Source organism: Carcharodon carcharias, unplaced genomic scaffold (assembly GCF_017639515.1).
Source record: "Carcharodon carcharias isolate sCarCar2 unplaced genomic scaffold, sCarCar2.pri U02, whole genome shotgun sequence".
Classification (NCBI taxonomy): Eukaryota; Metazoa; Chordata; class Chondrichthyes; order Lamniformes; family Lamnidae; genus Carcharodon; species Carcharodon carcharias.
The window spans coordinates 885,378-957,466 of NW_024470889.1; positions in this window are offsets into that span (position 1 = coordinate 885,378).

Sequence of the window (72,089 nt, forward strand, 5' to 3'; positions counted from 1 at the left end):
TGATACAACCTTGTCACTGTTACAGACTTGTCACTGTTACAGCCTTGTCGCTGATACAGCATTGTCACTGATACAGCCTTGTCCCTGATACAGCCTTGTACCTGGTACAGCCTTGTCACTGATACAGCCTTTTCGCTGTTATAGCCTTGTACGTGGTATAGCCTTGTACCTGATACAGCCTTCTCACTGATACAGCCTTGTCGCTGTTATAGCCTTTTACCTGATACAGCATTGTATCTGATACAGTCTTGTTCCTGATGCAGCCTTGTCACTGATACAGCCTTGTCACTGATACAGCCTTGTCTCTGATACAGCCTCGTACCTGATACAGCCTTGACGCTGATACAGCCTTGTACCTGATAACGCCTTGACACTGATGCAGCCTTGTAGCTGATACAGCCTTGACACTGATATGTCCTTGTTCCTGATACAGCCTTGTACTTGATACAGCCTTGTACCTTATGCAGCCTTGTACCTGATAAAGCCTTGTCGCTGATACAGCCTTGTCGCTGATACAGCCTTGTCCCTGATAAAGCCTTGTACCTGATAAAGCCTTGTACCTGATAGAGCATTGTCGCTGTTACAGCCTTGTCACTGATACAGCCTTGTCACTGATACAACCTTGTACCTGATACAGCCTTGTCACTTGTACAGCCTCGTCACTGATACTCCTTGTACCTGATACAGCCTTGTCACTGGTACAGCCTTGTACCGGATACAGCCTTGTCGCTGATACAGCCTTTTACCTGATACAACCTTGTCACGGGTACAGCCTTGTATCTGATACAGCCTTGTCGCTGATACAGCCTTGTACCTGATACAGCCTTGTCGCTGATACAGCCTTGTACCTGATAACAGCCTTGTACCTGATAACAGCCTTGCACCTGATACAGCCTTGTGCCTGATACAGCCCTGTCGCTGTTACAACCTTGTCGCTGATATAGCCTTGTCGCTGATACAGCCTTGTCCCGATACAGCCTTGTCCCGATACAGCCTTGCCCCTGATACAGCCTTGTCCCTGTTACAGCCTTGTACTTGATACAGCCTTGTCACTATTACACTCTTGTCGCTGATACAGCTTTGTCGCTGATACAGCCTTGTTCCTGATACAACCTTGTACCTGTTACAGCCTTGTCGCTGATACAGCCTTGTACCTAATACAGCCTTGTCATGGTACAGCCTTGTTCCTGATACAACCTTGTCACTGGTACAGCCTTGTACCTGATACAGCCTTGTCGCTGATACAGCCTTGTACCTGATAACAGCCTTAGCCCGATACAGCCTTGTCCCTGATACAGCCTTGTCCCTCATAAGGCCTTGTCCCTTATGCAGCCTTGTACTTGATACAGCCTTGTCACTATTGCAGCCTTGTCGCTGATAAAGCCTTGTCGCTGATACAGCCTTGTCCCTGCTACGACCTTGTACCTGATACAGCCTTGTCGCTGATACAGCCTTGTACCTAATACAGCCTTGTAACTGGTACAGCCTTGTACCTGATACAGCCTTGTCACTGATACAGCCTTGTACCTGATACTGCCTTGTATCTGATAACAGCCTTGTACCTGATGCATCCGTGTACCTGATACAGTCTTGTCGTTGATACAGCCTTGTCATTGATACAGCGTTGTCCCTTTTTCAGCCTTGACCCTGATACAGCCTTATACCTGATACAGCCTTATACCTCATACAGCCTTGTCACTGATACAGCCTTGTCACTGATATAGCATTGACAGTGATACAGCCTTTACACTGATGCAGCCTTGTACCTGATACAGCCTTGACACTGATACAGCCTTGTACCTGATACAGCTTTGTACCTGATACAGCCTTGTACCTGATACAGCCTTGTACCTGATACAGCCTTGTACCTGATATCGCCGTGTCGCTGATACTGACTTGTCGCTGATGCAGCCTTGTACCTGATACAGCCTTGTCGCTGATACAGACTTGTCGCTGATACAGCCTTGTCCCTGATACAGCCTTGTACTTTATACAGCCTTGTAGCTGATACAGCCTTTTAGCTGATACAGCCTTTTCGCTGATACAGCCTTTTCGCTGATACAGCCTTGTCCCTGATACAGCCTTGTACCTAATATACCCTTGTCACTGGTACAGCATTGTACCTGATACAGCCTTGTCACTGATACAGCCTTGTCACTGATACAGCCTTGTACCTGATACAGCCTTGTACCTGATAGAGCCTTGTACCTGATAACAGTTTTGTACCTGATACAGCCTTGTACCTGATACAGCCTTGTCGCTGATACAGCCTTGTCCCGATACAGCCTTGTCCCGATACAGCCTTGTCCCTGATACAGCCTTGTCCCAATACAGCCTTGTACTTGATACAGCCTTGTCACTATTACAGCCTTGTCGCTGATACAGCTTTGTCGCTGATACAGCCTTGTTCCTGATACAACCTTGTACCTGATACAGCCTTGTCGCTGATACAGCCTTGTACCTAATATACCCTTTTCACTGGTACAGCATTGTACCTGATACAGCCTTGTCACTGATACAGCCTTAGACCTGATACAGCCTTGTACCTGATAGAGCCTTGTACCTGTTAAAAGTTTTGTACCTGATACAGCCGTGTACCTGATACAGCCTTGTCAAAGATACAGCCTTGTCCCTGATACAGCCTTGTACCTGATACAGCCTTGTCGCTGATACAGCCTTGTCGCTGATACAACCTTGTCTTTGATACAACCTTGTCACTGTTACAGACTTGTCACTGTTACAGCCTTGTCGCTGATACAGCATTGTCACTGATACAGCCTTGTCCCTGATACAGCCTTGTACCTGGTACAGCCTTGTCACTGATACAGCCTTTTCGCTGTTATAGCCTTGTACGTGGTATAGCCTTGTACCTGATACAGCCTTCTCACTGATACAGCCTTGTCGCTGTTATAGCCTTTTACCTGATACAGCATTGTACCTGATACAGCCTTGTCACTGATACAGCCTTAGACCTGATACAGCCTTATACCTGATAGAGCCTTGTACCTGTTAAAAGTTTTGTACCTGATACAGCCGTGTACCTGATACAGCCTTGTCAAAGATACAGCCTTGTCCCTGATACAGCCTTGTACCTGATACAGCCTTGTCGCTGATACAGCCTTGTCGCTGATACAACCTTGTGTTTGATACAACCTTGTCACTGTTACAGACTTGTCACTGTTACAGCCTTGTCGCTGATACAGCATTGTCACTGATACAGCCTTGTCCCTGATACAGCCTTGTACCTGGTACAGCCTTGTCACTGATACAGCCTTTTCGCTGTTATAGCCTTGTACGTGGTATAGCCTTGTACCTGATACAGCCTTCTCACTGATACAGCCTTGTCGCTGTTATAGCCTTTTACCTGATACAGCATTGTATCTGATACAGTCTTGTTCCTGATGCAGCCTTGTCACTGATACAGCCTTGTCACTGATACAGCCTTGTCTCTGATACAGCCTCGTACCTGATACAGCCTTGACGCTGATACAGCCTTGTACCTGATAACGCCTTGTAACTGATACAGCCTTATTCCTGATTCAGCCTTGACACTGATGCAGCCTTGTAGCTGATACAGCCTTGACACTGATATGTCCTTGTTCCTGATACAGCCTTGTACTTGATACATCCTTTTACCTTATGCAGCCTTGTACCTGATAAAGCCTTGTCGCTGATACAGCCTTGTCGCTGATACAGCCTTGTCACTGATACAGCCTTGTCCCTGATAAAGCCTTGTACCTGATAGAGCATTGTCGCTGTTACAGCCTTGTCACTGATACAGCCTTGTCACTGATACAACCTTGTACCTGATACAGCCTTGTCACTTGTACAGCCTCGTCACTGATACTCCTTGTACCTGATACAGCCTTGTCACTGGTACAGCCTTGTACCGGATACAGCCTTGTCGCTGATACAGCCTTTTACCTGATACAACCTTGTCACGGGTACAGCCTTGTATCTGATACAGCCTTGTCGCTGATACAGCCTTGTACCTGATACAGCCTTGTTGCTGATACAGCCTTGTACCTGATAACAGCCTTGTACCTGATAACAGCCTTGCCCCTGATACAGCCTTGTCCCTGTTACAGCCTTGTACTTGATACAGCCTTGTCACTATTACACTCTTGTCGCTGATACAGCTTTGTCGCTGATACAGCCTTGTTCCTGATACAACCTTGTACCTGTTACAGCCTTGTCGCTGATACAGCCTTGTACCTAATACAGCCTTTTCATGGTACAGCCTTGTTCCTGATACAACCTTGTCACTGGTACAGCCTTGTACCTGATACAGCCTTGTCGCTGATACAGCCTTGTACCTGATAACAGCCTTGCACCTGATACAGCCTTGTACCTGATACAGCCTTGTCGCTGATACAACCTTGTTGCTGATATAGCCTTGTCGCTGATACAGCCTTGTCCCGATACAGCCTTAGCCCGATACAGCCTTGTCCCTGATACAGCCTTGTCCCTCATAAGGCCTTGTCCCTTATGCAGCCTTGTACTTGATACAGCCTTGTCACTATTGCAGCCTTGTCGCTGATAAAGCCTTGTCGCTGATACAGCCTTGTCCCTGCTACAACCTTGTACCTGATACAGCCTTGTCGCTGATACAGCCTTGTACCTAATACAGCCTTGTAACTGGTACAGCCTTGTACCTGATACAGCCTTGTCACTGATACAGCCTTGTACCTGATACTGCCTTGTATCTGATAACAGCCTTGTACCTGATGTATCCGTGTACCTGATACAGTCTTGTCGTTGATACAGCCTTGTCATTGATACAGCGTTGTCCCTTTTTCAGCCTTGACCCTGATACAGCCTTATACCTGATACAGCCTTATACCTCATACAGCCTTGTCACTGATACAGCCTTGTCACTGATATAGCATTGACAGTGATACAGCCTTTACACTGATGCAGCCTTGTACCTGATACAGCCTTGACACTGATACAGCCTTGTACCTGATACAGCTTTGTACCTGATACAGCCTTGTACCTGATACAGCCTTGTACCTGATACAGCCTTGTACCTGATAAAGCCTTGTCGCTGATACAGCCTTGTCGCTGATGCAGCCTTGTCCCGATACAGCCTTGTCCCGATACAGCCTTGTCCCTGATACAGCCTTGTCCCTGATACAGCCTTGTACTTTATACAGCCTTGTAGCTGATACAGCCTTTTAGCTGATACAGCCTTTTCGCTGATACAGCCTTTTCGCTGATACAGCCTTGTCCCTGATACAGCCTTGTACCTAATATACCCTTGTCACTGGTACAGCATTGTACCTGATACAGCCTTGTCACTGATACAGCCTTGTCACTGATACAGCCTTGTACCTGATACAGCCTTGTACCTGATAGAGCCTTGTACCTGATAACAGTTTTGTACCTGATACAGCCTTGTACCTGATACAGCCTTGTCGCTGATACAGCCTTGTCCCGATACAGCCTTGTCCCGATACAGCCTTGTCCCTGATACAGCCTTGTCCCAATACAGCCTTGTACTTGATACAGCCTTGTCACTATTACAGCCTTGTCGCTGATACAGCTTTGTCGCTGATACAGCCTTGTTCCTGATACAACCTTGTACCTGATACAGCCTTGTCGCTGATACAGCCTTGTACCTAATACAGCCTTGTCACTGGTACAGCCTTGTACCTGATACAACCTTGTCACTGGTACAGCCTTGTACCTGATACAGCCTTGTCGCTGATACAGCCTTTTAACTGATACAGCCTTGTCGCTGATACAGCCTTGTACCTGATAAAGCCTAGTCGCTGATACAGCCTTGTACCTGATACAGCCTTGTCGCTGATACAACCTTGTCGCTGATATAGCCTTGTCGCTGGCACAGCCTTGTCCCGATACAGCCTTAGCCCGATACAGCCTTGTCCCTGATACAGCCTTGACCCTCATACGGCCTTGTCCCTGATGCAGCCTTGTACTTGATACAGCCTTGTCACTATTACAGCCTTGTCACTGATAAAGCCTTGTCGCTGATACAGCCTTGTCCCTGCTACAAAAATGTACCTGATACAGCCTTGTCGCTGATACAGCCTTGTACCTAATACAGCCTTGTCACTGGTACAGCCTTGTACCTGATACAGCCTTGTCACTGATACAGCCTTGTACCTGATACAGCCTTGTATGTGATAACAGCCTTGTACATGATACATCCGTGTACCTGATATAGTCTTGTCGTTGATACATCCTTGTCACTGATACAGCGTTGTCCCTTTTTCAGCCTTGACCCTGAAAAAGCCTTATACCTGATACAGCCTTATACCTCATACAGCGTTGTCACTGATATAGCATTGACAGTGATACAGCCTTGACACTGATGCAGCCTTGAACCTGATACAGCCTTGTACCTGGTACAGCCTTGTCACTGATACAGCCTTTTCGCTGTTATAGCCTTGTACGTGGTATAGCCTTGTACCTGATACAGCCTTCTCACTGATACAGCCTTGTTGCTGTTATAGCCTTGTACCTGATACAGCATTGTATCTGATACAGCCTTGTTCCTGATGCAGCCTTGTCACTGATACAGCCTTGTCACTGATACAGCCTTGACACTGATATGGCCTTGACACTGATGCAGCCTTGTACCTGATACAGCTTTGACGCTGATACAGCCTTGTACCTGATAACGCCTTGTAACTGATACAGCCTTATTCCTGATTCACCCTTGACACTGATGCAGCCTTGTAGCTGATACAGCCTTGTCACTGATACAACCTTGTACCTGATGCAGCCTTGTCACTTGTACAGCCTCGTCACTGATACAGCCTTGTACCTGATACAGCCTTGTCACTGGTACAGCCTTGTACCTGATACAGCCTTGTCGCTGATACAGCCTTTTACCTGATACAACCTTGTACCTGATACAGCCCTGTCGCTGTTACAACCTTGTCGCTGATATAGCCTTGTCGCTGATACAGCCTTATGCCGATACAGCTTTGTCCCGATACAGCCTTGTACCTGATACAGCCTTGTCCCTGATACAGCCTTGTACTTGATACAGCCTTGTCACTATTACAGCCTTGTCGCTGATACAGCTTTGTCGCTGATAGAGCCTTGTTCCTGATACAACCTTGTACCTGATACAGCCTTGTACCTAATACAGCCTTGTCACTGGTACAGCCTTGTACCTGATACAACCTTGTCACTGGTACAGCCTTGTACCTGATACAGCCTTGTCGCTGATACAGCCTTTTAACTGATACAGCCTTGTCGCTGATACAGCCTTGTACCTGATAAAGCCTAGTCGCTGATACAGCCTTGTACCTGATACAGCCTTGTCGCTGATACAACCTTGTCACTGATATAGCCTTGTCGCTGGCACAGCCTTGTCCCGATACAGCCTTAGCTCGATACAGCCTTGTCCCTGATACAGCCTTGACCCTCATACGGCCTTGTCCCTGATGCAGCCTTGTACTTGATACAGCCTTGTCACTATTACAGCCTTGTCACTGATAAAGCCTTGTCGCTGATACAGCCTTGTCCCTGCTACAAAAATGTACCTGATACAGCCTTGTCGCTGATACAGCCTTGTACCTAATACAGCCTTGTCACTGGTACAGCCTTGTACCTGATACAGCCTTGTCACTGATACAGCCTTGTACCTGATACAGCCTTTTATGTGATAACAGCCTTGTACATGATACATCCGTGTACCTGATATAGTCTTGTCGTTGATACATCCTTGTCACTGATACAGCGTTGTCCCTTTTTCAGCCTTGACCCTGAAAAAGCCTTATACCTGATACAGCCTTATACCTCATACAGCGTTGTCACTGATATAGCATTGACAGTGATACAGCCTTGACACTGATGCAGCCTTGAACCTGATACAGCCTTGTACCTGGTACAGCCTTGTCACTGATACAGCCTTTTCGCTGTTATAGCCTTGTACGTGGTATAGCCTTGTACCTGATACAGCCTTCTCACTGATACAGCCTTGTTGCTGTTATAGCCTTGTACCTGATACAGCATTGTATCTGATACAGCCTTGTTCCTGATGCAGCCTTGTCACTGATACAGCCTTGTCACTGATACAGCCTTGTCACTGATACAGCCTTGACACTGATACGGCCTTGACACTGATGCAGCCTTGTACCTGATACAGCCTTGACGCTGATACAGCCTTGTACCTGATAACGCCTTTAACTGATACAGCCTTATTCCTGATTCACCCTTGACACTGATGCAGCCTTGTAGCTGATACAGCCTTGACACTGATATGTCCTTGTACCTGATACAGCCTTGTACTTGATACAGCCTTGTACCTTATACAGCCTTGTCGCTGATAAAGCCTTGTCGCTGATACAGCCTTGTCGCTGATACAGCCTTGTCACTGATAGAGCCTTGTCCCTGATCCAGCCTTGTACCTGATAGACCATTGTCGCTGTTACAGCCTTGTCACTGATACAGCCTTGTCACTGATACAACCTTGTACCTGATACAGCCTTGTCACTTGTACGACCTCGTCACTGATACAGCCTTGTACCTGATACAGCCTTGTCACTGATACAGCCTTTTACCTGATACAACCTTGTCACGGGTACAGCCTTGTATCTGATACAGCCTTGTCGCTGATACAGCCTTGTACCTGATACAGCCTTGTCGCTGATAGAGCCTTGTACCTGATAACAGCCTTGCACCTGATACAGCCTTGTACCTGATACAGCCCTGTCGATGTTACAAACTTGTCGCTGATATAGCCTTGTCGCAGATACAGCCTTGTCCCGATACAGCCTTTTCCCAATACAGCCTTGTCCCTGATACAGCCTTGTACCTGATACAGCCTTGTCACTGGTACAGCCTTGTACCTGATACAGCCTTGTCGCAGATACAGCCTTGTATTTGATACAGTCTTGTTGCTGATACAGCCTTGTACCTGATAACAGCCTTGCACCTGATACAGCCTTGTACCTGATACAGCCTTGTCGCTGATAAAACCTTGTCGCTGATATAGCCTTGTCGCTGATACAGCCTTGTCCCGATACACCCTTAACCCGATACAGCCTTGTCCCTGATACAGCCTTGTCCCTCATACGGCCTTGTCCCTCATGCAGCCTTGTACTTGATACAGCCTTGACGCTGATACAGCCTTGTACCTGATAACGCCTTTAACTGATACAGCCTTATTCCTGATTCACCCTTGACACTGATGCAGCCTTGTAGCTGATACAGCCTTGACACTGATATGTCCTTGTACCTGATACAGCCTTGTACTTGATACAGCCTTGTACCTTATACAGCCTTGTCGCTGATAAAGCCTTGTCGCTGATACAGCCTTGTCGCTGATACAGCCTTGTCACTGATAGAGCCTTGTCCCTGATCCAGCCTTGTACCTGATAGACCATTGTCGCTGTTACAGCCTTGTCACTGATACAGCCTTGTCACTGATACAACCTTGTACCTGATACAGCCTTGTCACTTGTACGACCTCGTCACTGATACAGCCTTGTACCTGATACAGCCTTGTCACTGATACAGCCTTTTACCTGATACAACCTTGTCACGGGTACAGCCTTGTATCTGATACAGCCTTGTCGCTGATACAGCCTTGTACCTGATACAGCCTTGTCGCTGATAGAGCCTTGTACCTGATAACAGCCTTGCACCTGATACAGCCTTGTACCTGATACAGCCCTGTCGATGTTACAACCTTGTCGCTGACACAGCCTTGTCGCTGATACAGCCTTGTCCCGATACAGCCTTGTCCCGATACAGCCTTGTCGCTGATACCGCCTTGTACCTGATACAACCTTGTCACTGGTACAGCCTTGTACCTGATACAGCCTTGTCGCTGATACAGCCTTTTATTTGATACAGTCTTGTTGCTGATACAGCCTTGTACCTGATAACAGCCTTGCACCTGATACAGCCTTGTACCTGATACAGCCTTGTCGCTGATAAAACCTTGTCGCTGATATAGCCTTGTCGCTGATACAGCCTTGTCCCGATACACCCTTAACCCGATACAGCCTTGTCCCTGATACAGCCTTGTCCCTCATACGGCCTTGTCCCTCATGCAGCCTTGTACTTGATACAGCCTTGTCACTATTACAGCCTTGTCGCTGATAAAGCCTTGTCACTGATACAGCCTTGTCACTGATATAGCATTGACAGTGATACAGCCTTGACACTGATGCAGCCTTGTACCTGATACAGCCTTGACACTGATACAGCCTTGTATCTGATACAGCCTTGTACCTGATACAGCCTTGTACCTGATACAGCCTTGTACCTGATAAAGCCTTGTACCTGATACAGCCTTGTCGCTGATGCAGCCTTTTCCCGATACAGCCTTGTCCCTGATACAGCCTTGTCCTGATACAGCCTTGTACTTTATACAGCCTTTTAGCTGACAAAAGTCTTGTACCTGATACAGCCATGTACCTGATACAGCCTTGTCGCTGATACAGCCTTGTACCTGATAACAGCCTTGCACCTGATACAGCCTTGTACCTGATACAGCCTTGTCGCTGATACAACCTTGTATCTGATAACAGCCTTGTACCTGATACATCCATTTACCTGATACAGTCTTGTCGTTGATACAGCATTGTCATTGATACAGCGTTGTCCCTTTTTCAGCATTGACCCTGATTCAGCCTTTTACCTGATACATCCTTATACCTCATACAGCCTTGTCACTCATACAGCCTTGTCACTGATATAGCATTGACAGTGATACAGCCTTGACACTGATGCAGCCTTGTACCTGATACAGCCTTGACACTGATACAGCCTTGTATCTGATACAGCCTTGTACCTGATACAGCTTTGTACCTGATACAGCCTTGTACCTGATACAGCCTTGTACCTGATAAAGCCTTGTCGCTGCTACAGCATTGTCGCTGATGCAAGCTTGTTCCGATACAGCCTTGTCGCTGATACAGCCTTGTCCCTGATACAGCCTTGTCCCTGATACAGCCTTGTACTTTATACAGCCTTGTAGCTGATACAGCCTTGTAGCTGATACAGCCTTTTCGATGATACAGCCTTTTCGCTGATACAGCCTTGTCGGTGATACAGCCTTGTACCTAATATACCCTTGTCACTGGTACAGCATTGTACCTGATACAGCCTTGTCACTGATACAGCCTTGTACCTGAAACAGCCTTGTACCTGATAGAGCCTTGTACCTGATAGAGCCTTGTACCTGATAACAGTTTTGTACCTGATACAGCCGTGTACCTGATACAGCCTTGTCGCTGATACAGCCTTGTCAAAGATACAGCCTTGTCCCTGATACAGCCTTGTACCTGATACAGCCTTGTCGCTGATACAGCCTTGTCGCTGATACAACCTTGTCTTTGATACAGCCTTGTCACTGTTACAGACTTGTCACTGTTACAGCCTTGTCGCTGATACAGCCTTGTCACTGATACAGCCTTGTCCCTGATACAGCCTTGTACCTGGTACAGCTTTGTCACTGATACAGCCTTTTCACTGTTATAGCCTTGTACGTGGTATAGCCTTGTACCTGACACAGCCTTCTCACTGATACAGCCTTGTCGCTGTTATAGCCTTGTTCCTGATTCAGCATTGTATCTGATACAGTCTTGTTCCTGATGCAGTCTTGTCGTTGATACAGCCTTGTCATTGATACAGCATTGTCCCTTTTTCAGCCTTGACCCTGATACAGCCTTATACCTGATACAGCCTTATACCTCATACAGCCTTGTCACTGATACAGCCTTGTCACTGATATAGCATTGACAGTGATACAGCCTTGACACTGATGCAGCCTTGTACCTGATACAGCCTTGACACTGATACAGCCTTGTACCTGATACAGCTTTGTACCTGATACAGCCTTGTAGCTGATACAGCCTTCTACCTGATAAAGCCTTGTCGCTGATACAGCCTTGTCGCTGATGCAGCCTTGTCCCGATACAGCCTTGTCCCGATACAGCCTTGTCTCTGATACAGCCTTGTCCCTGATACAGCCTTGTACTTTATACAGCCTTGTAGCAGATACAGCCTTGTCGCTGATACAGCCTTTTCGCTGATACAGCCTTTTCGCTGATACAGCCTTGTCGGTGATACAGCCTTGTACCTAATATACCCTTGTCACTGGTACAGCATTGTACCTGATACAGCCTTGTCACTGATACAGCCTTGTACCTGATACAGCCTTGTACCTGATAGAGCCTTGTACCTGATAAACGTTTTGTACCTGATAAAGCCGTGTACCTGATACAGCCTTGTCGCTGATACAGCCTTGTCAAAGATACAGCCTTGTCCCTGATACAGCCTTGTACCTGATACAGCCTTGTCGCTGATACAGCCTTGTCGCTGATACAACCTTGTCTTTGATACAGCCTTGTCACTAATACAGATTTGTCACTGTTACAGCCTTGTCGCTGATAAAGCCTTGTCACTGATACAGCCTTGTCCCTGATACAGCCTTGTACCTGGTACAGGCTTGTCACTGATACAGCCTTGTCGCTGTTATAACCTTGTACGTGGTATAGCCTTGTACCTGATACAGCCTTGTCGCTGATACAACCTTGTCTTTGATACAGCCTTGTCACTGATACAGATTTGTCACTGTTACAGCCTTGTCGCTGATAAAGCCTTGTCACTGATACAGCCTTGTCCCTGATACAGCCTTGTTCCTGATGCAGCCTTGTCACTGATACAGCCTTGTCACTGATACAGCCTTGACACTGATACGGCCTTGATACTGATGCAGCCTTGTACCTGATACAGCCTTGACGCTGATACAGCCTTGTACCTGATAACGCCTTGTAACTGATACAACCTTATTCCTGATTCAGCCTTGACACTGATGCAGCCTTGTAGCTGATAAGCCTTGACACTGATATGTCCTTGTACCTGATACAGCCTTGTACTTGATACAGCCTTGTACCTTATACAGCCTTGTACCTGATAAAGCCTTGTCGCTGATACAGCCTTGTCACTGATACAGCCTTGTCACTGATACAGCCTTGTCCCTGATACAGTCTTGTACCTGATAGAGCATTGTCGCTGTTACAGGCTTGTCACTGATACAGCCTTGTCACTGATACAACCTTGTACCTGATACAGCCTTGTCACTTGTACAGCCTTGTCACTGATACAGCCTTGTATCTGATACAGCCTTGTCGCTGATACAGCCTTGTACCTGATATAGCCTTGTCGCTGGTACAGCCTTGTACCTGATACAGACTTGTCACTGATACAGCCTTGTCACTGTTATAGACTTGTACCTGATACACCCTTGTAACTGATATGCCTTGTCGCTGATACAGCCTTGTACCTGATACAGCCTTGTCACTGATAACAGCCTTGTACCTTTTTCAGCCTTGACCCTGATACAGACTTATACCTGATACAGCCTTATACCTCATACAGCCTTGTCACTGATACAGCCTTGTCACTGATATAGCATTGACAGTGATACAGCCTTGACACTGATGCAGCCTTGTACCTGATACAGCCTTGACACTGATACAGCCTTGTATCTGATACAGCTTTGTACCTGATACAGCTTTGTACCTGATACAGCTTTGTACCTGATACAGCCTTGCACCTGATACAGCCTTTTACCTGATAAAGCCGTGTCGCTGATACAGCCTTGTCGCTGATGCCGCCTTGTCCCGATACAGCCTTGTCCCGATACAGCCTTGTCCCTGATACAGCCTTGTCCCTGATACAGCCTTGTACTTTATACAGCCTTGTAGCTGATACAGCCTTTTCGCTGAAACAGCCTTGTCGATGATACAGCCTTGTACCTAATATACCCTTGTCACTGGTACAGCATTGTACCTGATACAGCCTTGTCACTGATACAGCCTTGTACCTGATACAGCCTTGTACCTGATAGAGCCTTGTACCTGATAACAGTTTTGTACCTGATACAGCCGTGTACCTGATACAGCCTTGTCGCTGATACAGCCTTGTCAAAGATACAGCCTTGTCCCTGATACAGCCTTGTACCTGATACAGCCTTGTCGCTGATACAGCCTTGTCGCTGATACAACCTTGTCGTTGATACAGCCTTGTCATTGATACAGACTTGTCACTGTTACAGCCTTGTCGCTGATACAGCCTTGTCACTGATACAGCCTTGTCCCTGATACAGCCTTGTACCAGGTACAGCCTTGTCAGTGATACAGCCTTTTCGCTGTTATAGCCTTGTACGTGGTGTAGCCTTGTACCTGATACAGCCTTCTCACTGATACAGCCTTGTTGCTGTTATAGCCTTGTACCTGATACAGCATTGTATCTGATACAGCCTTGTTCCTGATGCAGCCTTGTCACTGATACAGCCTTGTCACTGATACAGCCTTGACACTGATACGGCCTTGACACTGATGCAGCCTTGTACCTGATACAGCCTTGACGCTGATACAGCCTTGTACCTGATAACGCCTTGTAACTGATACAGCCTTATTCCTGATTCAGCCTTGACACTGATGCAGCCTTGTAGCTGATAAGCCTTGACACTGATATGTCCTTGTACCTGATACAGCCTTGTACTTGATACAGCCTTGTACCTTATACAGCCTTGTACCTGATAAAGCCTTGTCGCTGATACAGCCTTGTCACTGATACAGCCTTGTCACTGATACAGCCTTGTCCCTGATACAGTCTTGTACCTGATAGAGCATTGTCGCTGTTACAGGCTTGTCACTGATACAGCCTTGTCACTGATACAACCTTGTACCTGATACAGCCTTGTCACTTGTACAGCCTTGTCACTGATACAGCCTTGTATCTGATACAGCCTTGTCGCTGATACAGCCTTGTACCTGATATAGCCTTGTCGCTGGTACAGCCTTGTACCTGATACAGACTTGTCACTGATACAGCCTTGTCACTGTTATAGACTTGTACCTGATACAGCCTTGTAACTGATATGCCTTGTCGCTGATAGAGCCTTGTACCTGATAACAGCCTTGCACCTGATACAGCCTTGTACCTGATACAGCCCTGTCGCTGTTACAACCTTGTCGCTGATATAGCCTTGTCGCTGATACAGCCTTGTCCCGATACAGCCTTGTCCCGATACAGCCTTGTCCCTGATACAGCCTTGTCCCTGATACAGCCTTGTACTTGATACAGCCTTGTCACTATTACAGCCTTGTCGCTGATACAGCTTTGTCGCTGATACAGCCTTGTTCCTGATACAACCTTGTACCTGATACAGCCTTGTCGCTGATACAGCCTTGTACCTAATACAGCCTTGTCACTGATACAACCTTGTACCTGATGCAGCCTTGTCACTTGTACAGCCTCGTCACTGATACAGCCTTGTACCTGATACAGCCTTGTCACTGGTACAGCCTTGTACCTGATACAGCCTTGTCGCTGATACAGCCTTTTGCCTGATACAACCTTGTACCTGATACAGCCCTGTCGCTATTACAACCTTGTCGCTGATATAGCCTTGTCGCTGATACAGCCTTGTCCCGATACAGCTTTGTCCCGATACAGCCTTGTCCCTGATACAGCCTTGTCCCTGATACAGCCTTGTACTTGATACAGCCTTGTCACTATTACAGCCTTGTCGCTGATACAGCTTTGTCGCTGATACAGCCTTGTTCCTGATACAACCTTGTACCTGATACAGCCTTGTCGCTGATACAGCCTTGTACCTTATACAGCCTTGTCACTGGTACAGCCTTGTACCTGATACAACCTTGTCACTGGTACAGCCTTGTACCTGATACAGCCTTGTCGCTGATACAGCCTTTTACCTGACACAGCCTTGTCGCTGATACAGCCTTGTACCTGATACAGCCTTGTCGCTGATACAACCTTGTCGCTGATATAGCCTTTTCGCTGGCACAGCCTTGTCCCGATACAGCCTTAGCCTGATACAGCCTTGTCCCTGATACAGCCTTGACCCTCATACGGCCTTGTCCCTGATGCAGCCTAGTACTTGATAAAGCCTTGTCACTATTACAGCCTTGTCGCTGATAAAGCCTTGTCGCTGATACAGCCTTGTTACTGATACAGCCTTGTCCCTGATCCAGCCTTGTAACTGATAGAGCTTTGTCGCTGTTACAGCCTTGTCACTGATACAGCCTTGTCACTGATACAACCTTGTACCTGATGCAGCCTTGTCACTTGTACAGCCTCGTCACTGATACAGCCTTGTACCTGATACAGCCTTGTCACTGGTACAGCCTTGTACCTGATACAGCCTTGTCGCTGATACAGCCTTTTACCTGATACAACCTTGTACCTGATACAGCCCTGTCGCTATTACAACCTTGTCGCTGATATAGCCTTGTCGCTGATACAGCCTTGTCCCGATACAGCTTTGTCCCGATACAGCCTTGTCCCTGATACAGCCTTGTCCCTGATACAGCCTTGTACTTGATACAGCCTTGTCACTATTACAGCCTTGTCGCTGATACAGCTTTGTCGCTGATACAGCCTTGTTCCTGATACAACCTTGTACCTGATACAGCCTTGTCGCTGATACAGCCTTGTACCTTATACAGCCTTGTCACTGGTACAGCCTTGTACCTGATACAACCTTGTCACTGGTACAGCCTTGTACCTGATACAGCCTTGTCGCTGATACAGCCTTTTACCTGACACAGCCTTGTCGCTGATACAGCCTTGTACCTGATACAGCCTTGTACCTGATACAGCCTTGTCGCTGATACAACCTTGTCGCTGATATAGCCTTGTCGCTGGCACAGCCTTGTCCCGATACAGCCTTAGCCTGATACAGCCTTGTCCCTGATACAGCCTTGACCCTCATACGGCCTTGTCCCTGATGCAGCCTTGTACTTGATAAAGCCTTGTCACTATTACAGCCTTGTCGCTGATAAAGCCTTGTCGCTGATACAGCCTTGTCCCTGCTACAAAAATGTACCTGATACAGCCTTGTCGCTGATACAGCCTTTTACCTGATACAACCTTGTCATGGGTACAGCCTTGTATCTGATACAGCCTTGTCGCTGCTACAGCCTTGTACCTGATACAGCCTTGTCGCTGATACAGCCTTGTACCTGATAACAGCCTTGCACCTGATACAGCCTTGTGCCTGATACAGCCCTGTCACTGTTACAACCTTGTCGCTGATATAGCCTTGTCGCTGATACAACCTTGTACCTAATACAGCCTTGTCACTGGTACAGCCTTGTTCCTGATACTACCTTGTCACTGGTACAGCCTTGTACCTGTTACAGCCTTGTCGCTGATACAGCCTTGTACCTGATAACAGCCTTGCACCTGATACAGCCTTGTACCTGATACAGCCTTGTCGCTGATACAACCTTGTCGCTGATATAGCCTTGTCGCTGATACAGCCTTGTCCCGATACAGCCTTAGCCCGATACAGCCTTGTCCCTGATACAGCCTTGTCCCTCATACGGCCTTGTCCCTGATGCAGCCTTGTACTTGATACAGCCTTGTCACTATTACAGCCTTGTCGCTGATAAAGCCTTGTCGCTGATACAGCCTTGTCCCTGCTACAACCTTGTACCTGATACAGCCTTGTCGCTGATACAGCCTTGTACCTAATACAGCCTTGTCACTTGTACAGCCTTGTACCTGTACAGCCTTGTCACTTATAAAGCCTTGTACCTAATACAGCCTTGTACCTGATACAGCCTTGTACCTGATACAGCCTTGTAACTGATACATCCGTGTACCTGATACATCCGTGTACCTGATACAGCCTTGTCGCTGATACAGCCTTGTACCTGATACAGCCTTGTATTTCATACAGCCTTGTTGCTGATACAGCCTTGTATCTGATACAGCCTTCTCAATGGTACAGCCTTGTTCCTGATACAGCCTTGTCACTGATACAGCCTTGTCGCTGTTAAAGCCTTGTACCTGATACAGCCTTGTACCTTATACAGTCTTGTTCCTTATACAGCCTTGTCAATGGTACAGCCTTGTCACTGGTACAGCCTTGACACTGATACAGCCTTGTACCTGATACCGCCTTGTAACTGATACAGCCTTGTACCTGATACAGCCTTGACACTGATGCAGCCTTGTAGCTGATACACTTTACACTGATATACCCTTGTACCTGATACTGCCTTGTACCTGATGCTGTCTTGTCGCTGATACAGCCTTGTATCTGATACAGCCTTGTCACTGACTCAGCCTCGTACCTGATACAGCCTTGTATTTGATACAGACTTGTCGCTGATACAACCTTGTCGCTGATACAGCCTTGTCACTAGTAGAGCCCTGTACCTGACACAGCCTAGTCACTGAAACAGCCTTGTACCTGATACTGCCTTGTTGCTGATACAGCCTTGTTGCTGATACAACCTTGTCGTTGATACAGCCTTGTCACTGATACAGCCTTGTCGCTTTTATAGCCTTGTACCTGATACAGCCTTGTACCTGATACAGCCTTGTCACTGGTACAGCCTTGTACCTGATACAGACTTGTCACTGATACAGCCTTGTCACTGTTATAGACTTGTACCTGATACAGCCTTGTAACTGATACAGCCTTGTACCTGATACAGCCTTGTCACTGGTACAGCCTTGTCACTGACACAGCCTTGTCACTGATACAGCCTTGTCACTGACACAGACTCGTACCTGATACAGCCTTGTATTTGATACAGCCTTGTCGCTGATACAGCCTTGTCGCTGATACAGCCTTGTCACTTGTACAGCCTTGTACCTGACACAGCCTAGTCACTGAAACAGCCTTGTACCTGATACTGCCTTGTTGCTGATACAGCCTTGTTGCTGATACAACCTTTTCGTTGATACAGCCTTGTCACTGATACAGCCTTGTCACTTTTATAGCCTTGTACCTGATACAGCCTTGTACCTGATACAGCCTTGTCACTGGTACAGCCTTGTACCTGATACAGACTTGTCACTGATACAGCCTTGTCACTGTTATAGACTTGTACCTGATACAGCCTTGTAACTGATAGAGCCTTGTACCTGATACAGCCTTGTCACTGGTACAGCCTTGTCACTGGTACAGCCTTGTCACTGACACAGCCTTGTCACTGATACAGCCTTGTCACTGACACAGCCTCGTACCTGATACAGCCTTGTATTTGATACAGCCTTGTCGCTGATACAGCCTTGTCGCTGATACAGCCTTGTCACTTTTATAGCCTTGTACCTGATACAGCCTTGTACCTGATACAGCCTTGTCACTGGTACAGCCTTGTACCTGATACAGACTTGTCACTGATACAGCCTTGTCACTGTTATAGACTTGTACCTGATACAGCCTTGTAACTGATAGAGCCTTGTACCTGATACAGCCTTGTCACTGGTACAGCCTTGTCACTGGTACAGCCTTGTCACTGACACAGCCTTGTCACTGATACAGCCTTGACACTGATACAGCCTTGACAATGATAAAGCCTTGACACTGATGCAGCCTTGTACCTGATACTGCCTTGACACCGATACAGCCTTGTACCTGATACAGCCTTGTAACTGATACAGCTTTGTACCTGATACAGCCTTGTACCTGATACAGCCTTTTACCTGATACAGCCTTCTCACTGATACAGCCTTGTCCCTGATACAGCCTTGTACCTGATAGAGCATTGTCGCTGTTACAGCCTTGTCACTGATACAGCCTTGTCACTGGTACGTCCTTGTCATTGATACAGCCTTGTCACTGATACAGCCTTGTCACTGATACAGGCTTGACACTGATACAGCCTTGACACTGAATTAGCCTTGTACCTGATACAGGCTTGACACTGATTCAGCCTTGTACCTGATACCGTCTTGTAACTGATACAGCCTTGTACCTGATACAGCCTTGACACTGATACAGCCTTGTCACTGATACAGCCTTCTACCTGATACAGCCTTGTAAATGATACAGCCTTGTCACTGGTACAGCCTTGTACCTGATACAGCCTTGTCGCTGATACAGCCTTGTCGCTGATACAGCCTTGTCACTGATACAGCCATGTACCTGATACAGCCTTGTACCTGATACAGCCTTGTACCTCATACAGACTTGTCGCTGATACAGCCTTGTCGTTGATACAGCCTTGTCACTTTTACAGACTTGTGACTGTTACAGCCTTGTCGCTGATACAGCCTTGTCACTGATACAGCCTTGTACCTGATTCAGCCTTGTACCTGTTACAGCCTTGTACCTGATACAGCATTGTCGCTGATACAGCCTGGTCGCTGATACAGCTTTGTACCTGATACAGCCTTGTCACTGTTACAGCCTTGTCACTGCTACAGCCTGATCTCTGGTACTGCCTTGTCGCTGATACAGCCTTGTCGCTGATACAGCCTGGTACTTGATACAGCCTTGTCGCTGGTACAGCCCTGTACCTGATACAGCCTTGTACCTGATACAGCCTTTATGCTGATGCAGCCTTGTACCTGATACAGCCTTGAACCTGATACAGCCTTGTCGCTGATACAGCCTTGTACCTGATACAGCCTTGTCACTAGTACCTGCCTTGTACCTGATACAGCCTTGTCACTGTTACAGCCTTGTCGCTGATACAGCCTTGTACCTGATACAGCCTTGTACCTGATACAGCCTTGTAACTGATAAAGCCTTGTCACTGATAAAGCCTTGAGACTGATACAGACTTGTCACTGATACTGCCTTGTCCCTGGTACAACCTTGTACCTGATACAGCCTTGTCGCTGATACAGCCTTGTACCTGATACAGCCTTGTCACTGTTACAGCCTTGTACCTTATACAGCCTTGTCGCTGATACAGCCTTGTAGATGATACAGCCTTGCAACTGATACAGCCTTGTACCTGATACAGCCTTGTACCTGATAACAGACTTGTACCTGATACAGCCGTGTACCTGATACAGCCTTGTCGCTGATACAGCCTTGTCACTGATAGAGCCTTGTTGCTGATACAGCCTTGCCATTGATACAGCCTTGTCCCTGATACAGCCTTGTCCCTGATACAGCCGTGTACATGATACAGCCTTGTGACTATTACAGCCTTGTCGCTGATACAGCTTTGTCGCTGATAAAGCCCTGTCGCTGATACAGCCTTTTACCTGATTCAGCCTTGTACCCGATACAGCCTTGTCACTGATACATCCTTGTCGCTGTTATAGCCTTGTCACTGATACAGCCTCGTCGCTGATACAGCCTTGTACCTGATGCAGCCTTTTCACTGGTACAGCCTTGTACCTGATACAGCCTTGTCACTGGTACTGCTTTGTCACTGATACAGCCTTGTCACTGATACAGCCTTGTACTTTATACAGCCTTGTACCTGATAGAGCCTTGTCGTTGATACAGCCTTGTCGTTGATACAACCTTGTCACTGATACAGCCTTGTCAGTGGTACAGCCTTGTCACTGATACAGCCTTGTACCTGATACAGCCTTGTCGCTGGTACAGCCTTGTACCTGATACAGCCTTGTCGATGATACAACCTTGTACCTGATACAGCCTTGTCACTGGTACAGCCTTGTACCTGATACAGCCTTGTCGCTGATACAGCCTTGTACCTGATAACTGCCTTGTACCTGATACAGCCTTGTATCTGATACAGCCTTGTCGTTGATACAGCCTTGTCACTGTTACAGCCTTGTCACTGTTACAGCCTTGTCACTGATACAGCCTTGTCACTGATTCAGCCTTGTACCTGTTACAGCCTTGTACCTGATACAGCATTGTCGCAGAAACAGCCTTGTCACTGATACAGCCTTGTCGCTGATACAGCCTTGTCGCTGATACAGCTTTGTACCTGATACAGCCTTGTCACTGTTACAACCTTGTCACTGGTACAGCCTTATCTCTGGTACAGCCTTATCTCTGGTACTGCCTTGTCGCTGATACAGCCTTGTCGCTGATACAGCCTGGTACTTGATACAGCCTTGTCACTGGTACAGCCCTGTACCTGATACAGCCTTGTATTGATACAGCCTTGTTGCTGATGCAGCCTTGTACCTGATACAGCCTTGAACCTGATACAGCCTTGTCGCTGATACAGCCTTGTACCTGATACAGCCTTGTCACTGATACAGCCTTGTACCTGATACAGCCTTGTTACTGTTACAGCCTTGTCGCTGATACAGCCTTGTACCTGATACAGCCTTGTACCTGATACAGCCTTGTCACTGATACAGCCTTGTCACTGATACAGCCTTGTCACTGATAAAGCCTTGAGACTGATACAGACTTGTCACTGATACTGCCTTGTCCCTGGTACAACCTTGTACCTGATACAGCCTTGTCGCTGATACAGCCTTGTACCTGATACAGCCTTGTCACTGTTACAGCCTTGTACCTTATACAGCCTTGTCGCTGATACAGCCTTGTAGCTGTTACAACCTTGCACCTGATACAGCCTTGTACCTGATACAGCCTTGTACCTGATAACAGACTTGTACCTGATACAGCCGTGTACCTGATACAGCCTTGTCGCTGATACAGCCTTGTCACTGATAGAGCCTTGTTGCTGATACAGCCTTGCCATTGATACAGCCTTGTCCCTGATACAGCCTTGTCCCTGATACAGCCGTGTACATGATACAGCCTTGTGACTATTACAGCCTTGTCGCTGATACAGCTTTGTCGCTGATAAAGCCCTGTCGCTGATACAGCCTTTTACCTGATTCAGCCTTGTACCTGATACAGCCTTGTCACTGATACATCCTTGTCGCTGTTATAGCCTTGTCACTGATACAGCCTCGTCGCTGATACAGCCTTGTTCCTGATGCAGCCTTGTCACTGGTACAGCCTTGTGCCTGATACAGCCTTGTCGCTGACACAGCCTTGTACCTGATACAGCCTTGTCACTGATACAGCCTTGTTGCTGTTATAGCCTTGTACCTGATAAAGCCTTGTACCTGATACAGCCTTGTCACTGGTACAGCCTTGTACCTGATACAGCATTTTCACTGATACAGCCTTGTCGTTGTTATAGCCTTGTACCTGACACAGCCTTGTACCTGATACAGCCTTGTCACTGGTACTGCTTTGTCACTGATACAGCCTTGTCACTGATACAGCCTTGTCACTGATACAGCCTTCTACCTGATAAAGCCTTGTACCTGATATAGCCTTGTCGTTGATACAGCCTTGTCACTGATACAGCCTTGTCAGTGATACAGCCTTGTCCCTGATACAGCCTTGTACCTGATAGAGCATTGTCGCTGATACAGCCTTGTACCTGATACAGCCTTGCCACTGGTACAGCCTTGTCACTGATACAGCCTTGTACCTGATACAGCCTTGTCACTGGTACAGCCTTGTACCTGATACAGCTTTGTCGATGATACAACCTTGTACCTGATACAGCCTTGTCACTGGTACAGCCTTGTACCTGATACAGCCTTGTCGCTGATACAGCCTTGTACCTGATAACTGCCTTGTACCTGATACAGCCTTGTACCTGATACAGCCTTGTCGTTGATACAACCTTGTCTCTGATAAAGCTTTGTCGCTGATACAGCCTTGTAACTATTACATCCTTGTCCCTGATACAGCCTTGTACCTGATACAGCCTTGTACCTGATACAGCCTTGTCACTGATACAGCCTTGTACCTGATACAGCCTTGTTCTTGATACAGCCTTGTCGATGAAACAGCCTTGTCGCTGATACAGCCTTGTCGCTGATACAGCCTTGTCCCTGAAACAGCCTTGTACCTGATACAGCCTTGTACCTGATGCAGCATTTTCGCTGATACAGCCTTGTCACTAATACAGCCTTTTCACTGATACTGCTTTGTACCTGATTCAGCCTTGTCGCTGATGCAGCCTTGTACCTGATACAGCCTTGTACCTGATACAGCCTTGTCACTGATACAGCCTTGTACCTGATACAGCTTTGTCACTGATACAGCCTTGTCACTGATACAGCCTTGTCGCTGATATAGCTTGTCGCTGATATAGCCTTGTCGCTGATACAGCCTTGTGCCTGATACAACCTTGTACCTGATACAGTCTTGTCGCTGATACAGCCTTGTACCTGATACAGCCTTGTCTCTGATACAGCCTTGTCTCCAGTGGCTCTCATGGGTTTCCCTATATCCCACAGTGACTTCAGCGGCTCTCTACGGTTTCCCTAAAGCCCACACGGATTGCAGCTGCTGTCTACTTTTTCCCCCAACCCACACTGACTGTCGTTGCTCTCTATGGTTTCCCGATAGTCTACACTGACTCCAGTGGCTCGCTAAGGTTTCCCTAAATCCCACACTGACCTTCGTGCCTCTCTACGGTTTCCCTGTAGACCACACTGTCTCCAGTGGCTCTCTACGGTTTCCCTATAGTCCACACTGACTCCAGTGGCTCTCTACGGTTTCCCTATAGCCCACACTGACTGCAGTGGCTCTTTATGGCTTCCCTATATCCCACACTGATTGCAGTGGCTCACTAAGGTTTCCCTATATCACGCACTGAATCTAGTGGCTCTCTACTGTTTTCCTATAGTCCACACTGACTCCAGCAGCTATCTATGGTTTCCCTATAGCCCACATAGACTCCAGTAGCTCTCTACGGTTTCCCTATGGCCCACCCTGTCTCCAGTGGCTCACTACGGTTTTCCTATGGTCCACACTGACACCAGTGGCTCTCTACAGTTTCCCTGTAGTCCACACTGACTCCAGTGGCGCTCTAAGTTTTCCCTATAGTCCACACTGACAACAGTGGCTCTCTACGGTTTCCCTATAGTCCACACTGACACCATTGGCCTCTACGGTTTCCCTATAGTCCACACTGACGCCAGTGGCTCTCTACGGTTTTCCTATAGTCCACACTGACAGCATCGGCTCTCTACGGTTTCCCTATAGTCCACACTGACTCCAGTGGATCTCTACGGTTTCCCTATAGCCCACACTGACTGCAGTGGCTCTCTAAGGTTTCCCTATAGTCCACACTGACAACAGTGGCTCTCTATGCTTTCCCTATGGTCCACACCTGACTCCATTGACCCTGTACGGTTTCCCTTAAGCCTGCACTCTCTCCAGCGCCTCTCCACATTTTCCCTATATGCCACACTGATTCCAGTGGCTCTCTACGGTTTCCCTATATCCCACACTGACTCCAGTGGCTCTCTACGGTTTCCCTATAGCCCACACTGACTCCATTGGCTCTCTACAGTATCCCTATAGTCCACACTGCGTCAAGTGGCTCTCTACGGTTTCCCTATATCCAACACTGACTCCAGCAGCTCTCTGCAGCTTCCCTATAGTCCATACTGACTCCAGCGACTTTCTACATTTCCATATATCCCACACTGACTCCATTGGCTCTTTACAGTTTCCCTATAGTCCACACTGCCTCCAGTGGCACTCTACGGTTTCTCTGTATTCCAGACTGACTCCAGTGGGTCTGTACCATTTCCCTATATCCCACACTGACTCCAGTAGCTCTCTACGGTTTTTCTATGGCCCATCCTGACTCCAGTGGCTCACTACGGTTTCCCTATGGTCCACACTGACACCAGTGGCTCTCTACGGTTTCCCTATAGTCCACACTGACACCATTGGCTCTCTACGGTTTCCCTATAGTCCACACTGATGCCAGTGGCTCACTACGGTTTCCTTTAGTCCACACTGACACCATTGTCTCTCTACGGTTTCCCTACATTGCACACTGTTTGCAGCGGCTCTCTAAGGATTCCCTATATCCCACACTGATTCCAGTGGCTCCCTACGGTTTCCCTATAGACCACACTGACACCATTGTCTCTCTACGGTTTCCCTATAGTCCACACTGATTCCAGTTGTTCCCTACGGTTTCCCTATAGTCCACATTGACTCCAGTAGGTCTTTACAGTTTTCATATTGTCCACAGTGGTTCCAGTGGTTCTCTACGGTCTCCCTATAGCCCACTCTGACTCCAGCCGCATCCCTATGTTTTCCCCATAGCCCCCACTGACTGCAGTGGCTCTCTACGGTTTCCCTATAGTGTTCGCTGACTCTAGCGGCTCGCTAAGGTTTCTCTATACCCCATACTGACTCCAGTGGCTCACTACGGTTTCCCTTTATCACACACTGACTCTACTGGCTCTCAACGATTTCCCTATAGTCCACACTGTCTCCAGTGGCTCGCTGTGGTTTCCCTATAGCCCACACAGACTCCAGTAGCCTCTACAGCTTCCCTATATACCACACTGATTCCAGCGGCTCTCTACTGTTTTCCTATAGGCCACACTGACCCCAGTGGCACTTTACGGATTCCCCATATCACACACTGACTCCAGTGGCTCTCTACGGTTTTCCTATAGTCCACACCTGACTCCAGTGGCTCTCTGCATTTTCCCTATAGCCTACACTGACTCCAGTAGCTCTCTACCGTTTCTCTATGGCCTACCGTGACTCCAGTGGCTCACTACGGTTTCCCTATAGTCCACACTGACACGAGTAGCGCTCTACGGTTTCCCTATAGTCCACACTGACTCCAGAGGTTCTCTACGGTTTTCCTATAGTCCACACTGACACCAGTGGTGCTCTACGGTTTCGCTATAGTCCACACTGACACCCGTGGCTCTCTACGGTTTCCCTATAGTCCACACTGACTGCAGTGGCTCCCTACGGTTTTCCGATAGTCCACACTGGCTCCAGTGGCTCTCCACGCTTTTCCTACAGCCCACACTGACTCCAGTGGCTCTCTATGGCTTCTCTATATCCCACACTTTTTCCAGTGGCTCTCTACTATTTTCCCATAGCCCACGCTGACCCCAGTGGCTCTCAGCGGTTTCCCTATAGCCCACACTGATTCCAGCAGGTCTCTATGGTTTCCTTATAGTCCACAGCTGACTCCAGTGGCCCCCGACAGTTTCCCTATAGCCCACACTGACTCCAGTGGCTCTCTACGGCTTCCCTATATCCCACACTGATTCCAGCGGCTCTCTACTCTTTTCCTATAGGCCACACTGACCCCAGTGGCTTTCTACGGTTTCCCTATAGCCCACACTGACTGCACTGGCTCTCTATGGCTTCCCTATATCCCACACTGATTCCAGTGGCTCACTACGGTTTCCCTATATCACGCACTGACTCTAGTGGCTCTCCACTGTTTCCCTATAGCCCACACAGTCTCCAGTAGCTCTCTACGGTTTCCCTATGGCCCACCCTGTCTCCAGTGGCTCACTACGGTTTTCCTATGGTCCACACTGACACCGGTGGCTCTCTAAAATTTCCCTATAGTCCACACTGACAACAGTGGCTCTCTACGGTTTCCCTATAGTGCACACTGACACCATTGACTCTCTACTGTTTCCCTATAGTCCACAGTGACACCAGTGGCTCACTACGGTTTCCCTATAGTCCACACTGACACCATTGTCTCTCTACGGTTTCCCTATAGTCCACACTGACTGCAGTGGCTCTCTAATGTTTCCCAATATCCCACACTGATTCCAGTGGCTCCCTATGGTTTCCCTAAAGTCCACACTGACTACAGAAGGTCTTGACAGTTTCCTTATAGTCCACAGTGGTTCTAGTGGTTCTCTACGGTCTCCCTATAGCCCACACTGACTCCAGCCGCTCTCTATGTTTTCCCCATAGCCCCCATTGACTGCAGTGGCTCTCTACGGTTTCACTATAGCCTACACTGACTCCAGCAGCTCTCTAAGTTTTCCCTATACCCCATACTGACTCCAGTGGCTCACTACGGTTTCCCTTTATCACACACTGACTCTACTGGCTCTCTACAATTTCCCTATAGTCCACACTGTCTCCAGTGGTTTGCTGCGGTTTCCCTATAATCCACACTGACTCCAGTGGATCTGGAAGGCTTCCCTATATCCCACTTTGACCCCCGCAGCTCTCTACTGTTTTCCTATAGGCCACATTGACCCCAGTGGCTCCCTAAGGATTCCCCATATCACACCTGACTCCAGTGGCTTTCTGCGGTTTCCCTATAGACTACACTGACTCCAGTAGCTCTGTACGGTTTCTATATGGCCCACCGTGACTCCGGTGGCTCACTACAGTTTCCCTATAGTCCACACTGACAACAGTGGCACCCTACGGTTTTCCTGTAGTCCACACTGGCTCCAGTGGCTCTCCACGCTTTCCCTATATCCCACACTGACTGCAGTGGCACTCTACGGCTTCCCTATGTCCAACACTGATTCCAGCGGCTCTCTACGGTTTTCCTATAGCCCATGCTGGCCCCAGTGGCTCTCAGCGTTTTCCCTATAATCCACACCAATTCCGGTATGTCTCTATGGTTTCCTTATAGTCCACACCTGACTCCAGTGGCCCTCGACGGTTTCCCTTTAGCCCACAGTGACTCCAGTGGCTCTCTATGTCTTCCCTATATCCCACACTGATTCCAGCGGCTCTCTCCGGTTTTCCTATTGCCCACAATGGTCCCAGCGGCTCTCTAGGGTTTCCCTATTGTCCACACAGTCTCCAGCGGCTCTCAAGGGTTTCCCTATATCCCACATTGACTTCAGCGGCTCTCTACGGTTTCCCTAAAGCCCACACAGACTGCAGCGGGTGTCCACGCTTTCCCATAACCCACACTGACTGCCGTTGCTCTCTACGGTTTCCTGATAGCCTTTAATGACTCCAGCGGCTCGCTAAAGTTTCCCTAAATCCCACACTGACTCTAGTGTCTCCCTACGGTTTCCCTGTAGTCCACACTGTCTCCAGTGGCTCTCTACGGTTTTCCTATAGTCCACACTGACTCCAGTGGCTCTCTACTCTGTCCCTATAGCCCACACTGATTGCAGTGGCTCTCTATGGCTTCCCTATATCCCACACTGATTCCAGTGGCTCACTACGGTTTCCCTATATCACGCTCTGACTCTAGTGGCTCTCTATTGTTTTCCTATAGTCCACACTGACTCCAGCGGCTCTCTGTGGTTTTCCTATAGCACACACAGACTCTACTGGCTCTCTACGGTTTTCCTATGGCCCACCCTGACTCCAGTGGCTCACTACGGTTTTCCTATGGTCCACACTGACACCAGTGGCTCTCTACAGTTTCCCTATAATCCACGCTGACTCCAGTGGCTCTCTACGGTTCCCCATAGTCCATACTGACACCATTGGCTCTCTACGATTTCCCTATTTCCACACTGATGCCAGTGGCTCACTACAGTTTCCCTATATCCCACACTGATTCCAGTGGCTCCCTACGGTTTCCCTATAGTCCACACTGACTCCAGTGGGTCTTTACAGTCTCCCTATAGTCCACAGTGGTTCCAGTGGTTCTCTACGGTCTCCCTATAGTCGGCACTGACTCCAGCCGCTCTCTATGTTTTCCCCATAGCCCCCACTGACTGCAGTGGCTCTCCAGGTTTTCCCTATAGCCTACACTGACTCCAGCGGCTCTCTAAGTTTTCCCTATACCCCATACTGACTCCAGTGGCTCACTATGGTTTCCCTTTATCACACTGACTCTACTCGCTCTCAACGATTTCCCTATAGTCCACACTGTCTCCAGTGGCTCGCTGTGGTTTCCCTATAGTCCACACTGACTCTAGTGGCTCTGTACGGTTTCCCTATAGCCCACACTGACTCCAGTAGCTCTCTACGGCTTCCCTATATCCCACACTGATTCCAGCGGCTCTCTACTGTTTTCCTATAGGCCACACTGACCCCAGTGGCTCTCTAAGGATTCCCCATATCACACACTAACTCCAGTGGCTCTCTACGGTTTCCCTATAGCCCACACAGACTCCAGTAGCTCTCTACAGTTTCACTATGGCCCACCGTGACTCCAGTGGCTCACTACGGTTTCCCTATAGTCCAAACTGACACTATTGGCTCTCTACGGTTTCCCTATAGTCCACACTGACTCCAGTGGCTCCCTACGGTTTTCCTATAGACCACACTGGCTCCAGTGGCTCTCCACGTTTTCCCTATAGCCCACACTGACTCCAGTGGCTCTCTACTTTTCCTTATAGTCCACACCTGACTCCAGTGGCTCTCAGCGGTTTTCCTATAGCCCACACTGTCTCCAGTGGCTCTCCATGGCTTCCCTATATCCCACACTGATTCCAGCGGCTCTCTCCGGTTTTCCTATTGCCCACAATGATCCCAGTGGATCTCTACAGTTTCCTTATTGTCCACACTGTCTCCTGCAGCTCTCAAGGGTTTCCCTATATCCCACAGTGACTTCAGCGTCTCTCTACGGTTTCCCTAAAGCCCACACGGACTGCAGCGGCTGTCTACGCTTTCCCCATAACCCACACTGACTGCGGTTGCTCTCTACGGTTTCCCGATAGCCTACACTGACTCCAGCGGCTCACTAAGGTTTCCCTAAATCCCACACTGACTCTAGTGGCTCTCTACGGTTTCCCTGTAGTCCACACTGTCTCCAGTGGCTCTCTACGGTTTCCCTATAGTCCACACTGACTCCAGTGGCTCTCTACGGTTTCCCTATAGACCACACTGACTGCAGTGGCTCCCTACAGTTTTCCTATAGTCCACACTGGCTCCAGTGGCTCTCCACACTTTCCCTATAGCCCACACTGACTCCAGTGGCTCTCTACAGGTTCCCTATATCCCATACTGATTCCAGCGGCCCTCTATGGTTTTCCTATAGCCCACGCTAACCCCAGTGTCTCTCAGCGGTTTCCCTATAGCCCACACTGTCTCTAGTAGATCTCTACGGTTTCTCTATGGCCACCGTGACTCCAGTAGCTCTCTACGGTTTCCCTATGGCCCACCCTGTCTCCAGTGGCTCACTACGGTTTTCCTATGGTCCACACTGACACCTGTGCCTCTCTACAGTTTCCCTATAGTCCACACTGACTCCAGTGGCTCTCTACAGTTTCCCCATAGTCCACACTGAGAACAGTGGCTCTCTACAGTTTTCCTATAGTCCACACTGACACTATTGGCTCCCTACGGTTTCCCTATAGTCCACATTGACTCCAGTGTCTCTCTACGGTTTCCCTATAGCCCACACTCACTGCAGTGGCTCTCTGTGGCTTCCCTATATCACATACTGATTCCAGTGGCTCACTACAGTTTCACTATATCACACACTGACTCTAGTGGCTCTCTCCTGTTTTCCTATAGTCCACACTGACTCCAGCGGCTCTCTGTGGTTTCCCTGTAGCCCACACAGACTCCAGTAGCTCTCTACGGTTTCCCTATGGCCCACCCTGTCTCCAGTGGCTCACTACGGTTTTCCTATGGTCCACACTGACACCAGTGGCTCTCTACAGTTTCCCTATAGTCCACACTGACTCCAGTGATTCTCTAAGGTTTCCCTATAGTCCACACTGACAACAGTGGCTCTCTACGGTTTCCCTGTAGTCCACACTGACACCATTGGCTCTCTACGGCTTCCCTATAGTCCACACTGATTCCAGTGGCTCCCTACGGTTTCCCTATAGTCCACACTGACTCCAATTGGTCTTTACAGTCTCCCTTTAGTCCACAGTGGTTCCAGTGGTTCTCTACGGTCTCCCTATAGTCGGCACTGACTCCAGCCGCTCTCTATGTTTACCCCATAGCCCCCACTGACTGCAGTGGCTCTCTATGGTTTCCCTATAGTCTACACTGACTCCAATGGCTCTCTTAGGTTTCCCTATAACCCATACTGACTCCAGTGGCTCACTATGGTTTCCCTTTATCACACACTGACTCTACTGGCTCTCTAAGATTTCCCTATAGACCACACTGTCTCCAGTGGCTCGCTGCAGTTTCCCTATAGCCCACACTGACTCCAGTAGCTCTCTACGGCTTCCCTTTATCCCACACTGATTCCAGTGGCTCTCTACTGTTTTCCTATAGTCCACACTGACCCCAGTGGCTCTCTAAGTATTCCCCATATCACACACTGACTCCAGTGGCTCTCTACGTTTTCCCTATAGTCCACACCTGACTCCAGTGGCTCTCTGCAGTTTCCCTATAGCCCACACTGACTCCAGTAGCTCTCTACAGATTCTCTATGGCCCACCGTGACTCCAGTGGCTCACTACAGTTTCCCTATAGTTCACACTGACACCAGTGGCGCTCTACGGTTTCCCTATAGTCCAAACTGACACTATTGGCTCTCTACGGTTTTCCTATAGTCCACACTGACTCCAGTGGCTCCCTACGGTTTTCCTATAGTCCACACTGGCTCCAGTGGCTCTCCACGTTTTCCCTATAGCCCACACTGACTCCAGTGGCTCTCTACTGTTTCCTTTTAGTCCACACCTGACTCCAGTGGCTCTCAGCGGTTTCCCTATAGCCCACACTGGCTCCAGTGGCTCTCTATGGCTTCCCTATATCCCACACTGATTCCAGCGGCTCTCTCCGGTTTTCCTATTGCCCACAATGATCCCAGTGGATCTCTACGGTTTCCCTATAGTCCACACTGACTCCAGCGGCTCTCTAGGGTTTCCCTATTGTCCACACTGTCTCCTGCGTCTCTCAAGGGTTTCCCTATATCCCACAGTGAGTTCAGCGTCTCTCTATGGTTTCCCTAAAGCCCACACGGACTGCAGCAGCTGTCTACGCTTTCCCCATAACCCACACTGACTGCGGTAGCTCTCTACGGTTTCCCGATAGCCTACACTGACTCCAGCTGCTCGCTAAGGTTTCCCTAAATCCCACACTGACTCTAGTGGCTCTCTATGGTTTCCCTGTAGTCCACACTGTCTCCAGTGGCTCTCTACGGTTTCCCTATATTCCACACTGACTCCAGTGGCTCTCTACGGTTTCCCGAGAGACCACACTGACTGCAGTGGCTCCCTACGGTTTTCCTATAGTCCACACTGGCTCCAGTGGCTCTCCACGCTTTCCCTATAGCCCACACTGACTCCAGTGGCTCTCTACGGCTTCCCTATATCCCATACTGATTCCAGCTGCTCTCTACGGTTTTCCTATAGCCCACGCTAACCCCAGTGTCTCTCAGCGGTTTCCCTATAGCCCACACTGACTCTAGTAGCTCTCTACGGTTTTTCTATGGCCACCGTGACTCCAGTAGCTCTCTATGGTTTCCCTATGGCCCACCCTGTCTCCAGTGGCTCACTACGGTTTTCCTATGGTCCACACTGACACCTGTGCCTCTCTACAGTTTCCCTATAGTCCACACTGAATCCAGTGCCTCCCTACAGTTTCCCTATAGTCCACACTGAGAACAGTGGCTCTCTACGGTTTTCCTATAGTCCACACTGACACTATTGGCTCTCTACGGTTTCCCTATAGTCCACATTGACTCCAGTGGCTCTCTATGGTTTCCCTTTAGCCCACACTGACTGCAGTGGCTCTCTGTGGCTTCCCTATATCCCACACTGATTCCAGTGGCTCACTACGGTTTCCCTATATCACGCACTGACTCTAGTGGCTCTCTACTGTTTTCCTATAGTCCACACTGACTGCAGCGGCTCTCTGTGGTTTCCCTATAGCCCACACCGACTCCAGTAGCTCTCTACGGTTTCCCTATGGCCCACCCTGTCTCCAGTGGCTCACTACGGTTTTCCTATGGTCCACACTGACTCCAGTGATTCTCTAAGGTTTCCCTATAGTCCACAATGACAACAGTGGCTCTCTACGGTTTCCCTATAGTCCACACTGACAACATTGGCTCTCTACGGTTTCCCTATAGTCTACACTGATGCCAGTGGCTCACTATGGTTTCCCTATAGTCCACACTGACACCATTGTCTCTCTACGGTTTCCCTATGGTCCACCCCTGACTCCAGTGGCTCTCTGTGGTTTCCCTATAGCCTACACTGACTCCAGTAGCTCTCTACAGTTTCTCTATGGCCCACTGTGACTCCAGTGGCTCACTACGGTTTCCCTATAGTCCACACTGACAACAGTGGCTCTCTACGGTTTCCCTATAGTCCACACTGACACCATTGGCCTCTACGGTTTCCCTATAGTCCACACTGACGCCAGTGGCTCTCTACGGTTTTCCTATAGTCCACACTGACAGCATCGGCTCTCTACGGTTTCCCTATAGTCCACACTGACTCCAGTGGATCTCTACGGTTTCCCTATAGCCCACACTGACTGCAGTGGCTCTCTAAGGTTTCCCTATAGTCCACACTGACAACAGTGGCTCTCTATGCTTTCCCTATGGTCCACACCTGACTCCATTGACCCTGTACGGTTTCCCTTAAGCCTGCACTCTCTCCAGCGCCTCTCCACGTTTTCCCTATATGCCACACTGATTCCAGTGGCTCTCTACGGTTTCCCTATATCCCACACTGACTCCAGTGGCTCTCTACGGTTTCCCTATAGCCCACACTGACTCCATTGGCTCTCTACAGTATCCCTATAGTCCACACTGCGTCAAGTGGCTCTCTACGGTTTCCCTATATCCAACACTGACTCCAGCAGCTCTCTGCAGCTTCCCTATAGTCCATACTGACTCCAGCGACTTTCTACATTTCCATATATCCCACACTGACTCCATTGGCTCTTTACAGTTTCCCTATAGTCCACACTGCCTCCAGTGGCACTCTACGGTTTCTCTGTATTCCAGACTGACTCCAGTGGGTCTGTACCATTTCCCTATATCCCACACTGACTCCAGTAGCTCTCTACGGTTTTTCTATGGCCCATCCTGACTCCAGTGGCTCACTACGGTTTCCCTATGGTCCACACTGACACCAGTGGCTCTCTACGGTTTCCCTATAGTCCACACTGACACCATTGGCTCTCTACGGTTTCCCTATAGTCCACACTGATGCCAGTGGCTCACTACGGTTTCCTTTAGTCCACACTGACACCATTGTCTCTCTACGGTTTCCCTACATTGCACACTGTTTGCAGCGGCTCTCTAAGGATTCCCTATATCCCACACTGATTCTAGTGGCTCCCTACGGTTTCCCTATAGACCACACTGACACCTTTGTCTCTCTACGGTTTCCCTATAGTCCACACTGATTCCAGTTGTTCCCTACGGTTTCCCTATAGTCCACATTGACTCCAGTAGGTCTTTACAGTTTTCATATTGTCCACAGTGGTTCCAGTGGTTCTCTACGGTCTCCCTATAGCCCACTCTGACTCCAGCCGCATCCCTATGTTTTCCCCATAGCCCCCACTGACTGCAGTGGCTCTCTACGGTTTCCCTATAGTGTTCGCTGACTCTAGCGGCTCGCTAAGGTTTCTCTATACCCCATACTGACTCCAGTGGCTCACTACGGTTTCCCTTTATCACACACTGACTCTACTGGCTCTCAACGATTTCCCTATAGTCCACACTGTCTCCAGTGGCTCGCTGTGGTTTCCCTATAGCCCACACAGACTCCAGTAGCCTCTACAGCTTCCCTATATACCACACTGATTCCAGCGGCTCTCTACTGTTTTCCTATAGGCCACACTGACCCCAGTGGCACTTTACGGATTCCCCATATCACACACTGACTCCAGTGGCTCTCTACGGTTTTACTATAGTCCACACCTGACTCCAGTGGCTCTCTGCATTTTCCCTATAGCCTACACTGACTCCAGTAGATCTCTACCGTTTCTCTATGGCCTACCGTGACTCCAGTGGCTCACTACGGTTTCCCTATAGTCCACACTGACACGAGTAGCGCTCTACGGTTTCCCTATAGTCCACACTGACTCCAGAGGTTCTCTACGGTTTTCCTATAGTCCACACTGACACCAGTGGTGCTCTACGGTTTCGCTATAGTCCACACTGACACCCGTGGCTCTCTACGGTTTCCCTATAGTCCACACTGACTGCAGTGGCTCCCTACGGTTTTCCGATAGTCCACACTGGCTCCAGTGGCTCTCCACGCTTTTCCTACAGCCCACACTGACTCCAGTGGCTCTCTATGGCTTCTCTATATCCCACACTTTTTCCAGTGGCTCTCTACAATTTTCCCATAGCCCACGCTGACCCCAGTGGCTCTCAGCGGTTTCCCTATAGCCCACACTGATTCCAGCAGGTCTCTATGGTTTCCTTATAGTCCACAGCTGACTCCAGTGGCCCCCGACAGTTTCCCTATAGCCCACACTGACTCCAGTGGCTCTCTACGGCTTCCCTATATCCCACACTGATTCCAGCGGCTCTCTACTCTTTTCCTATAGGCCACACTGACCCCAGTGGCTTTCTACAGATTCCCCATATCACACACTGACTCCAGTGGCTCTCTACGGTTTCCCTATAGCCCACACTGACTGCACTGGCTCTCTATGGCTTCCCTATATCCCACACTGATTCCAGTGGCTCACTACGGTTTCCCTATATCACGCACTGACTCTAGTGGCTCTCCACTGTTTCCCTATAGCCCACACAGTCTCCAGTAGCTCTCTACGGTTTCCCTATGGCCCACCCTGTCTCCAGTGGCTCACTACGGTTTTCCTATGGTCCACACTGACACCGGTGGCTCTCTAAAATTTCCCTATAGTCCACACTGACAACAGTGGCTCTCTACGGTTTCCCTATAGTGCACACTGACACCATTGACTCTCTACTGTTTCCCTATAGTCCACAGTGACACCAGTGGCTCACTACGGTTTCCCTATAGTCCACACTGACACCATTGTCTCTCTACGGTTTCCCTATAGTCCACACTGACTGCAGTGGCTCTCTAATGTTTCCCAATATCCCACACTGATTCCAGTGGCTCCCTATGGTTTCCCTAAAGTCCACACTGACTACAGAAGGTCTTGACAGTTTCCTTATAGTCCACAGTGGTTCTAGTGGTTCTCTACGGTCTCCCTATAGCCCACACTGACTCCAGCCGCTCTCTATGTTTTCCCCATAGCCCCCATTGACTGCAGTGGCTCTCTACGGTTTCACTATAGCCTACACTGACTCCAGCAGCTCTCTAAGTTTTCCCTATACCCCATACTGACTCCAGTGGCTCACTACGGTTTCCCTTTATCACACACTGACTCTACTGGCTCTCTACAATTTCCCTATAGTCCACACTGTCTCCAGTGGTTTGCTGCGGTTTCCCTATAATCCACACTGACTCCAGTGGATCTGGAAGGCTTCCCTATATCCCACTTTGACCCCCGCAGCTCTCTACTGTTTTCCTATAGGCCACATTGACCCCAGTGGCTCCCTAAGGATTCCCCATATCACACCTGACTCCAGTGGCTTTCTGCGGTTTCCCTATAGACTACACTGACTCCAGTAGCTCTGTACGGTTTCTATATGGCCCACCGTGACTCCGGTGGCTCACTACAGTTTCCCTATAGTCCACACTGACACCAGTGGCACCCTACGGTTTTCCTGTAGTCCACACTGGCTCCAGTGGCTCTCCACGCTTTCCCTATATCCCACACTGACTGCAGTGGCACTCTACGGCTTCCCTATGTCCAACACTGATTCCAGCGGCTCTCTACGGTTTTCCTATAGCCCATGCTGGCCCCAGTGGCTCTCAGCGTTTTCCCTATAATCCACACCAATTCCGGTATGTCTCTATGGTTTCCTTATAGTCCACACCTGACTCCAGTGGCCCTCGACGGTTTCCCTTTAGCCCACAGTGACTCCAGTGGCTCTCTATGTCTTCCCTATATCCCACACTGATTCCAGCGGCTCTCTCCGGTTTTCCTATTGCCCACAATGGTCCCAGCGGCTCTCTAGGGTTTCCCTATTGTCCACACAGTCTCCAGCGGCTCTCAAGGGTTTCCCTATATCCCACATTGACTTCAGCGGCTCTCTACGGTTTCCCTAAAGCCCACACAGACTGCAGCGGGTGTCCACACTTTCCCATAACCCACACTGACTGCCGTTGCTCTCTACGGTTTCCTGATAGCCTTTAATGACTCCAGCGGCTCGCTAAAGTTTCCCTAAATCCCACACTGACTCTAGTGTCTCTCTACGGTTTCCCTGTAGTCCACACTGTCTCCAGTGGCTCTCTACGGTTTTCCTATAGTCCACACTGACTCCAGTGGCTCTCTACTCTGTCCCTATAGCCCACACTGATTGCAGTGGCTCTCTATGGCTTCCCTATATCCCACACTGATTCCAGTGGCTCACTACGGTTTCCCTATATCACGCTCTGACTCTAGTGGCTCTCTATTGTTTTCCTATAGTCCACACTGACTCCAGCGGCTCTCTGTGGTTTTCCTATAGCACACACAGACTCTACTGGCTCTCTACGGTTTTCCTATGGCCCACCCTGACTCCAGTGGCTCACTACGGTTTTCCTATGGTCCACACTGACACCAGTGGCTCTCTACAGTTTCCCTATAATCCACGCTGACTCCAGTGGCTCTCTACGGTTCCCTATAGTCCATACTGACACCATTGGCTCTCTACGATTTCCCTATTTCCACACTGATGCCAGTGGCTCACTACAGTTTCCCTATATCCCACACTGATTCCAGTGGCTCCCTACGGTTTCCCTATAGTCCACACTGACTCCAGTGGGTCTTTACAGTCTCCCTATAGTCCACAGTGGTTCCAGTGGTTCTCTACGGTCTCCCTACAGTCGGCACTGACTCCAGCCGCTCTCTATGTTTTCCCCATAGCCCCCACTGACTGCAGTGGCTCTCCAGGTTTTCCCTATAGCCTACACTGACTCCAGCGGCTCTCTAAGTTTTCCCTATACCCCATACTGACTCCAGTGGCTCACTATGGTTTCCCTTTATCACACTGACTCTACTCGCTCTCAACGATTTCCCTATAGTCCACACTGTCTCCAGTGGCTCGCTGTGGTTTCCCTATAGTCCACACTGACTCTAGTGGCTCTGTACGGTTTCCCTATAGCCCACACTGACTCCAGTAGCTCTCTACGGCTTCCCTATATCCCACACTGATTCCAGCGGCTCTCTACTGTTTTCCTATAGGCCACACTGACCCCAGTGGCTCTCTAAGGATTCCCCATATCACACACTAACTCCAGTGGCTCTCTACGGTTTCCCTATAGCCCACACAGACTCCAGTAGCTCTCTACAGTTTCACTATGGCCCACCGTGACTCCAGTGGCTCACTACGGTTTCCCTATAGTCCAAACTGACACTATTGGCTCTCTACGGTTTCCCTATAGTCCACACTGACTCCAGTGGCTCCCTACGGTTTTCCTATAGACCACACTGGCTCCAGTGGCTCTCCACGTTTTCCCTATAGCCCACACTGACTCCAGTGGCTCTCTACTTTTCCTTATAGTCCACACCTGACTCCAGTGGCTCTCAGCGGTTTTCCTATAGCCCACACTGTCTCCAGTGGCTCTCCATGGCTTCCCTATATCCCACACTGATTCCAGCGGCTCTCTCCGGTTTTCCTATTGCCCACAATGATCCCAGTGGATCTCTACAGTTTCCTTATTGTCCACACTGTCTCCTGCAGCTCTCAAGGGTTTCCCTATATCCCACAGTGACTTCAGCGTCTCTCTACGGTTTCCCTAAAGCCCACACGGACTGCAGCGGCTGTCTACGCTTTCCCCATAACCCACACTGACTGCGGTTGCTCTCTACGGTTTCCCGATAGCCTACACTGACTCCAGCGGCTCACTAAGGTTTCCCTAAATCCCACACTGACTCTAGTGGCTCTATACGGTTTCCCTGTAGTCCACACTGTCTCCAGTGGCTCTCTACGGTTTCCCTATAGTCCACACTGACTCCAGTGGCTCTCTACGGTTTCCCTATAGACCACACTGACTGCAGTGGCTCCCTACGGTTTTCCTATAGTCCACACTGGCTCCAGTGGCTCTCCACACTTTCCCTATAGCCCACACTGACTCCAGTGGCTCTCTACAGGTTCCCTATATCCCATACTGATTCCAGCGGCCCTCTATGGTTTTCCTATAGCCCACGCTAACCCCAGTGTCTCTCAGCGGTTTCCCTATAGCCCACACTGTCTCTAGTAGATCTCTACGGTTTCTCTATGGCCACCGTGACTCCAGTAGCTCTCTACGGTTTCCCTATGGCCCACCCTGTCTCCAGTGGCTCACTACGGTTTTCTTATGGTCCACACTGACACCTGTGCCTCTCTACAGTTTCCCTATAGTCCACACTGACTCCAGTGGCTCTCTACAGTTTCCCCATAGTCCACACTGAGAACAGTGGCTCTCTACAGTTTTCCTATAGTCCACACTGACACTATTGGCTCCCTACGGTTTCCCTATAGTCCACATTGACTCCAGTGTCTCTCTACGGTTTCCCTATAGCCCACACTCACTGCAGTGGCTCTCTGTGGCTTCCCTATATCACATACTGATTCCAGTGGCTCACTACAGTTTCACTATATCACACACTGACTCTAGTGGCTCTCTCCTGTTTTCCTATAGTCCACACTGACTCCAGCGGCTCTCTGTGGTTTCCCTGTAGCCCACACAGACTCCAGTAGCTCTCTACGGTTTCCCTATGGCCCACCCTGTCTCCAGTGGCTCACTACGGTTTTCCTATGGTCCACACTGACACCAGTGGCTCTCTACAGTTTCCCTATAGTCCACACTGACTCCAGTGATTCTCTAAGGTTTCCCTATAGTCCACACTGACAACAGTGGCTCTCTACGGTTTCCCTGTAGTCCACACTGACACCATTGGCTCTCTACGGCTTCCCTATAGTCCACACTGATTCCAGTGGCTCCCTACGGTTTCCCTATAGTCCACACTGACTCCAATTGGTCTTTACAGTCTCCCTTTAGTCCACAGTGGTTCCAGTGGTTCTCTACGGTCTCCCTATAGTCGGCACTGACTCCAGCCGCTCTCTATGTTTACCCCATAGCCCCCACTGACTGCAGTGGCTCTCTATGGTTTCCCTATAGTCTACACTGACTCCAATGGCTCTCTTAGGTTTCCCTATAACCCATACTGACTCCAGTGGCTCACTATGGTTTCCCTTTATCACACACTGACTCTACTGGCTCTCTAAGATTTCCCTATAGACCACACTGTCTCCAGTGGCTCGCTGCAGTTTCCCTATAGCCCACACTGACTCCAGTAGCTCTCTACGGCTTCCCTTTATCCCACACTGATTCCAGTGGCTCTCTACTGTTTTCCTATAGTCCACACTGACCCCAGTGGCTCTCTAAGTATTCCCCATATCACACACTGACTCCAGTGGCTCTCTACGTTTTCCCTATAGTCCACACCTGACTCCAGTGGCTCTCTGCAGTTTCCCTATAGCCCACACTGACTCCAGTAGCTCTCTACAGATTCTCTATGGCCCACCGTGACTCCAGTGGCTCACTACAGTTTCCCTATAGTTCACACTGACACCAGTGGCGCTCTACGGTTTCCCTATAGTCCAAACTGACACTATTGGCTCTCTACGGTTTCCCTATAGTCCACACTGACTCCAGTGGCTCCCTACGGTTTTCCTATAGTCCACACTGGCTCCAGTGGCTCTCCACGTTTTCCCTATAGCCCACACTGACTCCAGTGGCTCTCTACTGTTTCCTTTTAGTCCACACCTGACTCCAGTGGCTCTCAGCGGTTTCCCTATAGCCCACACTGGCTCCAGTGGCTCTCTATGGCTTCCCTATATCCCACACTGATTCCAGCGGCTCTCTCCGGTTTTCCTATTGCCCACAATGATCCCAGTGGATCTCTACGGTTTCCCTATAGTCCACACTGACTCCAGCGGCTCTCTAGGGTTTCCCTATTGTCCACACTGTCTCCTGCGTCTCTCAAGGGTTTCCCTATATCCCACAGTGAGTTCAGCGTCTCTCTATGGTTTCCCTAAAGCCCACACGGACTGCAGCAGCTGTCTACGCTTTCCCCATAACCCACACTGACTGCGGTAGCTCTCTACGGTTTCCCGATAGCCCACCCTGTCTCCAGCTGCTCTCTACGGTTTCCCTATAGTCAACACTGACTCCATCGGCTGTCTACGGTTTTCCTTTATCCCACAGTGACTTCAGCAGCTCTCTACGGTTTCCCTTTAGCCCACACTGTCTTCAACAGCTCTCTACAGTTTCCCCATAGCCCACACTGACTGCAGTGGCTCTCTACGGTTTCCCTATAGCCTACACTGACTCCAACGGCTCTCTAAGGTTTCCCTATATCCCACACTGACTCTAGTGGCTCTCTACGGTTTCCCTGTAGTCCACACTGATCCCATTAGCTCTCTACGGTTTCCCTGTAGTCCACACTGACTCCAGTGTCTCTCAGCGGTTTCCCTATAGCCCACATTGACTGCAGTGGCTCTCTATGGCATCCCTATATCCCACACTGATTCCAGCGGCTCTCTACGGTTTTCCTATTGCCCACATTGACCCCAGTAGCTCTCTACGGTTTCCCTATAGCCCACTCTGACTTCACTGGCTCTCTACAGTTTCCGTATATCCCACACTGATTCCAGCTGCTCTCTACAGCTTTCCTATAGACCGCCCTGATCCCAGTGGCTCTCTACGGTTTTTGCTATATCACACACTGACTCTCGTGGCTCTCTATGGTTTCCCTGTAGTCCACACTGATCCCATTGGCTCTCTACGGTTTCCCTGTAGTGCACACTGACTCCAGTGGCTCTCTACGGTTTCCCTATAGCCCACACTGACTCCAGTGGCTCTCTACGGTTTCCCTAAAGCGCACACTGACTCCAGTGGCTCTGTACGGTTTCCCTATAGCCCACACTGACTCCAGTGGCTCTCTATGGTTTCCCTGTAGTCCACACTGATCCCATTGGCTCTCTACGGTTTCCCTGTAGTGCACACTGACTCCAGTGGCTCTCTACGGTTTTCCTATTGCCCACACTGACCACAGTAGCTCTCTACGGTTTCCCTATAGCCCACTCTGACTCCAGTGGCCCTCTAGGGTTTCCGTATATCCCACATTGTTTCCAGCTGCTCTCTACAGTTTCCCTATATCACACACAGACTCCAGTGGCTCTCTACGGTTTCCCTATAGCCAACACTGACTACAGTGGCTCTCTATGGCATCCCTATATCCCACAATGTTTCCACTGGCTCACTACGGTTTCCCTATATCACACACTGACTCTAGTGGCTCTCTACGGTTTTCGTATAGTCCACACTGACTCCAGCCACTCTCTATGGTTTCCCTATAGCCCACACTGACTCTAGCTGCTCTCTACGGTTTCCTAAAGCCCGCACTGACTCCAGCGGCTCTCCACGTTTTCCCTATATCCCACACTGACTCCAGTGGCTCTCTACAGTTTCCCTATAGTCCACACTGACTCCAGTGGCTCTCAAGGGTTTCACCTTATCCCACACTGGCTTCAGCGGCTCTCTACGGTTTCCCTATAGCCCACACTGACTGCAGCGGCTCTTTACGTTTTCCCCATATCCCACACTTACTGCAGTGGCTCTCTACTGTTTCCCTATAGCCTACACTGACTCCAGTGGCTCTCTACGGTTTCCCTATAGTCCACACCTGACTCCAGTGGCCCTCTACGGTTTCCCTAAAGCCCACACTGTCTCCAGTTGCTCTCTATGGTTTCCCTATAGTCCACACTGACTCCAGCCGCTCTCTACAGTTTCCCTTTATCCCACAATGACTGCAGCGGCTGTCTTTGGTTTCCCTATAGCCCACACTAACTCCAGGGTCTCTCTACGGATTCCCTATAGCCCACACTGTCTCCAGTGGCTCTCTACAGTTTCCTATAGCCCACACTGTCTCCAGTGGCTCTCTACAGTTTCCTATAGCCCACACTGTCTCCAGTGGCTCTCTCCGGTTTCCCTATATCCCACACTGACTCCAGTGGCTCTCTACAGTCTCCCTATAGCCCACACTGAGTCCAGTGGCTCTCTTCTTTTTCGCTATTGCCCACAGTAACTCTTTTGGCTCTCTACGGTTGCCCTATAGTCCACACTGACTCCATTAGCTCTCTATGTTTTCCCTATATCCCACAATGACAACAGGGGCCCTTTATGGTTTGCCTTTATGCCACACTGACTCCTGTGGCTCTCCACGGTTTCCCTATAGCCCACACCTATTCCAGTGGCTCTCTTCAGTTTCCCCATAGTCCACACTGACTCCAGTGGCTCTCTACGGTTTCCCTATAGCCCACACTGCCTCGGGCGGCTCTCTACGATTTCCCTATATCCCACAATGACTACAGCGGCTCTCTACCCTTACCCTATATCCCACGCTGACTCCAGTGGCTCTCTGCAATTTCCCTATATCCCACACTGACTCCATTGGCTCTCCACAGTTTCCTGATAGTCCACACTGTCTCCAGTGGCTCTCGACAGTTTCCCTACAGCCCACACTGACTCCAGTGTCTCTCTATGGATTCCCTATAGCCCACACTGACTCCAGTGGCTCCCTATGGTTTCCCTATAGCCCACACCGACTCCAGTGGCTCTCTACGGTATCCCTATATCCCACACTGACTCCAGTGGCTCTTTCGGATTTTCCTATAGCCCACAATGTGTGCAGTGGCTCTCTTCGGTTTCCCTATAGCCCACACTGACTCCAGTGGCTCTCTACGTTTTCCCTATAGTCCGCACTGACTTCTTTGGCTCTCTACGGTTTCCCTATATCGCACAATGACCACTCTACGCTTTCCCTATAGCCCACACTGACTCCAGTGGCTCTCTATGGTTTCCCTATATTCCACACTGACTCCAGTGGCTCTCCACAGTTTCCCTGTAGCCCACACTGACTCCAGCAGCTCTCTACAGTTTCTCTTTGTCCCACACAGCCTCCATTGGCTCTCTACGGTTTCCCAAATCCCACACTCTCCCCAGCGGCTCTCTATGGTTTCCCTATAGCAAGCACTGACTCCTGTGACTCTCTACAGTTTCCCTATATTCCACACTGACTCCAGTGGCACTCTACGGTTTCCCTATCATCCAGACTCACTCCAGCAGCTCTCTACAGTTTCCCTATAGCCAACACTGACTCCAGCTGCTCTCTACGGTTTCCCTATAGCCCACACTGACTCCTGCGGCTCTCTACGGTTTCCCTATATCGCACACTGATTCCAGTGGATCTCTATGGTTTCTCTATAGCCCACACTGACTCCAGTGGCTCTCCACGGTTTCCCTATAGTCCACACTGTCTCCAGTGGTTCTTGAGGGTTTCCCTATATCCCACACTGAATCCAATGTCTCTCTATGGTTTCACTATATCCCACACTGACTCCAGGGCCTCTCTACAGATTCCCTATATGCCACACTGAATCCAGGGGCTCTCTAAGGTTTCCCTATAACCTACACTGACTCCAGTGGCTCTCTATGGTTTCCCTATATTCCACATTGACTCTAGTGGCTCGCCACAGTTTCCCTATAGCCCATCCTGATTCCATTGGCTCCCTACGGTTTCCCTATAGCCCACACTGACTCCAGCGCCTCTCTACAGTTTCCCAAATCCCACACAGCCTCCATATGCTCTATACGGTTTCCCAAGTCCCACACGGACCCCAGCGGCTCTCTGTGGTTTCCCTAAAGCAAACACTCACTCCAGCGTCTCTCTACGGTTTCCCTATAGCCCACACTGACTCCAGTGGCACTCTACGGTTTCCCTATCGTCCAGACTCACTCCAGCAGCTCTCTACAGTTTCTCTATAGCCAACACTGACTCCAGCTGCTCTCTACGGTTTCCCTATATCCCACAATGACTGCAGCGGCTGTCTTTGGTTTCCCTATAGCCCACACTAACTCCAGGGTCTCTCTACAGTCTCTCTATAGCCCACACTGAGTCCAGTGGCTCTCTTCTTTTTCGCTATTGCCCACAGCGACTCCATTGGCTCTCTACAGTTGCCCTATAGTCCACACTGACTCCATTGGCTCTCTACGTTTTCCCTATTTCCCACAATGACAACAAGGGCTATTTACGGTTTGCGTTTATGCCACACTGACTCCCATGGAACTTCATGGTTTCCCTATAGCCCACACTTATTCCAGTGGCTCTCTTCGGTTTCCCCATAGCCCACACTGACTCCAGTAGCTCTCTACGGTTTCCCTATAGCCCACACTGCCTCGGGCGGCTCTCTACGATTTCCCTATATCCCACAATGACTACTGCGGCTCTCTACCCTTTTCCTATATCCCACGCTGACTCCACTGGCTCTCTGCAATTTCCCTATATCCCACACTGACTCCATTGGCTCTCCACAGTTTTCTGATAGTCCACACTGTCTCCAGTGGCTCTCGACGGTTTCCCTACAGCCCACACTGACTCTAGTGTCTCTTTATGGATTCCCTATAGTCCACACTGTCTCCAGTGGCTCTCTACGTTTTCCCTATAGCCCACACTGACTCCGGTGGCTCTCTACGGTTTCCCTATGGCCCACACTGTCTCCAGTGGCTCTCTACAGTATCCCTATATCCCACACTGACTCCAGTGGCTCTTTCGGATTTTCCTATATCCCACAATGTGTGCAGTGGCTCTCTTCGGTTTCCCTATAGCCCACTCTGACTCCAGCTGCTCTCTACGGTTTACCTGTATCCCACAATGACTCCAGTGGCTCTCTACGGTTTTCCTATAGCCCACACTGACTGCAGTGTCACTCTACGGATTCCCTATAGTCCACCCTGTCTCCAGTGGCTCTCCACATTCTCACTATAGCCCACACTGACTCCAGCGGCTCTCTACGGTTTCTCTATAGCCCTCACTGAGTCCAGCGGCTCTCTTCGGTTTCCCTATAGCCGACACTGACTCCAGTGGCTCTCTATGGTTCCCCTATATCCCACAATGACTCCAGGGGCTCTCTGCTGTTTCCCTATATGCCACACTGACTCCAGTAGCTCTCCACGGTTTCCCTATATCCCACACTGATTCCAGTGTAGAGGAGCGGTGGGGGATATTCAAAATGGAAATGGGGAGCGTACAGGCTCAACATGTTCCCTTTAAGATGGTAGGAAGGAGTAACAAGCCCTGAGAATCATGGATGACCAGAGATATTCAGGATGCGATGAGAAGGAAGAGAGAGGCTTTTAGCAGGTACAAGGGAAGCAAATCAGCAGAGGCATTAGTGGAGTACATAAAGTGCAGGGTGGAGCTTAAGAGAGCAATTGGGAGAGCAAAGAGGTGATATGAGAAAACTCTGCCTGGTAAAAGATTAGAAAATCCCAAGGTATCCTCTAAGTATATCAATGGGAAGAGGATAACCAGAGAAAGAATAAGGCCCAGTTGGGACCAAGTGGGCAATGTCTGGTTGGAGCCACAGGACACTGCCAGTGTGTTGACAGAATACTTCATGTCTGTCTTCACCCAAGAGAATAAGGATGAAGGTATCGCACTCAGGGAGAGAGATTGTGAGGTTCTTGAACAAATTGATATAGGGAGTGACAAGGTGATATTGGAGTTGTTGGCAGGCTTAACAATGGCCATATCTCCAGCCCTGGATGATTTGCGTCCCAGACTGCTGAAGGAGGCAATGGAGGAGATCGCAGGGACTCTGACCTAAATTTTTAATTCCTCTCTGTCCACGGAAAAGCTGCCAGAAGACTGGAGAACAGCTAATGTGGTTCCGCTGTTTAAGACGGGTTGTAGAGATAAGCCAGGGAACTGCAGGCCAGTGAGTCTCACGTCAGTAGTAGGGAATCTATTGGAGAAAGTTCTGAAGGAGAGAATCTATCTCCACTTGGAGAGGCAAGGTTTGATCAGGGATAGTCAGCATGGCTTTGTCAGAGGGAGGTCATGTCTTACAAATTTGATTGAATTTTATGAGGAGGTGACCAGGTGTGTAGATGAGGGTAGTGCAGTTGATGTAGTTTATATGGATTTCAGCAAAGCCTTTGACAAGGTCCCACATGGGAGACTTATAAAGAAGGCAAATGCACATGGGATACAGGGTAATTTGATGAGTTAGATTCAAAATTGGCTTAGTTGTAGGAGACAGAGGGTGATGACAGAAGGATGCTTTAGTGACTGGAAGCCAGTGTCCAGTGGTGTACCACAGGGATCTGTGCTGGGTCCCCTATTATTCATCATTTATATAAACGACATAGATGACTATGTGGGGGCTAGGATTAATAACTTTGTAGATGACACAAAGATTGGCTGGGTGCTTAACAGTGAGGTTGAGTGTCTTGGGCTACAGGAAAATATAGACGGGATGGTCAAATGGGCAGATAAGTGGCAGATGGGATTTAACCCTGAAAAGTGTGAGGTGATACATTTTGGAAGAAATAATTTGACAAGGAAGTATTCAATGAACGGCATAACACTAGGAAGTTCTGAGGAACAAATGGACCTTGGTGTTTGTGTCCATAGATCTCTGAAGGCGGAGGGGCATGTTAGTTGGGTGGTGAAAAAGGCACACGGGACACTTACCTTTATCAATCAGGACATAGATGACAAAAGTAGGGAGGTCATGTTGGAGTTGTATAGACCCGTGGTGAGGCCACAGCTGGAGTACTGTGTGCAGTTCTGGTCGCCACATTATAGGAAGGATGTGATTGCACTGGAGGGGGTGCAGAGGAGATTCACCAGGATGTTGCCTGGGATGAAACATTTAAGTTATGAAGAGAGGTTGGATAGACTTGGGTTGTTTTTGTTGGAGCAGAGAAGACTGAGGGGCGACCTGATCGAGGTTTACAAGGTTATGAGGGGCATGGACAGAGTGGATAGGGAGCAGCTGTTCCCCTTAGTTGAAGGGTCAGTCACAAGGGGGAATAAGTTCAAGGTGAGAGGCAGGAGGTTTAGGGGGGATGTGAGGAAAAATCTTTTTACCCAGAGTGTGGTGACGGTCGAGAATGCGCTGCCTGGGAGGTGGGTTGCCTCACATCTTTAAAAAGTACCAGGATGAGCACTTGGCACCTCATAACATTCAAGGCTATTGACCCGGTGCTGGTAAATGGGATTAGGGAGGTAGGTCAGGTGTTTCTCACGTGTCAGTGCAGACTCGATGGGCTGAAGGGCCTCTTCTGCACTGTGATTCTGTGAATCACCATTTAAATAATACTGTGCCATTCTGTTTTTCCTGAGAAAATGAATAGCTTCACACTTATCTACATCTGCCATATATTTGCTCATTCACTCAGCCTGTTTAAATCACCTTGAAGCCTCTGAACATCCTCTTCATCACAACCATTCCCATCAATTTTTGTGTCATCAGCAAACTTGGAAATATTGCATTTGTTCCCTCATCCAATAATTAATATATATTGTGAATAGCCCCAAGCACTGATCCCTGTGGTATCCCACCTGCCACTCTGAAAAATACCCATTTATTCCTACTCTCAGTTTCCTGTCTGTTACCTAATTCTCAATCAATGCCAATATTTTATCCCCAATCCCACATGCTTTTATTTTGCACACTAACCTCTTAATGTGGGACTTTATCAAAAACTTACTGAAAATCCAAACACACCACATCCACTTGTTCTCCCTTATCCATTCTGCTAGTTATGTTCTGAAAAAACTCCAGTAGGTTTGCCAAACACTATTTCCCTTTCATAAATCCATGTTGACTTTGTCTAATCCCGTTCATATTTTCTAAGTGTCCTGTTATCACATCCTTTATCACAGACTCTAGCATTTTCCCTCCCACTGAGGTTCGGCTAACTGGTCTGCAGTTCTCTGTTTTCTCCCTCCCTCTCTCCTTTTTTAAATAGTGGGGTTACACGTGAGACCCTCCACTCTGCCGGAACTGTTCCAGAATCCACAGAAGTTTGGAAGATGACACCCATTATTTCCATGGCCACCTGCTTTCATACATAACAAATCAGAACTAGGAGCAGGAGTAGGCAATTCAGCCCCTCGAGCCTGCCCCGCCATTCAATACGATCATGGCTGATCTCATTTCAGCCTCAACTCCAATTTCCAGCCCTCTCCCCATAACCTTTCAACCCATTACTAATTAAAAATCTGTCTATCTCCTCCTTAAACTTATTCAGCGTCCCGGCATCCACTGCACTCTGAGGTAGTGAATTCCACAGATTCACGACCCATTGAGCAAAGTAATTCTTCCTCATCCCTGATTTAAATCTACCACCCCTTAGCCTAAAATTATGGCCTCTCATTCTAGAATCCCCCACAAGGGGAAACATCCACTTTTTCTATCCCCTTTAGCATCTTATATACCTCAGTTAGATCTCCTCTCATCCTTGCGAGTTTAGGCCTAAACTCCTCACTCTCTTCCCATAAGACAAGCCCTGCATCTCTGGAATCAATCTAGTGAACCACCTCTGAACTGCCTCCAATGCAACTACATCCTTTCTCAAGTAAGGGGACCAAAACTGCACAGCACTCCAGGTGTGGCCTCACCAATGCCTTGTACAGTTGCAACAACACTTCCCTATTTTAACACTATTCCTTTAGCAATAAATGCCAAAATTCCATTCTCCTTCCTTATTACCTGCTGTACCTGTATACTAGCTTTCAGTGATTCATGCACGAGGACACCCAGGTCCCTCTGCACTGAAGCATTCTGAAGTTTCTCTCCCTTTAAATAATAATTCGCCTTTTTTTTCAAACCAAAATGGATAACCTCACACTTATCCACGTTAAACTCCATCTGCCAAATGTTGGCCCATTCACCTAACCTGTCCATATCCATTTGTAAATTTCTTATTTCTTAACAACAACTTACTTTCCCACCTATTTTGGTGTCATCTGCAAATTTAGCCTTCGTACCTTCTATCCCTGAATCCAAGTCATTAATATAGATTGCAAATAGTTGGGGCCCAAGGACCAAACCCTGTGGCACCCTACTAGTTACAGCTTGCCGTCCAGAAAAAAGACCCTTTTATCCCAACTCTCTGCTTTCTGTTGGTTAGCCAATCCTCGATCCAAACTAATATATTACCCCTAACTCCATGTGATCTTATCGTGTGTGTTAATCTTTTGTGCAGCAGCTTATCAAAGGCCTTCTGGAAGTCCAGATATACTATATCTACACAATCCCCATTATCCACTTTGCTTGTCACATCTTCAAAGAACTCTAGTGAATTAGTCAAACACGATTTACTTTTAATAAAACCATGCTGACTCTGATGGATTGCATTTTGACTTTCCAAATGCCCCATTACTACTTCCTTAATAATGGATTCCAAAAATTTCCCAGTGACAGATGTTAAACTAACTGGTCTATAGTTTCCTACTTTCTGCCTCCCCCTCTTTTTGAGTAAGGGTGTTATATTAGCAATTTTCCAATCCACTGGAACCTTTCTAGAATCCAGGGAGTTTTGGAATATTATTACCAATGCATCCACTATCTCTGTTGCCACTTCCTTTAAGACCCGAGGATGTAGGATATCAAGTCCTGGGGACTTGTCACTCTTTAGAACAAAGAAAAGTTCAGCACAGGAACAGGCCCTTCGGCCCTCCAAGCCTGCGCCGATCATATTGCTTGTCAAACTAAAACATTTTGCACTTCCGGGGTCCGTTTCCCTCTATTCCCATCCTATTCATGTATTTGTCAAGCTGCCTCTTAAACACCACTATCGTACCTGCTTCCACCACCTCCTCTGGCAGCGAATTCCAGACACTCACTACCCTCTGCGTAAAAAACTTGCCCCGCACATCTCCTCTATAGTTTTCTCCTCTCACCTTAAATCTATGTCCCCTAGTAATTGACTCTTCCACCCTAGGAAAAAGCTTCTGATTATCTACTCTCTCCATGCCACTCATAATTCTATCAAGTCGACCCTCAATCTCCATCGCTCTAGTGAGAACAATCTAAGTTTCTCCAACCTCTCTTCATAGATAATAACCTCCAGACCAGGCAGCATCCTGATAAACCTCCTCTGCACCCTCTCCAATGCCTCCATATCCTTCTGGTAATGAGGTGACCAGAATTGCATACAATATTCCAAGTGTGGCCTAACCAAGGTTCTCTACAGCTGCAGCATGACTTCCCAGCTTTTATACTCAATACCCCTGCCAATGAAGACAAGCATGCCATATGCCGTCCTGACTCCCTTATCCACCTGCGCTGCCACTTTCAGTGACCTGTGGACCTGTACACCCAGATCCCTCTGCCCATCGATGCACTTAAGGGTTCTGCCATTTACTGTATAATTCATAGAAATAGTAGACCTTCCAAAATGCATTACCTCGCATTTGTCCGGATAAAACACCATCTGCCATTTCTCCGCCCAAGTCTCCAACCGATCTATATCCCGTTGTATCCTTTGACAATCCTCTTCACTATCTGCAACCTCTCCAAACTCAGTGTCATCTGCAATCTTACTAATTAGCCCAGTTACATTTTCCTCCAAATCATTTTGTTAATCCCAACAGTTTGCCCAGTACTTTTTCTCTAGTGATGGTGATTGTTCTAAGTTCCTCCTTCTCTGTACCCGCTGCATTACGTGTTACTATTGGGGTGGTACAGAGCTTTACTCTGTATCTAACCCTATGCTGGACCTGTCTGGGGAGTGTTTGATGGGGACAGTGTAGAGGGAGCTTTACTCTGTATCTAACCCCGTGCTGCACCTGCCCTGGAAGTGTTTGATGGGACGGAGAGGCCTTTATTTGACCCTTGGCAATGCAGCAGTTGAATGTGAAAGGCAGGAAGTCCCCTTTACAGAAAGATCTACACTGAGGAAGTGTAATTGACAAACTACAATATTTCACAAGAGCAGAATGAGGAAGCTAGATGTGCACATTCTCTCTCTATCTGATAGAATGGCAGTGCAGCAGAGGATGAAGGGGCTGCTGGCTTTTTTGGTGTGCCTGTGCTGGGGTAAGTGACAGTCAGATTTGTCAGAGTTGTGGGAATGGTTTGGTGGAGAGAGGAGACAGTTTGACACTGAAAGAAGGATAATATCCCAGGTGAGACGACAAGCAGAAAGTGGCGTCATGAAAATATGCAGCAGTTTATTGGCAGAGACAGGCAATCGTCCAGCCCACCTGCTACTTTGCTCGTTCGATCTCAAAGCGTTCCGATTAAGCTCAGTCTCAAGTGCAAATATATTGAATGGATTCACTCATTTGCCCATAGCCCTGTATTAATCCCAAAATAACTGTCCTGCAGTCTCCCCAAAGGGCTGTATTAATCCCAAATAAATCCCAATGCCCTGCTCCCTCACATAGCCCTGTATCAATCACAAACTAATCCCACTGCCCTGCTCCCTCTCATTACCCTGTATCAATCAGAAAATAATCCCAGTGACCTGCTCCCTCCGATCACCCTGTATCAATCACAAACTAATCCCACTGCCCTGCTCCCTCCCATTGCCCTGTATCAAGCAGAAAATAATCCCACTGACTTGCTCCCTCCCATTACCCTGTATCAATCACAAACTAATCCCACTGCCCTGCTCCCTCTCATTACCCTGTATCAATCACAAACTAATCCCTCTGCCCTGCTCCCTCCCATTGCCCTGTATCAATCACAAACTAATCCCACTGCCCTGCTCCCTCCCATTACCCTGTATCAATCACAAACTAATCCCACTGCCCTGCTCCCTCCCATTGCCCTGTATCAATCACAAACTAATCCCACTGCCCTGCTCCCTCCCATTACCCTGTATCAATCACAAACTAATCCCACTGCCCTGCTCCCTCCCATTACCCTGTATCAAACACAAACTAATCCCACTGCCCTGCTCCCTCCCATTACCCTGTATCAATCACAAACTAATCCCACTGCCCAGCTCCTTCCCATTACCCTGTATCACTCACAAACTAATCCCACTGCCCAGCTCCTTCCCATTACCCTGTATCAATCACAAACTAATCCCACTGCCCTGCTCCCTCCCATTACGCTGTATCAATCACAAACTAATCCCACTGCCCTGCTCCCTCCCATTACCCTGTATCAATCACAAACTAATCCCACTGCCCTGCTCCCTCCCATTACCCTGTATCAAACACAAACTAATCCCACTGCCCTGCTCCCTCCCATTACCCTGTATCAATCACAAACTAATCCCACTGCCCAGCTCCTTCCCATTACCCTGTATCAATCACAAACTAATCCCACTGCCCTGCTCCCTCCCATTACCCTGTATCAATCACAAACTAATCCCACTGCCCTGCTCCCTCCCATTGCCCTGTATCAATCACAAACTAATCCCACTGCCCTGCTCCCTCCCATTACCCTGTATCAATCACAAACTAATCCCACTGCCCTGCTCCCTCCCATTGCCCTGTATCAATCACAAACTAATCCCACTGCCCTGCTCCCTTCCATTACCCTGTATCAATCACAAACTAATCCCACTGCCCTGCTCCCTCCCATTGCCCTGTATCAATCACAAACTAATCCCACTGACCTGCTCCCTCCCATTACCCTGTATCAATCACAAACTAATCCCACTGCCCTGCTCCCTCCCATTACCCTGTATCAATCACAAACTAATCCCACTGCCCTGCTCCCTCCCATTACCCTGTATCAATCACAAACTAATCCCACTGCCCTGCTCCCTCCCATTACCCTGTATCAATCACAAACTAATCCCACTGCCCTGCTCCCTCCCATTGCCCTGTATCAATCACAAACTAATCCCACTGCCCTGCTCCCTCCCATTACCCTGTATCAATCACAAACTAATCCCACTGCCCTGCTCCCTCCCATTACCCTGTATCAATCACAAACTAATCCCACTGCCCTGCTCCCTCCCATTACCCTGTATCAATCACAAACTAATCCCACTGCCCTGCTCCCTCCCATTGCCCTGTATCAATCACAAACTAATCCCACTGCCCTGCTCCCTCCCATTACCCTGTATCAATCACAAACTAATCCCACTGCCCTGCTCCCTCCCATTACCCTGTATCAATCACAAACTAATCCCACTGCCCTGCTCCCTCCCATTGCCCTGTATCAATCACAAACTAATCCCACTGCCCTGCTCCCTCCCATTACCCTGTATCAATCACAAACTAATCCCACTGCCCTGCTCCCTCCCATTGCCCTGTATCAATCACAAACTAATCCCACTGCCCTGCTCCCTCCCATTACCCTGTATCAATCACAAACTAATCCCACTGCCCTGCTCCCTCCCATTACCCTGTATCAATCACAAACTAATCCCACTGCCCTGCTCCCTCCCATTACCCTGTATCAATCACAAACTAATCCCACTGCCCTGCTCCCTCCCATTGCCCTGTATCAATCACAAACTAATCCCACTGCCCTGCTCCCTCCCATTACCCTGTATCAAACACAAACTAATCCCACTGCCCTGCTCCCTCCCATTGCCCTGTATCAATCACAAACTAATCCCACTGCCCTGCTCCCTCCCATTACCCTGTATCAATCACAAACTAATCCCACTGCCCTGCTCCCTCCCATTACCCTGTATCAATCACAAACTAATCCCACTGCCCTGCTCCCTCCCATTACCCTGTATCAATCACAAACTAATCCCACTGCCCTGCTCCCTCCCATTACCCTGTATCAATCACAAACTAATCCCACTGCCCTGCTCCCTCCCATTACCCTGTATCAATCACAAACTAATCCCACTGCCCTGCTCCCTCCCATTACCCTGTATCAATCACAAACTAATCCCACTGCCCTGCTCCCTCCCATTACCCTGTATCAATCACAAACTAATCCCACTGCCCTGCTCCCTCCCATTACCCTGTATCAATCACAAACTAATCCCACTGCCCTGCTCCCTCCCATTACCCTGTATCAATCACAAACTAATCCCACTGCCCTGCTCCCTCCCATTACCCTGTATCAATCACAAACTAATCCCACTGCCCTGCTCCCTCCCATTACCCTGTATCAATCACAAACTAATCCCACTGCCCTGCTCCCTCCCATTACCCTGTATCAATCACAAACTAATCCCACTGCCCTGCTCCCTCCCATTACCCTGTATCAATCACAAACTAATCCCACTGCCCTGCTCCCTCCCATTACCCTGTATCAATCACAAACTAATCCCACTGCCCTGCTCCCTCCCATTACCCTGTATCAATCACAAACTAATCCCACTGCCCTGCTCCCTCCCATTACCCTGTATCAATCACAAACTAATCCCACTGCCCTGCTCCCTCCCATTACCCTGTATCAATCACAAACTAATCCCACTGCCCTGCTCCCTCCCATTACCCTGTATCAATCACAAACTAATCCCACTGCCCTGCTCCCTCCCATTACCCTGTATCAATCACAAACTAATCCCACTGCCCTGCTCCCTCCCATTACCCTGTATCAATCACAAACTAATCCCACTGCCCTGCTCCCTCCCATTACCCTGTATCAATCACAAACTAATCCCACTGCCCTGCTCCCTCCCATTACCCTGTATCAATCACAAACTAATCCCACTGCCCTGCTCCCTCCCATTACCCTGTATCAATCACAAACTAATCCCACTGCCCTGCTCCCTCCCATTACCCTGTATCAATCACAAACTAATCCCACTGCCCTGCTCCCTCCCATTACCCTGTATCAATCACAAACTAATCCCACTGCCCTGCTCCCTCCCATTACCCTGTATCAATCACAAACTAATCCCACTGCCCTGCTCCCTCCCATTACCCTGTATCAATCACAAACTAATCCCACTGCCCTGCTCCCTCCCATTACCCTGTATCAATCACAAACTAATCCCACTGCCCTGCTCCCTCCCATTACCCTGTATCAATCACAAACTAATCCCACTGCCCTGCTCCCTCCCATTACCCTGTATCAATCACAAACTAATCCCACTGCCCTGCTCCCTCCCATTACCCTGTATCAATCACAAACTAATCCCACTGCCCTGCTCCCTCCCATTACCCTGTATCAATCACAAACTAATCCCACTGCCCTGCTCCCTCCCATTACCCTGTATCAATCACAAACTAATCCCACTGCCCTGCTCCCTCCCATTACCCTGTATCAATCACAAACTAATCCCACTGCCCTGCTCCCTCCCATTACCCTGTATCAATCACAAACTAATCCCACTGCCCTGCTCCCTCCCATTACCCTGTATCAATCACAAACTAATCCCACTGCCCTGCTCCCTCCCATTACCCTGTATCAAACACAAACTAATCCCACTGCCCTGCTCCCTCCCATTACCCTGTATCAATCACAAACTAATCCCACTGCCCTGCTCCCTCCCATTACCCTGTATCAATCACAAACTAATCCCACTGCCCTGCTCCCTCCCATTACCCTGTATCAATCACAAACTAATCCCACTGCCCTGCTCCCTCCCATTACCCTGTATCAATCACAAACTAATCCCACTGCCCTGCTCCCTCCCATTACCCTGTATCAATCACAAACTAATCCCACTGCCCTGCTCCCTCCCATTACCCTGTATCAATCACAAACTAATCCCACTGCCCTGCTCCCTCCCATTACCCTGTATCAATCACAAACTAATCCCACTGCCCTGCTCCCTCCCATTACCCTGTATCAATCACAAACTAATCCCACTGCCCTGCTCCCTCCCATTACCCTGTATCAATCACAAACTAATCCCACTGCCCTGCTCCCTCCCATTACCCTGTATCAATCACAAACTAATCCCACTGCCCTGCTCCCTCCCATTACCCTGTATCAATCACAAACTAATCCCACTGCCCTGCTCCCTCCCATTACCCTGTATCAATCACAAACTAATCCCACTGCCCTGCTCCCTCCCATTACCCTGTATCAATCACAAACTAATCCCACTGCCCTGCTCCCTCCCATTACCCTGTATCAATCACAAACTAATCCCACTGCCCTGCTCCCTCCCATTACCCTGTATCAATCACAAACTAATCCCACTGCCCTGCTCCCTCCCATTACCCTGTATCAATCACAAACTAATCCCACTGCCCTGCTCCCTCCCATTACCCTGTATCAATCACAAACTAATCCCACTGCCCTGCTCCCTCCCATTACCCTGTATCAATCACAAACTAATCCCACTGCCCTGCTCCCTCCCATTACCCTGTATCAATCACAAACTAATCCCACTGCCCTGCTCCCTCCCATTACCCTGTATCAATCACAAACTAATCCCACTGCCCTGCTCCCTCCCATTACCCTGTATCAATCACAAACTAATCCCACTGCCCTGCTCCCTCCCATTACCCTGTATCAATCACAAACTAATCCCACTGCCCTGCTCCCTCCCATTACCCTGTATCAATCACAAACTAATCCCACTGCCCTGCTCCCTCCCATTACCCTGTATCAAACACAAACTAATCCCACTGCCCTGCTCCCTCCCATTACCCTGTATCAATCACAAACTAATCCCACTGCCCTGCTCCCTCCCATTACCCTGTATCAATCACAAACTAATCCCACTGCCCTGCTCCCTCCCATTACCCTGTATCAATCACAAACTAATCCCACTGCCCTGCTCCCTCCCATTACCCTGTATCAATCACAAACTAATCCCACTGCCCTGCTCCCTCCCATTACCCTGTATCAATCACAAACTAATCCCACTGCCCTGCTCCCTCCCATTACCCTGTATCAATCACAAACTAATCCCACTGCCCTGCTCCCTCCCATTACCCTGTATCAATCACAAACTAATCCCACTGCCCTGCTCCCTCCCATTAGCCCTGTATCAATCACAAACTAATCCCACTGCCCTGCTCCCTCCCATTACCCTGTATCAATCACAAACTAATCCCACTGCCCTGCTCCCTCCCATTACCCTGTATCAATCACAAACTAATCCCACTGCCCTGCTCCCTCCCATTACCCTGTATCAATCACAAACTAATCCCACTGCCCTGCTCCCTCCCATTACCCTGTATCAATCACAAACTAATCCCACTGCCCTGCTCCCTCCCATTACCCTGTATCAATCACAAACTAATCCCACTGCCCTGCTCCCTCCCATTACCCTGTATCAATCACAAACTAATCCCACTGCCCTGCTCCCTCCCATTACCCTGTATCAATCACAAACTAATCCCACTGCCCTGCTCCCTCCCATTACCCTGTATCAATCACAAACTAATCCCACTGCCCTGCTCCCTCCCATTACCCTGTATCAATCACAAACTAATCCCACTGCCCTGCTCCCTCCCATTACCCTGTATCAATCACAAACTAATCCCACTGCCCTGCTCCCTCCCATTACCCTGTATCAATCACAAACTAATCCCACTGCCCTGCTCCCTCCCATTACCCTGTATCAATCACAAACTAATCCCACTGCCCTGCTCCCTCCCATTACCCTGTATCAATCACAAACTAATCCCACTGCCCTGCTCCCTCCCATTACCCTGTATCAATCACAAACTAATCCCACTGCCCTGCTCCCTCCCATTACCCTGTATCAATCACAAACTAATCCCACTGCCCTGCTCCCTCCCATTACCCTGTATCAATCACAAACTAATCCCACTGCCCTGCTCCCTCCCATTACCCTGTATCAATCACAAACTAATCCCACTGCCCTGCTCCCTCCCATTACCCTGTATCAATCACAAACTAATCCCACTGCCCTGCTCCCTCCCATTACCCTGTATCAATCACAAACTAATCCCACTGCCCTGCTCCCTCCCATTACCCTGTATCAATCACAAACTAATCCCACTGCCCTGCTCCCTCCCATTACCCTGTATCAATCACAAACTAATCCCACTGCCCTGCTCCCTCCCATTACCCTGTATCAATCACAAACTAATCCCACTGCCCTGCTCCCTCCCATTACCCTGTATCAAACACAAACTAATCCCACTGCCCTGCTCCCTCCCATTACCCTGTATCAATCACAAACTAATCCCACTGCCCTGCTCCCTCCCATTACCCTGTATCAATCACAAACTAATCCCACTGCCCTGCTCCCTCCCATTACCCTGTATCAATCACAAACTAATCCCACTGCCCTGCTCCCTCCCATTACCCTGTATCAATCACAAACTAATCCCACTGCCCTGCTCCCTCCCATTACCCTGTATCAATCACAAACTAATCCCACTGCCCTGCTCCCTCCCATTACCCTGTATCAATCACAAACTAATCCCACTGCCCTGCTCCCTCCCATTACCCTGTATCAATCACAAACTAATCCCACTGCCCTGCTCCCTCCCATTACCCTGTATCAATCACAAACTAATCCCACTGCCCTGCTCCCTCCCATTACCCTGTATCAATCACAAACTAATCCCACTGCCCTGCTCCCTCCCATTACCCTGTATCAAACACAAACTAATCCCACTGCCCTGCTCCCTCCCATTACCCTGTATCAATCACAAACTAATCCCACTGCCCTGCTCCCTCCCATTACCCTGTATCAATCACAAACTAATCCCACTGCCCTGCTCCCTCCCATTACCCTGTATCAATCACAAACTAATCCCACTGCCCTGCTCCCTCCCATTACCCTGTATCAATCACAAACTAATCCCACTGCCCTGCTCCCTCCCATTACCCTGTATCAATCACAAACTAATCCCACTGCCCTGCTCCCTCCCATTACCCTGTATCAATCACAAACTAATCCCACTGCCCTGCTCCCTCCCATTACCCTGTATCAATCACAAACTAATCCCACTGCCCTGCTCCCTCCCATTACCCTGTATCAATCACAAACTAATCCCACTGCCCTGCTCCCTCCCATTACCCTGTATCAATCACAAACTAATCCCACTGCCCTGCTCCCTCCCATTACCCTGTATCAATCACAAACTAATCCCACTGCCCTGCTCCCTCCCATTACCCTGTATCAATCACAAACTAATCCCACTGCCCTGCTCCCTCCCATTACCCTGTATCAATCACAAACTAATCCCACTGCCCTGCTCCCTCCCATTACCCTGTATCAATCACAAACTAATCCCACTGCCCTGCTCCCTCCCATTACCCTGTATCAATCACAAACTAATCCCACTGCCCTGCTCCCTCCCATTACCCTGTATCAAACACAAACTAATCCCACTGCCCTGCTCCCTCCCATTACCCTGTATCAATCACAAACTAATCCCACTGCCCTGCTCCCTCCCATTACCCTGTATCAAACACAAACTAATCCCACTGCCCTGCTCCCTCCCATTACCCTGTATCAATCACAAACTAATCCCACTGCCCTGCTCCCTCCCATTACCCTGTATCAATCACAAACTAATCCCACTGCCCTGCTCCCTCCCATTACCCTGTATCAATCACAAACTAATCCCACTGCCCTGCTCCCTCCCATTACCCTGTATCAATCACAAACTAATCCCACTGCCCTGCTCCCTCCCATTACCCTGTATCAATCACAAACTAATCCCACTGCCCTGCTCCCTCCCATTACCCTGTATCAATCACAAACTAATCCCACTGCCCTGCTCCCTCCCATTACCCTGTATCAATCACAAACTAATCCCACTGCCCTGCTCCCTCCCATTACCCTGTATCAATCACAAACTAATCCCACTGCCCTGCTCCCTCCCATTACCCTGTATCAATCACAAACTAATCCCACTGCCCTGCTCCCTCCCATTACCCTGTATCAATCACAAACTAATCCCACTGCCCTGCTCCCTCCCATTACCCTGTATCAATCACAAACTAATCCCACTGCCCTGCTCCCTCCCATTACCCTGTATCAATCACAAACTAATCCCACTGCCCTGCTCCCTCCCATTACCCTGTATCAATCACAAACTAATCCCACTGCCCTGCTCCCTCCCATTACCCTGTATCAATCACAAACTAATCCCACTGCCCTGCTCCCTCCCATTACCCTGTATCAATCACAAACTAATCCCACTGCCCTGCTCCCTCCCATTACCCTGTATCAAACACAAACTAATCCCACTGCCCTGCTCCCTCCCATTACCCTGTATCAATCACAAACTAATCCCACTGCCCTGCTCCCTCCCATTACCCTGTATCAATCACAAACTAATCCCACTGCCCTGCTCCCTCCCATTGCCCTGTATCAATCACAAACTAATCCCACTGCCCTGCTCCCTCCCATTACCCTGTATCAATCACAAACTAATCCCACTGCCCTGCTCCCTCCCATTACCCTGTATCAATCACAAACTAATCCCACTGCCCTGCTCCCTCCCATTACCCTGTATCAATCACAAACTAATCCCACTGCCCTGCTCCCTCCCATTACCCTGTATCAATCACAAACTAATCCCACTGCCCTGCTCCCTCCCATTACCCTGTATCAATCACAAACTAATCCCACTGCCCTGCTCCCTCCCATTACCCTGTATCAAACACAAACTAATCCCACTGCCCTGCTCCCTCCCATTACCCTGTATCAATCACAAACTAATCCCACTGCCCTGCTCCCTCCCATTACCCTGTATCAATCACAAACTAATCCCACTGCCCTGCTCCCTCCCATTACCCTGTATCAATCACAAACTAATCCCACTGCCCTGCTCCCTCCCATTACCCTGTATCAATCACAAACTAATCCCACTGCCCTGCTCCCTCCCATTACCCTGTATCAATCACAAACTAATCCCACTGCCCTGCTCCCTCCCATTACCCTGTATCAATCACAAACTAATCCCACTGCCCTGCTCCCTCCCATTACCCTGTATCAATCACAAACTAATCCCACTGCCCTGCTCCCTCCCATTACCCTGTATCAATCACAAACTAATCCCACTGCCCTGCTCCCTCCCATTACCCTGTATCAATCACAAACTAATCCCACTGCCCTGCTCCCTCCCATTACCCTGTATCAATCACAAACTAATCCCACTGCCCTGCTCCCTCCCATTGCCCTGTATCAATCACAAACTAATCCCACTGCCCTGCTCCCTCCCATTACCCTGTATCAATCACAAACTAATCCCACTGCCCTGCTCCCTCCCATTACCCTGTATCAATCACAAACTAATCCCACTGCCCTGCTCCCTCCCATTACCCTGTATCAATCACAAACTAATCCCACTGCCCTGCTCCCTCCCATTACCCTGTATCAAACACAAACTAATCCCACTGCCCTGCTCCCTCCCATTACCCTGTATCAATCACAAACTAATCCCACTGCCCCTGCTCCCTCCCATTACCCTGTATCAATCACAAACTAATCCCACTGCCCTGCTCCCTCCCATTACCCTGTATCAATCACAAACTAATCCCACTGCCCTGCTCCCTCCCATTACCCTGTATCAAACAGAAACTAATCCCACTGCCCTGCTCCCTCCCATTACCCTGTATCAATCAGAAACTAATCCCACTGCCCTGCTCCCTCCCATTACCCTGTATCAATCACAAACTAATCCCACTGCCCTGCTCCCTCCCATTACCCTGTATCAATCACAAACTAATCCCACTGCCCTGCTCCCTCCCATTACCCTGTATCAATCACAAACTAATCCCACTGCCCTGCTCCCTCCCATTACCCTGTATCAATCACAAACTAATCCCACTGCCCTGCTCCCTCCCATTACCCTGTATCAATCACAAACTAATCCCACTGCCCTGCTCCCTCCCATTACCCTGTATCAATCACAAACTAATCCCACTGCCCTGCTCCCTCCCATTACCCTGTATCAATCACAAACTAATCCCACTGCCCTGCTCCCTCCCATTACCCTGTATCAATCACAAACTAATCCCACTGCCCTGCTCCCTCCCATTACCCTGTATCAATCACAAACTAATCCCACTGCCCTGCTCCCTCCCATTACCCTGTATCAATCACAAACTAATCCCACTGCCCTGCTCCCTCCCATTACCCTGTATCAATCACAAACTAATCCCACTGCCCTGCTCCCTCCCATTACCCTGTATCAATCACAAACTAATCCCACTGCCCTGCTCTCTCCATTACCCTGTATCAATCACAAACTAATCCCACTGCCCTGCTCTCTCCATTACCCTGTATCAATCACAAACTAATCCCACTGCCCTGCTCTCTCCATTACCCTGTATCAATCACAAACTAATCCCACTGCCCTGCTCCCTCCCATTACCCTGTATCAATCACAAACTAATCCCACTGCCCTGCTCCCTCCCATTACCCTGTATCAAACACAAACTAATCCCACTGCCCTGCTCCCTCCCATTACCCTGTATCAAACACAAACTAATCCCACTGACCTGCTCCCTCCCATTACCCTGTATCAATCACAAACTAATCCCACTGCCCTGCTCCCTCCCATTACCCTGTATCAATCACAAACTAATCCCACTGCCCTGCTCCCTCCCATTACCCTGTATCAATCACAAACTAATCCCACTGCCCTGCTCCCTCCCATTACCCTGTATCAATCACAAACTAATCCCACTGCCCTGCTCCCTCCCATTACCCTGTATCAATCACAAACTAATCCCACTGCCCTGCTCCCTCCCATTACCCTGTATCAATCACAAACTAATCCCACTGCCCTGCTCCCTCCCATTACCCTGTATCAATCACAAACTAATCCCACTGCCCTGCTCCCTCCCATTACCCTGTATCAATCACAAACTAATCCCACTGCCCTGCTCCCTCCCATTACCCTGTATCAATCACAAACTAATCCCACTGCCCTGCTCCCTCCCATTACCCTGTATCAATCACAAACTAATCCCACTGCCCTGCTCCCTCCCATTACCCTGTATCAATCACAAACTAATCCCACTGCCCTGCTCCCTCCCATTACCCTGTATCAATCACAAACTAATCCCACTGCCCTGCTCCCTCCCATTACCCTGTATCAATCACAAACTAATCCCACTGCCCTGCTCCCTCCCATTACCCTGTATCAATCACAAACTAATCCCACTGCCCTGCTCCCTCCCATTACCCTGTATCAATCACAAACTAATCCCACTGCCCTGCTCCCTCCCATTACCCTGTATCAATCACAAACTAATCCCACTGCCCTGCTCCCTCCCATTACCCTGTATCAATCACAAACTAATCCCACTGCCCTGCTCCCTCCCATTGCCCTGTATCAATCACAAACTAATCCCACTGCCCTGCTCCCTCCCATTACCCTGTATCAATCACAAACTAATCCCACTGCCCTGCTCCCTCCCATTACCCTGTATCAATCACAAACTAATCCCACTGCCCTGCTCCCTCCCATTACCCTGTATCAATCACAAACTAATCCACTGCCCTGCTCCCTCCCATTACCCTGTATCAATCACAAACTAATCCCACTGCCCTGCTCCCTCCATTACCCTGTATCAAACACAAACTAATCCCACTGCCCTGCTCCCTCCCATTACCCTGTATCAATCACAAACTAATCCCACTGCCTGCTTCACGACTCCCATTACCCTGTATCAATCACAACTAATCCCACTGCCCTGCTCCCTCCCATTACCCTGTATCAATCACAAACTAATCCCACTGCCCTGCTCCCTCCCATTACCCTGTATCAATCACAAACTAATCCCACTGCCCTGCTCCCTCCCATTACCCTGTATCAATCACAAACTAATCCCACTGCCCTGCTCCCTCCCATTACCCTGTATCAATCACAAACTAATCCCACTGCCCTGCTCCCTCCCATTACCCTGTATCAATCACAAACTAATCCCACTGCCCTGCTCCCTCCCATTACCCTGTATCAATCACAAACTAATCCCACTGCCCTGCTCCCTCCCATTACCCTGTATCAATCACAAACTAATCCACTGCCCTGCTCCCTCCCATTACCCTGTATCAATCACAAACTAATCCCACTGCCCTGCTCCCTCCCATTACCCTGTATCAATCACAAACTAATCCACTGCCCTGCTCCCTCCCATTACCCTGTATCAATCACAAACTAATCCACTGCCCTGCTCCCTCCCATTACCCTGTATCAATCACAAACTAATCCCACTGCCCTGCTCCCTCCCATTACCCTGTATCAATCACAAACTAATCCCACTGCCCTGCTCCCTCCCATTACCCTGTATCAATCACAAACTAATCCCACTGCCCTGCTCCCTCCCATTACCCTGTATCAATCACAAACTAATCCCACTGCCCTGCTCCCTCCCATTACCCTGTATCAATCACAAACTAATCCCACTGCCCTGCTCCCTCCCATTACCCTGTATCAATCACAAACTAATCCCACTGCCCTGCTCCCTCCCATTACCCTGTATCAATCACAAACTAATCCCACTGCCCTGCTCCCTCCCATTACCCTGTATCAATCACAAACTAATCCCACTGCCCTGCTCCCTCCCATTACCCTGTATCAATCACAAACTAATCCCACTGCCCTGCTCCCTCCCATTACCCTGTATCAATCACAAACTAATCCCACTGCCCTGCTCCCTCCCATTACCCTGTATCAATCACAAACTAATCCCACTGCCCTGCTCCCTCCCATTACCCTGTATCAATCACAAACTAATCCCACTGCCCTGCTCCCTCCCATTACCCTGTATCAATCACAAACTAATCCCACTGCCCTGCTCCCTCCCATTACCCTGTATCAATCACAAACTAATCCCACTGCCCTGCTCCCTCCCATTACCCTGTATCAATCACAAACTAATCCCACTGCCCTGCTCCCTCCCATTACCCTGTATCAATCACAAACTAATCCCACTGCCCTGCTCCCTCCCATTACCCTGTATCAATCACAAACTAATCCCACTGCCCTGCTCCCTCCCATTACCCTGTATCAATCACAAACTAATCCCACTGCCCTGCTCCCTCCCATTACCCTGTATCAATCACAAACTAATCCCACTGCCCTGCTCCCTCCCATTACCCTGTATCAATCACAAACTAATCCCACTGCCCTGCTCCCTCCCATTACCCTGTATCAAACACAAACTAATCCCACTGCCCTGCTCCCTCCCATTACCCTGTATCAATCACAAACTAATCCCACTGCCCTGCTCCCTCCCATTACCCTGTATCAATCACAAACTAATCCCACTGCCCTGCTCCCTCCCATTACCCTGTATCAATCACAAACTAATCCCACTGCCCTGCTCCCTCCCATTACCCTGTATCAATCACAAACTAATCCCACTGCCCTGCTCCCTCCCATTACCCTGTATCAATCACAAACTAATCCCACTGCCCTGCTCCCTCCCATTACCCTGTATCAATCACAAACTAATCCCACTGCCCTGCTCCCTCCCATTACCCTGTATCAATCACAAACTAATCCCACTGCCCTGCTCCCTCCCATTACCCTGTATCAATCACAAACTAATCCCACTGCCCTGCTCCCTCCCATTACCCTGTATCAATCACAAACTAATCCCACTGCCCTGCTCCCTCCCATTACCCTGTATCAATCACAAACTAATCCCACTGCCCTGCTCCCTCCCATTACCCTGTATCAATCACAAACTAATCCCACTGCCCTGCTCCCTCCCATTACCCTGTATCAATCACAAACTAATCCCACTGCCCTGCTCCCTCCCATTACCCTGTATCAAACACAAACTAATCCCACTGCCCTGCTCCCTCCCATTACCCTGTATCAATCACAAACTAATCCCACTGCCCTGCTCCCTCCCATTGCCCTGTATCAATCACAAACTAATCCCACTGCCCTGCTCCCTCCCATTACCCTGTATCAATCACAAACTAATCCCACTGACCTGCTCCCTCCCATTACCCTGTATCAATCACAAACTAATCCCACTGCCCTGCTCCCTCCCATTACCCTGTATCAATCACAAACTAATCCCACTGCCCTGCTCCCTCCCATTACCCTGTATCAATCACAAACTAATCCCACTGCCCTGCTCCCTCCCATTACCCTGTATCAATCACAAACTAATCCCACTGCCCTGCTCCCTCCCATTACCCTGTATCAATCACAAACTAATCCCACTGCCCTGCTCCCTCCCATTACCCTGTATCAATCACAAACTAATCCCACTGCCCTGCTCCCTCCCATTACCCTGTATCAATCACAAACTAATCCCACTGCCCTGCTCCCTCCCATTTCCCTGTATCAATCACAAACTAATCCCACTGCCCTGCTCCCTCCCATTACCCTGTATCAATCACAAACTAATCCCACTGCCCTGCTCCCTCCCATTAGCCCTGTATCAATCACAAACTAATCCCACTGCCCTGCTCCCTCCCATTACCCTGTATCAATCACAAACTAATCCCACTGCCCTGCTCCCTCCCATTTCCCTGTATCAATCACAAACTAATCCCACTGCCCTGCTCCCTCCCATTACCCTGTATCAATCACAAACTAATCCCACTGCCCTGCTCCCTCCCATTACCCTGTATCAATCACAAACTAATCCCACTGCCCTGCTCCCTCCCATTACCCTGTATCAATCACAAACTAATCCCACTGCCCTGCTCCCTCCCATTACCCTGTATCAATCACAAACTAATCCCACTGCCCTGCTCCCTCCCATTACCCTGTATCAATCACAAACTAATCCCACTGCCCTGCTCCCTCCCATTACCCTGTATCAATCACAAACTAATCCACTGCCCTGCTCCCTCCCATTACCCTGTATCAATCACAAACTAATCCCACTGCCCTGCTCCCTCCCATTACCCTGTATCAATCACAAACTAATCCCACTGCCCTGCTCCCTCCCATTACCCTGTATCAAACACAAACTAATCCCACTGCCCTGCTCCCTCCCATTACCCTGTATCAATCACAAACTAATCCCACTGCCCTGCTCCCTCCCATTACCCTGTATCAATCACAAACTAATCCCACTGCCCTGCTCCCTCCCATTACCCTGTATCAATCACAAACTAATCCCACTGCCCTGCTCCCTCCCATTACCCTGTATCAATCACAAACTAATCCCACTGCCCTGCTCCCTCCCATTACCCTGTATCAATCACAAACTAATCCCACTGCCCTGCTCCCTCCCATTACCCTGTATCAATCACAAACTAATCCCACTGCCCTGCTCCCTCCCATTACCCTGTATCAATCACAAACTAATCCCACTGCCCTGCTCCCTCCCATTACCCTGTATCAATCACAAACTAATCCCACTGCCCTGCTCCCTCCCATTACCCTGTATCAATCACAAACTAATCCCACTGCCCTGCTCCCTCCCATTACCCTGTATCAATCACAAACTAATCCCACTGCCCTGCTCCCTCCCATTACCCTGTATCAATCACAAACTAATCCCACTGCCCTGCTCCCTCCCATTACCCTGTATCAATCACAAACTAATCCCACTGCCCTGCTCCCTCCCATTACCCTGTATCAATCACAAACTAATCCCACTGCCCTGCTCCCTCCCATTACCCTGTATCAATCACAAACTAATCCCACTGCCCTGCTCTCTCCATTACCCTGTATCAATCACAAACTAATCCCACTGCCCTGCTCCCTCCCATTACCCTGTATCAAACACAAACTAATCCCACTGCCCTGCTCCCTCCCATTACCCTGTATCAATCACAAACTAATCCCACTGCCCTGCTCCCTCCCATTACCCTGTATCAATCACAAACTAATCCCACTGCCCTGCTCCCTCCCATTACCCTGTATCAATCACAAACTAATCCCACTGCCCTGCTCCCTCCCATTACCCTGTATCAATCACAAACTAATCCCACTGCCCTGCTCCCTCCCATTACCCTGTATCAATCACAAACTAATCCCACTGCCCTGCTCCCTCCCATTACCCTGTATCAATCACAAACTAATCCCACTGCCCTGCTCCCTCCCATTACCCTGTATCAATCACAAACTAATCCCACTGCCCTGCTCCCTCCCATTACCCTGTATCAATCACAAACTAATCCCACTGCCCTGCTCCCTCCCATTACCCTGTATCAATCACAAACTAATCCCACTGCCCTGCTCCCTCCCATTACCCTGTATCAATCACAAACTAATCCCACTGCCCTGCTCCCTCCCATTGCCCTGTATCAATCACAAACTAATCCCACTGCCCTGCTCCCTCCCATTACCCTGTATCAATCACAAACTAATCCCACTGCCCTGCTCCCTCCCATTACCCTGTATCAATCACAAACTAATCCCACTGCCCTGCTCCCTCCCATTACCCTGTATCAATCACAAACTAATCCCACTGCCCTGCTCCCTCCCATTACCCTGTATCAATCACAAACTAATCCCACTGCCCTGCTCCCTCCCATTACCCTGTATCAATCACAAACTAATCCCACTGCCCTGCTCCCTCCCATTACCCTGTATCAATCACAAACTAATCCCACTGCCCTGCTCCCTCCCATTACCCTGTATCAATCACAAACTAATCCCACTGCCCTGCTCCCTCCCATTACCCTGTATCAATCACAAACTAATCCCACTGCCCTGCTCCCTCCCATTACCCTGTATCAATCACAAACTAATCCCACTGCCCTGCTCCCTCCCATTACCCTGTATCAATCACAAACTAATCCCACTGCCCTGCTCCCTCCCATTACCCTGTATCAATCACAAACTAATCCCACTGCCCTGCTCCCTCCCATTACCCTGTATCAATCACAAACTAATCCCACTGCCCTGCTCCCTCCCATTACCCTGTATCAATCACAAACTAATCCCACTGCCCTGCTCCCTCCCATTACCCTGTATCAATCACAAACTAATCCCACTGCCCTGCTCCCTCCCATTACCCTGTATCAATCACAAACTAATCCCACTGCCCTGCTCCCTCCCATTACCCTGTATCAATCACAAACTAATCCCACTGCCCTGCTCCCTCCCATTACCCTGTATCAATCACAAACTAATCCCACTGCCCTGCTCCCTCCCATTACCCTGTATCAAACACAAACTAATCCCACTGCCCTGCTCCCTCCCATTACCCTGTATCAATCACAAACTAATCCCACTGCCCTGCTCCCTCCCATTACCCTGTATCAATCACAAACTAATCCCACTGCCCTGCTCCCTCCCATTGCCCTGTATCAATCACAAACTAATCCCACTGCCCTGCTCCCTCCCATTGCCCTGTATCAATCACAAACTAATCCCACTGCCCTGCTCCCTCCCATTACCCTGTATCAATCACAAACTAATCCCACTGCCCTGCTCCCTCCCATTACCCTGTATCAATCACAAACTAATCCCACTGCCCTGCTCCCTCCCATTACCCTGTATCAATCACAAACTAATCCCACTGCCCTGCTCCCTCCCATTACCCCTGTATCAATCACAAACTAATCCCACTGCCCTGCTCCCTCCCATTACCCTGTATCAATCACAAACTAATCCCACTGCCCTGCTCCCTCCCATTACCCTGTATCAATCACAAACTAATCCCACTGCCCTGCTCCCTCCCATTACCCTGTATCAATCACAAACTAATCCCACTGCCCTGCTCCCTCCCATTACCCTGTATCAATCACAAACTAATCCCACTGCCCTGCTCCCTCCCATTACCCTGTATCAATCACAAACTAATCCCACTGCCCTGCTCCCTCCCATTACCCTGTATCAATCACAAACTAATCCCACTGCCCTGCTCCCTCCCATTACCCTGTATCAATCACAAACTAATCCCACTGCCCTGCTCCCTCCCATTACCCTGTATCAATCACAAACTAATCCCACTGCCCTGCTCCCTCCCATTACCCTGTATCAAACACAAACTAATCCCACTGCCCTGCTCCCTCCCATTACCCTGTATCAATCACAAACTAATCCCACTGCCCTGCTCCCTCCCATTACCCTGTATCAATCACAAACTAATCCCACTGCCCTGCTCCCTCCCATTACCCTGTATCAATCACAAACTAATCCCACTGCCCTGCTCCCTCCCATTACCCTGTATCAATCACAAACTAATCCCACTGCCCTGCTCCCTCCCATTACCCTGTATCAATCACAAACTAATCCCACTGCCCTGCTCCCTCCCATTACCCTGTATCAATCACAAACTAATCCCACTGCCCTGCTCCCTCCCATTACCCTGTATCAATCACAAACTAATCCCACTGCCCTGCTCCCTCCCATTACCCTGTATCAAACACAAACTAATCCCACTGCCCTGCTCCCTCCCATTACCCTGTATCAATCACAAACTAATCCCACTGCCCTGCTCCCTCCCATTACCCTGTATCAAACACAAACTAATCCCACTGCCCTGCTCCCTCCCATTAGCCCTGTATCAATCACAAACTAATCCCACTGCCCTGCTCCCTCCCATTACCCTGTATCAATCACAAACTAATCCCACTGCCCTGCTCCCTCCATTACCCTGTATCAAACACAAACTAATCCCACTGCCCTGCTCCCTCCCATTACCTGTATCAATCACAAACTAATCCCACTGCCCTGCTCCCTCCCATTACCCTGTATCAATCACAAACTAATCCCACTGCCCTGCTCCCTCCCATTACCCTGTATCAATCACAAACTAATCCCACTGCCCTGCTCCCTCCCATTACCCTGTATCAATCACAAACTAATCCCACTGCCCTGCTCCCTCCCATTACCCTGTATCAATCACAAACTAATCCCACTGCCCTGCTCCCTCCCATTACCCTGTATCAAACACAAACTAATCCCACTGCCCTGCTCCCTCCCATTCCCTGTATCAATCACAAACTAATCCCACTGCCCTGCTCCCTCCCATTACCCTGTATCAATCACAAACTAATCCCACTGCCCTGCTCCCTCCCATTACCCTGTATCAATCACAAACTAATCCCACTGCCCTGCTCCCTCCCATTACCCTGTATCAAACAGAAACTAATCCCACTGCCCTGCTCCCTCCCATTACCCTGTATCA